This window comes from Notolepis coatsorum (assembly GCF_963971535.1).
Source record: "Notolepis coatsorum genome assembly, chromosome: 12".
In the NCBI taxonomy this organism is placed as follows: Eukaryota; Metazoa; Chordata; class Actinopteri; order Aulopiformes; family Paralepididae; genus Notolepis; species Notolepis coatsorum.
This window is the reverse complement of record NC_140176.1, coordinates 5,500,386-5,553,289: the sequence shown is the minus strand read 5'-3', so window position 1 is coordinate 5,553,289 and position 52,904 is coordinate 5,500,386. Positions and strand designations below refer to the sequence as shown.

Here is a 52,904-nt window from a genome sequence, read left to right as displayed (position 1 = left end):
ATATTTTTCCTCTGATCCCGGTTCTAAACCATCATCCGGATCATTCTATAAGTCCCTGGATGGTTTGCCTACCTTGGAATTGCAATGCCGATCGAATATCACCAGGTGGCAGTATCGCCTACCTTTTGAACTGATCTATGGAAAAAGACTGGATTATCTTGGAAATGCGCGATGTTTAGCGTGTAATAAACTACAAACTACAGTGTGTAGAAACAAACAATTTTTTCCATGTTGGACTACAATTAGTGTCGGTAAAAATGAGCCACACCATTGTCTCCACAGCTATAATACAGAACACACACACATAGCTCTGCAAACATCGTGAAACACCGCGAAAATGACCATTTTAAGCTGGCGTGAAGCGGTAGAGATGGGGACAGTTTATGGCGCTGAATGAGTTAAAGGAACTGGTTTTGACAAGTCTTTGAATGTTATTTACTGTAGGTGGAAAACATGACCATTGCCATTTGGCCAGGGTAGCTATCTGGAGAAACCAAACAGAAAATCTTGAGAATCTACACACACACACCCTTACCCAGTGAGGGGGGGTGGGTTAGGGTTAGATGAGGTCAGGGGTCATGTCAGCTTACCTAAGAACTGCTGTCTGTCAGCGCGTCTCTTCAGAGTGGTTCTGATGAGGTCAGGGTCGCGTCGGGAAGCTCAGCGGCCTCCTGTAGGTGTTGATGGCTTTCTGGAGCAGCTCGTTACTACGGCTCTTCTCTGCCTGGTCATCTTCTGCCTGCACACACACACACACGCACACACACACACACAACCACACCACACACACACACCACAGACACACAACCACACACACACAACCACGCACACACAACCACACCACACACACACAACCACACACAACCACGCACACACACACACACAACCACACCACACACGCACACACAACCACGCACACACACACGCACACACACACACGCACACACACACAACCACGCACACACACGCACACACATGCACACATACACACACACACGCACACATACACACACACAACCCCGCACACACACAACCAACCACGCACACACACGCACGCACACACACACAGGATTCACCCAATGTTTTCAGATTATATACCAAAATGTGCACGTGACAGAGCAGATAAATCTGTTCAGAGTATGTACAGAAAACAGTTTGTTATGTAAGGGATATGTATAGCTACGAGGTCATTGTCGCAAAATAATTGACCGACACAGAGTTTAGAATAGAGAGGCGCCTCGCCGAGGTGTTCTAAACGTAGTGAAGGTCAATTATTTTGCGACAATGAACGAGTATAGCTATACATTATCCCGCTTATTACATGGCTAACTTACTATACCTAATTATTTTACACCATCGACAAGACAGCCCAAATAAAGTTATTATTATTATCGCCGGCAGCCGGCAGGTGTGTCTGATTGCACTGATGCAGTGTGTGTCAGTGGGCTTGATTGCTCCAGCTGCGAACAGCGGTCATTATTGCTCGGTTGCCCCTGGCAACGGTGAATTATCGAGAAATAACTGACCGCTGCTATGGGCAACCGAGCGCTATTGGCCAATCACAATCAAGCATTTTCGCGAATGTTAAAACGCCATGTAATAAAGTATAGTGTACTTGTACTTGTATACAGTATGTACATGTACAAGGATAATAGAGTATTGTATTAGAAGTATATACCTGTGGTCTCCCATACCTAACACACTGGGACTCTGAGAATAATGTAGTATAGTATATTATAGTGATGTTGTACAGCAGTGGACGGCAATAGGCGGCCCGCGGGTCGAAATTGGCCCCCCAGCAATAATATCTGGCCCGTCAGATTATTTTGAGAATATGATTTTTTTAATATATATATATATATATATATATATATATATATATCAGACCGACTATAGGCTACTGGCTATATATTTAAGCTATAATGTCCAAACAGAGAAACGACCACCACCTAAACAATGCTTATTATTATACTTTGTTTTATCCATGTTGAGAGTGAATAACAGGTTACAGTATAGGCAGCGAGGTGCAATGTAGCGCTTGCGTTGGACAGCGCCTGGTGCTGAAATAGCAAAACAAGCAGTGTGGTGTGAAATAAAAACACCAGTTTAGCAAGTCATTCAAACTTTATCTTTATATTATACAAAGGTATAATGTTCAGAGCAAACATTTATTATATATATAATAATGAAAAGTAGATTTTTTAAATTCTTTTTATTATGCCACCTATGCAGCTTGTTTATTTTGATCCGTTTTCTGCCTCTGCCACAAATGTATGTCTTAGTTATAAGGTGGTCTGTCACAGAGTTAAACAGCCATTGTTTTAGGTTCTGGCCATAATATATTATAATGGCTTGGAAAAAACAAAAAAAAACATGGAGGCCAAACTTAATTGCCGACCCCTGTAGTACAGTATAGTCTGATATAGAATAGTATAGTAATATACTATTAGTAGTTAGGGATGGGTACCGAATTCGGTACTTTTGAGGTACCGAACCGAAACACGTCGGTACTACCGAGTATCGAATCAAGTGAGATACCGGGGATTTATTTATTTTTTTTTTAAACTTTTTTCTTTTCATGTCAACGTTCACACGCACAATATATGCTTACCTAGGATTTGACTTGATTCAACAACAAAGCAGTCGGAGCAATGACAAGCCGAAAACTGTCGAAATTGTAGTTATTTGAAGTTTGGATTTCTTTTTTCACGACTGAGGTAGGTAAATTAACTTTCTTGAGACTAAAGTACCGAAAAAAGGTACCGTTGGGTACCGGTATCGATTCACAGGTACCGGTACCGGTATCGGTTCAAATGTGAAAGGTACCCATCCCTATTAGTAGTATATACCTGTGCTCTACCGTACAGAGCACGGGTACTCAGAGGATAATGTAGTATAGTAATATAATATAGTATTAGCAGTATATACCTGTGCTCTACCGTACAGAGCACGGGGACTCAGAGGATAATGTAGTATAGTAATATAATATAGTATTAGCAGTATATACCTGTGCTCTACCGTACAGAGCACGGGTACTCAGAGGATAATGTAGTATAGTAATATAATATAGTATTAGCAGTATATACCTGTGCTCTACCGTACAGAGCACGGGGACTCAGAGGATAATGTAGTATAGTAATATAATATAGTATTAGCAGTATATACCTGTGCTCTACCGTACAGAGCACGGGTACTCAGAGGATAATGTAGTATAGTAATATAATATAGTATTAGCAGTATATACCTGTGCTCTACCGTACAGAGCACGGGGACTCAGAGGATAATGTAGTATAGTAATATAATATAGTATTAGCAGTATATACCTGTGCTCTACCGTACAGAGCACGGGGACTCAGAGGATAATGTAGTATAGTAATATAATATAGTATTAGCAGTATATACCTGTGCTCTACCGTACAGAGCACGGGGACTCAGAGGATAATGTAGTATAGTAATATAATATAGTATTAGCAGTATATACCTGTGCTCTACCGTACAGAGCACGGGGACTCAGAGGATAATGTAGTATAGTAATATAATATAGTATTAGCAGTATATACCTGTGCTCTACCGTACAGAGCACGGGGACTCAGAGGATAATGTAGTATAGTAATATAATATAGTATCAGTAGTATATACCTGTGCTCTACCGTACAGAGCACGGGGACTCAGAGGATAATGTAGTATAGTAATATAATATAGTATCAGTAGTATATACCTGTGCTCTACCGTACAGAGCACGGGGACTCTGGGGATATTGTTGGACCAGAGACTCAAAGGCTTTCAACGCCTCGTCCACCTTTCCCTGAGGAGGAAGAGAAGCAATAGATAGATAGATAGAGAGATAGAGATAGATGTCAAAGACTTGCTGCACTATGAGCGCCCCCTGCTGACAGAATCAGAGTGGTTCCTCTTACATACAAAGCCTCAGACAGTAGCATGAATATCGTATAAATATATATTATAAATATGGGCCCTGCCGGCTGTGTGTCTGTACCTTTTTACGAAGCTTCTCTGCTGCGTCGATCTCCGATTTGATGCTTTTATCTAACTTATTGAACAGTTTAGGTTTCTTCTTCTTGGCTGGAGAGAGAGAGAGAGAGAGAGAGAGAGAGAGAGAGAGAGAGAGAGAGAGAGAGAGAGAGAGAGAGAGAGAGAGAGAGAGAGAGAGAGAGAGAACACCAAGTTGTACCATCAGGGAGACTGAAAACGTAATGATCAGTTTACAAACCACTCAAGAATACAAATAAAAAATAAACGTCAATAATTGTACTGCTGTGTGAATCAGTCCATTACCTTTTTCTTTCAGCTTGTCTTCTGCTTGGCTCTCAGCTGTTCCTAATACACACAGACATGATGATATAAGACATTTAATCTTGGACAGAAAGAGAGTTGTATCCGCTCAGATTCCTTCCACAGAGTTGCATCACAGAGGAATGAATGTTGCTTCATGTCTAGAGACAGTGTGTGAGACTTAAAGGAACACACCAACTTTTGGGGAAATTAGATTCATGATTTATATGGGCTTCTAACAATGTTAATAACATCACATTGCTGCGTGACTCTCTGCTACCGACTCTCTGCTGCCACCGACAGGCTGGTCTGCACTCTGCAGTGACTGACTGGTCTCTGTCTGTGGGTGCGTGCGTCCACCTATGTGTGTGTTTCTGAGTGTATGCAGCTGTTGCGTGTAACAGTGTATATAGGGACTGTGGTAATTTTAGCCAGTGTATGTATGTGTGCGCGCGCGCGCGTGTGTGTGAGTCCACATATCTCGCAGCTTGGACATCAAGGTCGTGTCAAAGTCACCATAAAGCGGCCGGGGACATAGTTTGAGGTTTTAGCATTTAGTTTGTGTTCCGTCTCACTGATCTGAGGTCTGTGTTATTATTATAATGTCTCAGATACTATCTGGTGGTGGACTCCAGGAGGACAGGCTGTGGTGTCAGTTATTAATGATCCTACTTAAGAATAAAGATGGGTGCAGAATTGTTGAAAGGGGGGTGTTGAGATAGTCAAAGGGGCCACTAGTTTATTTAAGTTATTTATCATTGTTTTAATATCATATTGTTTTAATAATACATGTAGTGAGCACAACCAAAATCCAAAACACCACTTCAGAAACAGGGAAAGTGTCACTTCTTAACACTTTCCCCGCCAATCACGTTGTACGATGTGTTTCAAGTTCATGCAAATTCTGCCAATCCACGGCGTACGACGTTATTGTGATCATATTTCATATTTTCGCCATGGTATTCATATTTCCCTCACGGAGCCTTGTCTGATGCAGTGGGACTCGGCACAACTCTGCAACGCTTCAATACTGCCCCCTGGTGGATGATCGGCGAGTTGCCAAACCGGAAATGGCCGGTTGGATCTCGGTGCGTCTCCTAAATGGTCCTTGCATATCGTCGCGGGACTCTAGCCACACACCGTGGATATGGATCGCTGCCATAACTCAATAATCGACATGATTTGGGCGTGTATTAGTATTATACAAACCGGAAATGGATCGACTCGACCCCCATCAAATAACTGGGATCTTTTTGCTCCAGTATCATCGCCCAACGGTAAGAGGAGGCTGCCGTGACTTTCAGCCTGTTTGTTTATTATTATCCATGCAAACTGCTCTGATCTATCTATCACCCATACTACATAAAGCATTTAACGACGATCACGGAATTATAAACGACCCCCCCCTCCGTTCACCCGCGCATGATCAGTCATAACGTTTAGGACCATGTACAGTTGACATTTTTTATATAGCGTGGATCGGTAACAAATGGCATTTGATCATCTATATATGCATTTGTGCCTATATATCACGTTCTAGGAATGACTGCAGAAAACGATAAAAACATATTTATATTCTAGATGGTATTTTCGTATAAATGTGTGAATGAAAAAGTAAAACGTTCCTACATCCTGAACGATAGATAATCGATGTTGAATGGGCCATAGTAATGTCAATTTAGCAATACAATTTAAAAAGTTATAGCCCTGCAAAGAAGGTGAACATCTCCATAGACTTACAGTACTGGCAGAGAATGGTATAAGATGCTGAAAGTGCGTGGCAGGGAAGAAAATGTTTACTTTCTGTAAACTTTAATTTATACACACTTGGTAGTAAAAAGTCAAATGAGTTCAATGAAAATCTGAATCCAGGTCAAAGAAATTATAATGGGTCCCATTGTTAGAAGCCTTCGTTTGACATTCAACATTGGCTTAATTGACCCAACAAACTGAGCCAAATAAAAACATTATTGACTGAGAGTTTCATAGATACCCATGATAAACCATAAATAAATAATAAAATCATAATTGAGAGCCAAAAATAACATTCCCGTTGGGAGTTGAAGGGGGTATTAAGGAACATGGACATCAGATAGGGGGGCGTTGACCCAAATACATTTTGAGAACCAGTCCTATAGAGGATTGATCTGATCCATTAGTTTGACTGAACTGTATAGACTTAGACCATTAGTTTTAACCGTAATAATAGTTTGGTGTTTGTGTGTGTGTTCTCTCACCTTCTGACCCAAGGGTTGTCTCTGACCCAGCTGACCCAGTCTGTGGTTCTGGTTCTACGGAGGGTTCCACCTCAGGACTCTCAGGAGAGTCCATCTCTGAGGAGAGGAAAAGAGAAGAGAAGAGAAGAGGAGAGGAGAGGAGAGGGAGGGAGGGTGGAGAGGAGAGGAGAGGAGAGGAGAGGAGAGGAGAGGAGAGGAGAGGAGAGGAGAGGAGAGGAGAGGAGAGGAGAGGAGAGGAGAGGGGAGGGTGGAGAGGAGAGGAGAGGGAGGGTGGAGAGGAGAGGAGAAGAGAGGGAGGAGAGGAGAGGAGAGGAGAGGAGAGGAGAGGAGAGGAGAGGAGAGGAGAGGAGAGGAGAGGAGAGGAGAAGAAAATAGGAGAGGAGAGGATGAGAGTAGATGTCACCATACGATTCAAGATTTAATTTGCTGTGTGAAGAAAGAAAGAAGAAAGAGAGAGAGAAGCCATGACTTCCATACCTTCCTGCTGTGTGCGTTTGGAGCTGGTCTGCTGCTGTCCAGACTCCACTGGAAGAGACGGACAGTTCACATCAATCACAACACTTCTGTTACAATTCAGTTACTGAAATCAATTAAAACTAAGGCTGTCAAAGTTAACGCACAATTATTTTAAATGTTACTTGTCCTTTTGGACAAGTTATGTTTTTGTAGGTTTTTATTGATTTTTGCTAGCGGACAGTCCGGTAGAGAGAGAGAGAGAGAGAGAGAGAGAGAGAGAGAGAGAGAGAGAGAGAGGAGGAATGGGAGATAGACCGGGGAAGACATTCGGCAAAGATCACCGGGTCCACAAGCACAATTCTTTTAACGCCACTATTTTTTTTATCGTGAGATTACGGTTTTAAAATGTTTTATTCTTTATTTATTTATAGATTTCTTTTTACTAGACTTCACTCAGGTGTATTATTGATACTGTCATTGATACTATGTTTGTTTCTGACAATTTCTTTTAAATTTGATGCAAATTTGCAATGCATGAGGGCAGGGGCGTAGCTGGGGGGGGGGGGGGTAGCTTAGGATGATTCCAAGGGCCCAGCACTGGGGGGGGGGCCCAAATTTTTTATTTTTTTTTTAAACTTTTTTACTAGACATCACTCAGGTGTATTATTGATGCTCTCATTGATACTATGTTTGTTTCTGAAGTGTGTGTGTGTGTGTGTGTGTGTGTGTGTGTGTGTGTGTGTGTGTGTGTGTGTGTGTGTGTGTGTGTGAGATATATAGAGAGAGAGAGGGGGCTTTGGTAGACTATTGCATTGGTCCATTCATTGAAGATGAACGCAATGCGACATCCTTTACTAGGCTCACCCACCAACAGTGCAGGTGCTGAACTGCTGATCCGAATGTATAGGTAAAAACCATATTATGCGTTTTCATCAAAAAAAAATTGCCAAAAAAAAATTCCGCTTGCGCGCTTACGTGCGCTCGCATTCACTGGGGGCCTACAAATACATTCTTTCATGGGGCCCAGAATCTGGAGCTACACCCCTGCATGAGGGTTAAATGGCTGCATAAAGCAAGCATTTGTTGACTCTCATGTTGATAACAGTATTAAAACTTGAAAAAGATCCGTTTAAGGTACATTTAGAACAGGTAAAAAATATGTGATTAATTAGTGATTAATCAGATTAAATATTTTAATCGATTGACAGCACTAATTCAAATGTTAAATCCATATTAACACTTTGAGTGCCACTCACGGCTTTTCTCGGGTTTACGCCCCGACCGCTGAATGCCACGGTCACGAGTATTCTCTGGTATTTTTTATTAAATTTTTTATTAGCGATCTGAAATCATATTGCATCACGCGAGCCTACCGTTGGAGATCCAGGGACCGCCGCCGCTCAGATCTGAAAAAAGCGCCCCCTATCGTCTCCCAGATGGTAAATCATCCTTTTGGAATGGACTCAATGAAAGTGAATGTGAGAACGGATTTCTGACTCCACATTTTACTTCTCACTGATGCAGCCTGGGTCTACCAGAGTTCATTCTGGAGCCTCTGAGCCGCGCGGATCATGTGTTATACTGTACACACGATGGATCAATACATTTATCGATTTTTTCGAATGGCGATCGGAAATTGGAATAAACCATTTGGATACCATCTGACCTCAGGTAAGGAATCTATGTTATCAGTGTTAGGATAATCAGACTCGTTTTCACGGATATATAAGAGTTTATGTGATATGTGATATGATATGTTTTGACTGTAAAAGCCATGAGGAAATAAGAGCAGCGATTATCAGCACAACACATACTATCGATCATCTAGCGTTTATTTGAAAACGATTCATAAATAGGCAGACAAATGACAACGTTCTGGAATATTCCAGTAAAAGGCGATTATCATAGGCATGGGTTGTTTTTCCCCAGAAAACGGGTGATTTTCAAAATGCTATCAAACGGAAATGAAGCGATAAAAATACAATCTGCCTTGCCAATGTTGACTGGAAAATGAGTCTTTGATAAGCGACGGGCATAATTTAAAACATAGATTAGGCGATATTAACGTTAACATTGGCCGTGGATGGTGGCATTCAACGGGGTAAAAAGGAAAACACGGCCAGCACTGAAAGTGTTAAAAGGCCAAGATTAAAAGATACGTTTTTAGCTTACTTTTAAAAATACTTAGTGAACTTGCCTCCCTAAACTAACTAAACTAAACAAAAGGATAATAAAAATAAATACATAATAGTAATAATAATAGCAAAATTAGACTGTAAACAATAAGAAAAAGTAAACAATAAAAATATATATATATTTTTTTTGGGGCTGATAATTAGAATTTTAGTTTTGTTCTCATTTAGTTTCAGGACGTTTTTACTCATCCATTTATTTATTGCCAATAAGCAGTCGGTAATGGAGTTAATAGCTGCTTTATCATTAGGTTCAGCAGATATGTACAGTTGTGTATCATCTGCATAGCTGTGGAGACCTACATTATGTTCTCTGATGATATCACCCAGTGGTAACATGTAAAGGGAAAGTAGTTAAGGACCTAGGCAACTCCCGACCAGTTCAGTCAGGCTATATAAGACGACCAGCTTGCGTGAATATTTTCGGCAACCAACTTGTGTTTAGCGTTTCTCTGATTGGCCACTACGCCCATGTGACCGCGGCAGCGCGAGAGAGCTGCAGCGCGGAAATAGGCTGTCTATTGCCATTCTCTAAGACAAACTCTAACCTTAACCAGCTCCTTAACAGCGCCTAAACTTAACCCTTCTAACCTTAACCAACTCCGAAACAATGCCTAACCTTAACCTTAACTCCGAAACAATGCCTAACCTTAACCTTAACCATAACCAACTCCGAAAGAATATTGCCATTCTCTAAGACAAATTCTAACCTTAACCAGCTCCTTAACAGCGCCTAAACTTAACCCTTCTAACCTTAACCAACTCCGAAACAATGCTTAAAGTTAACATGCCTAAACTTAACCGGCGAAAGAATGCATGTTAAAAAAAAAAAAAAAAAAACTTGTCACCAACGGACCGCAGAATCCACAGCAAGGCATCCCTACCAGTTGAGCTAGTTGTCGATGTTAAAAAAGGGGGGATTACTGCTACATAATGCTGCCGCGACAGAGCTCCGCGGCAGAGCGGAGCTGCCGCTCTGCTGCCGCGTCGCCGCGGGGGCGTGGCTAGACGCAAGTTGGGCGTGGCTAGACACAAGTTGGTTGCCTTTAATATTTAGGCGACCAGCTCAGTCAGTATATATAAGACGACCACTCTGAGGTACAAGTTAATCCCGCGAAAAACATGTTTGTTTGAGACTCGTCCAGCAATCTCAGTGTTAGCGATAGTGCCTGTGTAAAAGTCCCGCCCACTTGATTGATTGATTGATTGAAAAGTTTATTAACAGATTGCAGAATGGGTACAATACAGTACGGCTCAATACACACAATTGTTAAGGGGATGCAGACCAGAGAAAGACTTTCGTCTTGTTTACATCAGGGTCCCCCATTTTCAATTCATCATAACATATATGACATACATGACATACAGATAAGACAGTACTGCTACTTAGGAGATAGGAACTGTTCCATTTTCATGCCATTGGCTGAGCTTTTAATCATCGGTCATCTTGCTTTGTTAAGATTATCTTTGGTTGAACTAAAGGTTGTGTTTCACTCACCTGTCTCTTCGGACACAGCTTCTTCTGACATCAGCACTGAAAACAAAGACACAAAACCGCTTCAATCAAACTAACTTAACGGCTGCTGTTGCCACTCTAACTGCAGCTGTGACCCAGTGTCACCTGCATATATTTATATTTGTAAACACTACTTGATCCTACACTGTGAATGGAATGTGCAATAATGTTAATGTTACACACTCGTGTATAGATCTATTCTACCATTTATTTTTAAGATCTCCTTATCTTTTGCATTTAGCATTCGCTTCCATTAAGTATTGTGTGATCTGTGTCATGTTGTGTGAAGGGCGGATTATTACAGTCTTTTGATTATATTTATGTATTTATTTATGTATTGTAACAACCGTTTTGGAAAGTGCTATATAAATATATAAAGGTTTATTCTTATCTATGTTATACTTTATCTAAAAATATGAATATGAATACAATCTGCTAGGGGTGGGAATCACCAGAGAGGCCCCACGATATGATATTATCACGATAAGAGTCACAATATTGTAATACCTAATAAACTAACCTACACTGTAGCACTCAACACTGAACATTGTTGCTCAGCTGATAGAGTTGTGCCCTTCCTGATGGCTTGTCGTACAGAACATGTAAGTCGCTTTGGATAAAAGCGTCAGCTAAATGACTAAATGTAAATGTAAATATATTGCGATTTATTACCTTTTTTTCAACTGCAAATTACGTCACGGAAATGCGTTCCAATCATTTTATTGCAGTAAAATGGGAGTCAAGATTTTCTATTTTGTATTCTATATTATTATACTTTTTGTTTTTCTATATGGATACTTGGCATCACTGTATTGATATAATATTGGCATGCAAAATATCACAATATATTGCTGTATGAATTTCCCCCCACCCCTACAATCTACATAGGCATGTGGTCCTGCACGTGTGTCATGGTTAGATGTATGAAGACACGTCTCTCACCTCCTGTGGTGTCTATTCTGACAGAGTCCTCCTCTGAGAACAGACAGAAAAAAGATACCATCAACATCCAGTATATAACATCAACATCCAGTATATAACATCAACATCCAGTATATAACATCAACATCCAGTATATAACATCAACATCCAGTATATAACATCAACATCCAGTATATAACATCAACATCCAGTATATAACATCAACATCCAGTATATAACATCAACATCCAGTATATAACATCAACATCCAGTATATAACATCAACATCCAGTATATAACATCAACATCCAGTATATAACATCAACATCCAGTATATAACATCACCATCCAGTATATAACATCACCATCCAGTATATAACATCAACATCCAGTATATAACATCAACATCCAGTATATAACATCAACATCCAGTATATAACATCAACATCCAGTATATAACATCAACATCCAGTATATAACATCAACATCCAGTATATAACATCAACATCCAGTATATAACATCAACATCCAGTATATAACATCAACATCCAGTATATAACATCAACATCCAGTATATAACATCCATCAACAGAAAAAAGACAACATCAACATCCAGTATGTGACATCCACCAACAGAAAGAGAGAGACAGAGGGAGAGACAGAAAGAAAAAGGAAGAAAGAAAGGCAGGAATGGCTGGATAGAGTGGGGAGACAGGGAGAGAGAAGGAGAGAGTGAGAGAGAGAAAGGGAGAGAGTGAGAGAGAAAGGGAGGGGAGAGAGAAAGAGGGGAGAGAGAAAGAGAAGGGGAGAGAGAAAGAGAAGGGGAGAGAGAAAGAGAAGGGGAGAGAGAAAGAGAAGGGGAGATAGAAAGAGAAGGGGAGAGAAAGAGAAAGAGAAGGGGAGAGAGAAAGGGAAGGGGAGAGAGAAAAAGGGGAGGGCGGAATTAAGAGAGGGAGAGAGAGAGGGAGGAATTGAGAGGGAGAGCGAGAGAGGAATTGAGAGAGGGAGAGAGAGAAGGAAAAAGAGAGAGGGAGGGAGGAACTGAGAGGGAGAGAAAGGGAGAGAGAGAGAGACAGACAGTAAAAGCAGGTTCATTAATGGTTCCTACCATCAGGGAGTTCACCGTCACCTCCAGGGTCATCTACAACAAGATATTCTTTATTTATTTGTCTTTTATTTATACAGATAAAACACATATATTATGATTACTTATGATTACTAAAAGATATATATAACATTTCAATCATTCATTAAAAACACATGTAATAGTTCAGTAGTGCGATGACAACGATGATGATGATGATGATGATGATGATGATGATGATGATGATGATCTATCCTACTGACTGGACCAGTCATGCATTAGCCTTGTTATTATGATCTCGTCTCAGCCATGGATTTTACATTGAAATGAAAGATTGTTGCAAAGTTGATTCTACTGAATTTTGACTCTCAGTCACTAACTTGAGGAATCTCTCTGACCAACCTGCGACAAAGTCCTCTTCTGCCAGCTGTGAGAGAGGGACCGCAGCTAGAGAGAGAGAGAGACAGAGAGAGAGAGAGGGAGACAGAGACAGAGAGAGAGAGACAGAGAGAGAGGGAGATAGAGAGAGAGAGAGAGGGAGAGACAGATACAGAGATAGAGACAGCGAGAGAGAGAGAAAGACAGAGACAGAGAGAGAGACAGAGAGAGACAGAGAGAGAGAGAGAGACAGAGAGAGACAGAGAGAGAGAGAGACAGAGAGAGAGGGAGAGAGAGAGAGATAGAGAGACAGCGAGAGAGAGAGAAAGACAGAGACAGAGAGAGACAGAGAGAGAGAGAGACAGAGAGAGAGAGAGAGACAGAGACAGAAAGAGACAGCGAGAGACAGCGAGAGAGAGAAAGACAGAGACAGAGAGAGAGACAGAGAGACAGACAGAGAGACAGATACAGAGAGAGACAGACAGAGACAGAGAGACAGACAGACAGAGAGACAGAGAGAGACAGAGAGAGAGAGAGAGAGAGAGAGAGAGAGAGAGAGAGAGAGAGAGAGAGAGAGAGAGAGAGAGAGATGTCAACACGCACCATTTACTATAGTGTCATTAGACATTTCAGAGTTGGATGAGGATGAGGAACAGAACAGTGAGGAAGGAGCCAGGAGGTCAGTAGAGAGAGAAGTTAGTTAGTTAGATTTAAACCAGAACACAGTTCAGTCAAGTGGAATGTGTTGAAGCCGCGGACGAGGCAGGACTACAGACTATACAACCTGTATATACATCACCATGACCTGCTGATACCAGTAGAGAACTGTCCTGTAGAGTTTATAGGGATGTCCGATATTATCGGCCGATATTGGCATTAAAATGTAATATCGAAAATGATCGGTATCGGTTTTCATATTTATTTACCCAGGCAAGCAAGTAAGAACAAATTCTTATTTTATTTATTGTCAAAAGTAATGCATAATGTTGTGTTAATTCCACAACAAGAGATATGTAATGTTAATTACCTGAAACCCTGCAGAAACCCTGCATATATCAGTATCGGTTAATATCGGTATTGGAAATTAAGAGTTGGACAATATCGGTATATCGGATATCGGTAAAAAAGCCAATATCGAACATCCCTAGTTTATACTGCTGATACCAGTAGAGAACTGTCATGGAATGTAATGTCCATTTCCCCCTCCATCCACGGTTGTTATGATCAATGTATCTCATGTATCAACAGTTACGTGGTGATACATGAGAAATATATCAACCAAAATGTCAAACATTGGTGTTTTATTACAGAGTCTTGTAACCAAGTCATGGTGGAACAGAAATATCAGGCGTGTCCTTTGTAGACCATTTTGACAAAATAGTAAAAGTTTTAGCTCTGTACACACAAACCACAATGGACTTGGAATGAGTCAGCGCAGACGTTCAGCTTTCATTTGAGGGTATTTACATCCAAATCAGGTAAACAGTGTAGGAATTACAACAGCTTCTACACGTGCATCCCCCCCCCCCCCCAAAGTAATCAGACAAACTGACAATCATAAATCAAATTGTAACTTTTAATACTTGGTTGCAAAAATCGTTTGCAGTCAATGATTCTGGAACCCATAGACGTCACCAGACGCACCAGTTTTGTCTTCAGCGAGTGAAATGCATGCTCACTTGGATTCAGGACACCTGATTTGGATGTGAATATACCCTCAAATGAAAGCTGAAAGTTGATTTGTTTCATTTCAAGCATCTACACATCTACATGCTGCTATAGCATCTACACATCTACACCCTTAGATAGAGTAGTCGTCTGGTAATCCGGTTAAATTCCCACTCCTCCCAGGCAGCGTGTCGAAGTGTCCTTGAGCAAGACACTTAACCCCTAAAACTGCTCCCGATGAGCAGGTCGGCACCTTGCATGGTCGCCTCCGCCGTCGGTGTGTGAATGTGTGAGTGAATGGGTAAAGTGTGAGGAACAAATTGTAAAGCGCTTTGGATAAAAGCTCTATATAAATGCACCACCATTTATAAAAGCTCTATATAAATGCACCACCATTTATAAAAGCTCTATATAAATGCACCACCATTTATAAAAGCTCTATATAAATGCACCACCATTTATAAAAGCTCTATATAAATGCACCACCATTTATAAAAGCTCTATATAAATGCACCACCATTTATAAAAGCTCTATATAAATGCACCACCATTTATAAAAGCTCTATATAAATGCACCACCATTTATAAAAGCTCTATATAAATGCACCACCATTTATAAAAGCTCTATATAAATGCACCATTTATAAAAGCTCTATATAAATGCACCACCATTTATAAAAGCTCTATATAAATGCACCACCATTTATAAAAGCTCTATATAAATGCAGCCATTTACTATTTATAAAAGCTCTACATAAATGCACCATTTACCATCTACATGCTGCTAATATCTACATGGTGCTAATATCTACATGCTGTTAATATCTACATGGTGCTAATATCTACATGCTGTTAATATCTACATGGTGCTAATATCTACATGCTGCTAATATCTACATGTTAATATCTACATGCTGCTAATATCTACATGCTGCTAATATCTACATGGTGCTAATATCTACATGCTGTTAATATCTACATGGTGCTAATATCTACATGCTGTTAATATCTACATGGTGCTAATATCTACATGCTGTTAATATCTACATGGTGCTAATATCTACATGCTGCTAATATCTACATGCTGCTAATATCTACATGCTGCTAATATCTACATGGTGCTAATATCTACACGGTGCTAATATCTACACGGTGCTAATATCTACACGGTGCTAATATCTACACGGTGCTAATATCTACACGGTGCTAATATCTACACGGTGCTAATATCTACACGGTGCTAATATCTACACGGTGCTAATATCTACACGGTGCTAAGTCACATGCTGCTAAGTCACATGCAGCTCCAGCCCAACACACAGCAGCAGACGAACCTTGGATTTCAGACTCCACATCTTGAGATCCATAGTCTGGTGCAGGCAAAGCAACGATACACGTATTACATTCATGTCATACGATACGAGCAATAATATAAGTGCAGAGGACTTCCATACATGGCGTCAGTTTCACCTCGACGACATAAACATTCTGAGAGGTGTCAGTTATTGATATTAGCAAACACTGCAACCGGAAATCAACTGCATTACAGGCTGTTCCATTAAAAAGGTCTAGGAAATCAAATGTAGTCAATTTAGAATATTTATGTTGTCCAGTTGAAAACGTCTATATATATATATAAGCAGTATTTGGCCAGTGCTTCCAGCTATACACACAGCAATTACTTATAGCTAGGGTTGGGCACCGAAAACCGGTTCTAATAGGAACCGGTTCCTAACTTCCAATATTTTTTTTTTTTTTTACTTTGTTAATTAATACCCTAGTTACAGTACAGCAACCAAATTAAACTGTATATCAAGTCAACTGAAAATGTGAATAGTATGAATTTTTTTTAAGATTTTACAAAAAAAAATAAAAAATCTCCTGCGAAATAAGCTGTGACCTGTTTTGACCTGCACCTCAAAGAATCGGAATCGAGAATCGTTTAGAACAGGAATTGATATGGAGAATCGGAATCGATGCCCAACCCTACTTATAGCACAACATTGCAGTAGAAAAGATGATCATTTAGACATTACACACTCAGACTGATATTGACCCAGACTAACTCAGAAGACATGACAACAACGGTAGAACTGCAGGACATGAAACTAACGTAATAGTCAACCAGGGAATTCAGAATATTGATTTAATACAATTGAAAAAGAGAACATTTGTGTGTTACACCCATCGTCATACTGTACGTATGATGTCATAATGAAGAGAGTCTGAGTGGGTGACAGAGAGGCAGGGAGGCAGGGAGAGGATAGAAAGACAGATAGATAGATATATGGATGGATAAACAGACAGACAGATCAACAGACAGATAGACTAACAGAAATACAGAGAGGCAGGGATAGGGCAGGCAGGCAGACAGGACACAGACAGACAGACAGACAGACAGACAGACAGACAGACAGACAGACAGACAGACAGACAGACAGACAGACAGACAGACAGACATGCAGACAGACAGACATGCAAACAGACAGACATGCAAACAGGACACACGGACAGACAGACAGTAATCAACTCACTATCATGATCCTCATTGTTGTCGGCCATCATGACAATCTCTGTGAAAACATTAGGATAACAGTAATACTATAATATACTAACAACAATGGTCCTCATTCTCCAACGTGTTCGTAAGTCCCTTTGTAAATATCTTGGTAAAAATGTCGTACCAACAGATTTACGGAAATCCTCCTCCGGATTCCTGAACGCGTGAAACGGTCTTCGTAAAGTGGGGGGAAATGTTCGCAGCTGTGCTCATTCATTTTAATTTTTTTTTTAACTTTTTCTCCTTATTTTTCTATTTTTCTCCCATCCCAATTTCGTATCGCCAATTCTCCGCTCCAATTCTCCCCTCCCCTGTCTTGAACGTTGCTAGACTATGCCTCCCACTGGTCGGCTGTAGTGAGGATAGAAGCCTTGCATCACGTGTCCCCTCCGGTACACGAGGAGGCAGCCTGTCGCATCTTTTCACCAGACAGCGCAGACTCTCAGTGGCGAGGAGTAACGCGTGGGAGGCTCACGCTGCCCCCCCGATACTTCCTGTCTCTGCTGTGCAGGCGCCCCCCCAACCGACCTTCAGGAGTCGCTGTCCACAACATCCAGATTACCACCCATCGACTTTCCAATTGAGAACGCTGACTTGGGGAGTCGAGACCGGAGTCTCTTGCATTGGTGACGAGCGCAATCTCCGCTTCGCCACCCAGCCGCAGCTGTGCTCATTCTTATGGCCGTATCCCTGAATTTGCATACAGACACGCCCAGCCAGCTCCTTATAAGGCCGGGGCCGTGTGCAAAATGGAAGTGAGAGGGTCTGCCGTTGCATCTCTGCTGTGCTGATCCTTGTATTCAACAGGTAGCGTGGAACCGATTTGCGACTGATCACAATTCGATTAGATTAAAATGTATCGTCATCGTACAGCACGAGTACAATACAACATCCAACCAGAGTGCAAATGTAATAGTAAAGTGCAATAGTAACATACAATGCACAGGTGATGGAACTGGTAAAATGCTTCATTTGGGATAAATAGTTGGTGAGATTGCTTCCATTCTACAGACATCATCGGAATTAAATAATTATAATGATGATAAATACGACAATTACGTTTAGCATTTATAGCCATGACTCAATGAGGAATCAGCATTACACACACACACGCGCGCTCCGTATGTACAGTATCTTCACCCAATCGCGCAATATAGTGGAATAGACTAAGAATAGATTAACGAATTCCATATAAATCTATAGTTCATTAACGATGCAGCAGCTGATACTGTATACACACACACGCACACACACGCTCCATAGCGTGACAGCGATTTGCGACTCCAAATGATAATAATAATCTTTTAGATAAATATAATCTCCGAAAGTTTTATTAGATTAGATTCAAATGTATTGTCATCATACAGCACAAGTACAATACAACGAAAAAAGGTTTGGTATACAACCAGAGTGCAAATGTAAGTACAGTAGTAACATACAATCAAGCCGTTTCTACACTGGCTCTTAGATGTGCGCAAGCAATGTAATAAATAAATAAAACCAACAATAAATTATATAATATTTAATAAATAATCCGCTTATTTATTTATTTTCGGACATGGTTCGTTGAGTCATGACTATAAATGTAAAACATAATTGTTAATGATACAAATAGTGTCGTATTTATTATAATTTTTTTGTATCCACGTTTTCTCCTCCTATTTTCTGTATTTTCCTCCCATCCCAATTTAGTCGTTATGCCAATTCCCCCCTCCCTTCCTGGTCGTTGCGCGCATGTGCCCCCCACTGGTCGGTCTAGGGAGCCCTGAAGTCTATCAGATGCTTCCTCCGATACATAGGAGACAGCCAGCAGCCTCTTTTCACCTGGCAGCAAGGACTCTCATTGGTGAAGTGTAACGTGTGGGAGGTCACACTACCTTCACCATTTCCCTCCCTCGCTGTGCAGGCGCCCTGACCGACCTGTAGGAGTCGCTGTTTACAACGACCAGATTACCACCCACCAGCTTCCCTCCCGCTGACTCTGCCAATCGAGCCAGTATGACGACCGGCCAAGCCCGAGGCAACGCTGACAGCTGAATTCGATACCAGTGTCTCTGCTGTGGTAGACAGACGCTTAGTCCGCTGTGCTACCCGGCTGCCCGTATTTATTATCATTATAATTATTTAATTCCACAGATGTCTGTCATATCTCTCTCTCACAGACACACACACACACACACACACACACACACACACACACACACACACACACACACACACACACACACACACACACACACACACACACACACACACACACACACACACACACACACACACACACACACACACACACACACACACACACACACACACACACACACACACACACACACACACACACCTGTGACAGTCTCCTCTGCTAGTCCCTCCCCCTCTGGTTCCGAAGACTGTCGATTGGCCGTCTCAGCCTCAGACGCATGTTCATTGGTTGCTGCAGTTTCAGAACACACATATATTTACACTTCAGAGAGGAAGATATTCAGCAAATGAAGAGTTTTGTTTCAGAATGACATATCTGTGATTTCTATGTTAATGAGTAATAGAGAAACTAAGCACTTTCTCCCAAAAGGAGCTGCCCCAGATTTGACCTCCCAGGGACGTCGCCGGCTGGAGGGTCGTCTCTCTGAGACAATAGACCCATTTCAAACCCTGCCCCTTTTCTTGATCCTCCAATCACAGCTGTCGCTTACCTCGGACAAACTTTGTTTGTACGAGGAAGTCCGAGGTAAGCGACAGCTGTGATTGGAGGATCAAGAAAAGAGGGCAGGGTTTGAGATAGGTCCGTCCCATTCATCCTTGTGCGTTTGTGTTGTGCTCGTCTGTCGTCTGTCTCACTACCACTGCGTCTTAAGGCCTCTGCATGCTACAGCAAATTCAAAGCAACTTCGACACAACATCGACAAAGCAACGGTGTTGCAGACACTCTACCTTTATGCTTCTGCAAAATCAACGCGCAGCCTATGTAACATTGTACCCCGTATGTAGCTAGGTTCCCTAGATAGATGACGCTTCCCTTCTCAACCAACCCATTGATAAAAGCAGAAAAATAAGCATAATTTTTACTTCCGGGCGGGGGGTTTCAAAATAAAAGAGCGAGTCTAAAAGCACCGTAAATACGTTTATTTTTTACAATATCTAACGTTACACGAACCTAAACTAATCTAAAGTTAGTTTAGGTTCGTGTTAACGTTAGATTATGTACAAAATAAACGTATTTCCGGTGCTTTTAGTCGTCGCTCTTTTATTTTGAAATTCCCCGACCGGAAGTATTATAGTGTCTGTTGCTAGCAGCTTAACCTTTGTCAGCCGGTTCTTTGCTTTTTAACGTAACTTCATTCGTTTCCAATGGAGAGGAGAGAAAGACCGGCTCGCTCACATGCAGCTCAAACTACCTATTGGAATAAATTAATTGATTGATGTTTAACTTGTCCCTGTGTGTGTCCAGTCATTTCGACTAGCAAACGTTGTATTTAACGTTAAAGTTACCTCAGGATACCATTGTATTTAGTTGGTTAGCTATGCAGCTAATGTGGATAGCATTTTGTATAGCACCAATGCTAGCTGGCTGGCTACAGGTTTATTTACTAAATTATGGAGGCTTTTTTATCGTCAAGGTAAGAGAGGATTTGTCATGATCAACTGAAGGCGTATGCTATGGAACAATATGTGCTTGGGTTTTCAGAAAAAGGCCAGCTATGTGACGCTAATTATTTAGCATCAACGCTGGCTGGCTACAACAATGGCGGATGGTATTCTCTGCGATACCTATATTATTCTATGACAGCCCCGCCCCCATTCGCTAACCAACCAATCACTGCTACGCAATATCAACGCAACGGTTGTTTAGGTTAGATTTTGGAGACATGTACGCAGATTCCTCGCAACACAGTCTACAAGACCCTAAACAACAACCGCGCTGAAATCGCGCTGATGTTGTGTTGAAGTTGCTTTGAAGTTGCTGTAGCATGTAGAGGCCTTTAGTGTAAAGCTACTTTGAGCTACGTAAACACACATTTCACATTTATTATCATTATTATTATTATTATTCCTACACATATTAGGGTTCACAAATTGAAATTGTAGTTCTTATAAACACTTAGGGATTTGGTTAGATAATAGGCTCTTTTAACACCCATGTGGAACATCTTTTAACACCCGTGTGGAACATCTTTTAACACCCATGTGGAACATCTTTTAACACCCGTGTGGAACATCTTTTAACACCCATGTGGAACATCTTTCAACACCCATGTGGAACATCTTTTAACACCCATGTGGAACATCTTTTAACACCCATGTGGAACATCTTTCAACACCCATGTGGAACATCTTTCAACACCCATGTGGAACATCTTTCAACACCCATGTGGAACATCTTTCAACACCCATGTGGAACATCTTTTAACACCCATGTGGAACATCTTTCTAAAAAGTTTAATTGGATTCTTGAATAGAAACAAATCATGCTTTTCTACCGCCAGTAGGGAGACCATTGTACAGTAGTCAACCATCGTGTCTGTATTTGACTATGGTGACATTCTGTACACGCCTCTCCCTCCACCTTAAGGCGAGACAGAGTATAGGCACAAAAATACATACCGGTAGGCAACAAAAAATAATGTTTATATATGCAAATGAGGCACGTCCTCATTAAATATGCGCACATTTGCATATATCGCCAAGACACGAATCACCGACATGGGTAATGCCAGATTCAAAAACTTAGTTTAATTTTGTTGATACATTCAAAACGAAACTTTTTCCAGAAGGGATTGTGGCTAATGTCCTCTTATCAGCCCCTAGATCAGGAAATACTGTCTACTGTCAAAATAAAATCAATTTTCACCTAGTTTTGGTATAACATTTACTATAAACCCGGCTATGAATGATATATCAACAAACCCTTCTGTATTTAGAAGCAGGATATGGATGGGAAGAAATGTGGAAAGTTTGGTGTGTGTAGGTACTAGGGACATGGAGTTCCATGTCTTCGTGTTTAAGTAAAAATGCATAAAAACTCGCTTTTGAGAAAACGCCCTCAGAGTTCTGTTGTTAGTCCAGACAATTAGTTGTTTATTTTACTTCATTTTGTCTTATTGTGTCCATAGATCACAATTACAATACAGAACTTTGAGGGTGTTTTCTCAAAAACAAGTTTTTATGCATTTTACTTACTGTATACACAAAGACATGGAAGCAAAATATAACAAAATCTCAATATCGTCGAAAAAAGCAACAAAAAAAAGCAAAAGGGCGATTTCGGGGGGGGGGGGGTACTGTGTCGCCTTGGAAACCCCTCCATGCCGTGTATCACAGCGCACTGCGTTTTATCACCGGAGATACATGTCCCACTCACCGTTGTGGGCTGGCCTTCTTTAACTAAGAGAAGGGACTTGCATTGTATTGTATTTATCTGTGAGGCTCTGCTTATGGAACTTCCTTATTATTATCTCTGCTCCTTGATAGCTTTTAAAAAACACATATGGGACTAGATGGTGTCATTGGACGGTGCAGGGTCGTCGTCACAGCTCTACAGTGTAAAATCACACGTTCATGCAGAGCCACAAAGGTACTACGTGGCGTCTACAGGTGAGACACCAGGGCGGTGCTGTGGGCGTCTACAGGCTGAGACACCAGGGGGCGGTGCTGTGGGCGTCTACAGGCTGAGACACCAGGGGGCGGTGCTGTGGGCGTCTACAGGCTGAGACACCAGGGGGCGGTGCTGTGGGCGTCTACAGGCTGAGACACCAGGGGGCGGTGCTGTGGGCGTCTACAGGCTGAGACACCAGGGGGGTGCTGTGGGCGTCTACAGGCTGAGACACCAGGGGGGTGGTGCTGTGGGCGTCTACAGGCTGAGACACCAGGGGGGTGGTGCTGTGGGCGTCTACAGGCTGAGACACCAGGGGGGCGGTGCTGTGGGCGTCTACAGGCTGAGACACCAGGGGGGCGGTGCTGTGGGCGTCTACAGGCTGAGACACCAGGGGGCGGTGCTGTGGGCGTCTACAGGCTGAGACACCAGGGGGGCGGCGCTGTGGGCGTCTACAGGCTGAGACACCAGGGGGGTGCTGTGGGCGTCTACAGGCTGAGACACCAGGGGGGCGGTGCTGTGGGCGTCTACAGGCTGAGACACCAGGGGGTGGTGCTGTGGGCGTCTACAGGCTGAGACACCAGGGGGGTGGTGCTGTGGGCGTCTACAGGCTGAGACACCAGGGTGGTGCTGTGGGCGTCTCCAGGCTGAGACACCAGGGGGCGGTGCTGTGGGCGTCTACAGGCTGAGACACCAGGGGGTGGTGCTGTGGGCGTCTACAGGCTGAGACACCAGGGGGGCGGTGCTGTGGGCGTCTACAGGCTGAGACACCAGGGTGGTGCTGTGGGCGTCTACAGGCTGAGACACCAGGGGGCGGTGCTGTGGGCGTCTACAGGCTGAGACACCAGGGGGGCGGTGCTGTGGGCGTCTACAGGCTGAGACACCAGGGTGGTGCTGTGGGCGTCTACAGGCTGAGACACCAGGGGGCGGTGCTGTGGGCGTCTACAGGCTGAGACACCAGGGGGCGGTGCTGTGGGCGTCTACAGGCTGAGACACCAGGGGGCGGTGCTGTGGGCGTCTACAGGCTGAGACACCAGGGGGGCGGTGCTGTGGGCGTCTACAGGCTGAGACACCAGGGGGCGGTGCTGTGGGCGTCTACAGGCTGAGACACCAGGGCGGTGCTGTGGGCGTCTACAGGCTGAGACACCAGGGGGCGGTGCTGTGGGCGTCTACAGGCTGAGACACCAGGGGGGCGGTGCTGTGGGCGTCTACAGGCTGAGACACCAGGGGGTGGTGCTGTGGGCGTCTACAGGCTGAGACACCAGGGGGTGGTGCTGTGGGCGTCTACAGGCTGAGACACCAGGGCGCCGCTGTGGGCGTCTACAGGCTGAGACACCAGGGTGGTGCTGTGGGCGTCTACAGGCTGAGACACCAGGGGGTGGTGCTGTGGGCGTCTACAGGCTGAGACACCAGGGCGCCGCTGTGGGCGTCTACAGGCTGAGACACCAGGGCGCCGCTGTGGGCGTCTACAGGCTGAGACACCAGGGCGGTGCTGTGGGCGTGAGCTGCTCCGGTGACAGGCTCAGTATCAACCTGCTTTTGTCTGCAGAACATCAGATATAGCACCATAACTGGATCATACAATTAGCTGTGCTGTGTGTGTGTGTGTGTGTGTGTGTGTGTGTGTGTGTGTGTGTGCTGTGTGAGTGCTGTGTGTATGTGTGCTGTGTGTGCGTCTGACCTGTTCCGTCTATAGGTGCTTCTCTCTCCTCTCCTGGTCCGTCTTTCAGTCCTGTTGGGAGGTCAAAGGTCAATGAGACAGAACAGAAATCACCACACTCTCAGCGCAGTGTGTGTGTGTGTGTGTGTGTGTGTGTGTGTGTGTGTGTGTGTGTGTGTGTGTGTGTGTGTGTGTGTGTTTCTCATGTATTCAACAGGGTGGTTCCACCATCTGCAGGAAACGGAGCGGAAAAAAATGATGTTTCACAGAGTATTGCTTTCTGCCTCCAGGGCTGAACTAGCAGACTTTGGACATCCTCACCCTTTAACCAACCTTCTGTAGTGTGGTAGTGAAGGGGTTAACCGTCTGTAGTGTGGTAGTGAAGGGGTTAACCGTCTGTAGTGTGGTAGTGAAGGGGTTAACCGTCTGTAGTGTGGTAGTGAAGGGGTTAACCGTCTGTAGTGTGGTAGTGAAATGGTTAACCTTATGTAGTGAATGAATTAATGAATGAAAACTTTATTTAACAGATTGCAGAATGGGTACAATACAGTACGGCTCAATACACACAATTGTTAAGGGGATGCAGACCAGAGAAAGACGTTCGTCTTGTTTACATCAGGGTCCCCCATTTTCAATTCATAGTGACATTTATGACATACTGTACACAACATACATGACATCATGACATTTATGGCATAGGGACATACATGACATACAGTTATATAGTACTGTTACATTTGTGACATATATGATATGCAAATATACAGTACTGTTACCCATAGATCCTGACAGAGAGTATATACAGTGTGGTAATGAAAGGTTACCGTCTGTAGTGTGGTAGTGAAAGGGTTAACCTTCTGTAGTGTGGTAGTGAAAGGTTACCGTCTGTAGTGTGGTATTGAAAGGGTTAACCTTCTGTAATGTGGTAGTGAAAGGTCAACCTTCTGTAGTGTGGTAGTGAAAGGGTTAACCGTCTGTAGTGTGGCAGTGAAAGGGTTAACCCTTTGGTAGTGTGGTAGTGAGCCTGGGAGACTGTTGCCACACATCACAGCAGTTGTGTCACACTGAGATTCTGACTCATAATCTATATAATAAACTATTAAACTATACTAATTAAGACAATAAAGTTGTGGTATAAATAGGTTTCACTCCCTCAGTGACCTCACTCAGGGACTCAGTTTAATATGGTCTTCATGTAGACAGATGACTGAGGTGAAAGAGGAGACTGTTTTAGATCGTATGGCATTTAGATCACCGTCTCAAGTAATATACTGACTGATTAGAAATACATAGCAAGAAAAGGATAATCCTTGGGGAAACACAAAACATTGTCGTGTAAAGAATGGACAGCTCAGACTAATTCACAGATTATTAGACCATGTATGATGATAGAACAATAATATTAGTGCTCAGCACAAGAGACAGAACTACAGCCCCCCCCCCCCTCAGCATCGATGGGGCACCGGTCGAGAGAGTGAACAGTTTCAAGTACCTCGGATCGGAGCCCACATATCCGAGGACTTGACACGGACCACACACATTGACAGTGTAGTGAAGAAGGCACGGCAACGCCTCTACTTCCGTAACACATTGAGGACCGGCCGTCGCCGTCTAATATGTGGCTGGAGGACAAAGCTTTGTAAACAAACCGATGTACTTTTGGACAGCTATATCTATACTTTATAGTATTGCTATCTGTCCATTCTCATTGTCACTTGAGTGCATAAACCGTGCCTTCATAATGGCTTAAAGAAGAAAAAAATCCATCGGTTGGTTGTCATTTTATAGCGTCGTGAATATAAGGTTTATCACACTTTTCTTCTCAAATATTTTCTTGGAAGCTAGATATAGGGCTAAACTAACGTTATATCGAACGGCATTTTTGTTGTATATATTCGAATGGAATAAAACAAACTGCTTATCATCCGGACTATTACAGAGCATCTATGGATGAAATGGGGGCGGCGGGGGACGCCGATTAGTATTATTGATTAGCAATAGAGTGTCCGTGCAAGTAGCCACATTCACTGATCGATTGCTTGCGTTTTACAACAATGTCTGATCCGGCTGTAATTCGGGTGAAGAGGGTCCTACCGTCAGCCCATGTGATCGCCGGCAGCATTTCCCCATTATTCATCGGCATCTGGTAGATCGATATGTCCATTGGCTGATCATAAATCCCATTATTCCAGGCTGAAATCTGCGCTTCGAACCGTAATCAACGGTGCATGCTGTTCGCTTGGGATCAGGCTAAAATGAAACGCCCATAGACTGTAAAAAAAAAAAAAAAGTATCCACTCGCCCACAATGATACTGCAGTGGAGCGATGGCGCCCCTAAGAGGATCAGGCCGGTATTGCATGTCGCCGATTTTCCACAGAGGCGGGTAAATCTGCAGAGTCGATCGGGGATCTTGACCCGTTTGTTAATATGGAATAAAACAATAACAACTTGCCACGAGTTAACTCTTGAGCTCTGGTCCTCAACGCATGGCACCGAAACCCGAGTTAACCCGTGGTTGGGCGGCAAAGTGTTAAGGAAGTTCAAAGTGAGTCAGAAGATCTTAAAGAGCTTCTACTCGTGCACAATATAGAGAGCATCCTGACTGGTAACATCACCTCCTGGTTTGGGAATAGCACCGCACACGACCGCAGCAGACTGCAGAGAGTGGCTCGATCAGCCCGAACGATAATGGAAGGTGGGCTTCCCACTGGCCGATCGATCGGGGCATCCCTACTAGCTGTATAGCCTGCTTCCATCTGCCCTGCCCTACTCTGCTGTGCTGCTGTAGCGGAGGCCTGCTTCCATCTGCCCTGCTCTGCTGCTCTGCTGCTCTGCTGCAGACTAGTCATGCTGCTTGCGAGTATGACTTTATACTGCCATAGTGTCTTTGTTCATCGTCACGTCACTTCCGACCGAGACAACGTTGTGCCCGTTTGGCTGCCGCTTCTCATCGGAGTTTGTTTGTTTTTGTTCGTGTCTACACGTTAAAATCCATGTACTGTGTTTGTCTTTGTACTATAATTCAATGTCTGTGTAAAAGTGCTTTGAGATACCTTATGTAAGGCGCTATATAAAATAAATGTATTATTATTATTATTATTATTAGAGCTCAGAACAGGAGTTAGAACTAGTAGTATAGTTATTATTATCATAAAGGAAACGGATATGCTTTCATTGTGAAGTTGTAGAGTAGATCAAACATGAGATGACAGGAAAAATATATATAAAGCATAACCGACAGTGGTTGGTCATCAGGGTCCTAGTTGTCTCACATTTTCTTAGCAGATTAGTACAAACATTTTTTTTGTTTGTTTTCATACTAAATTAGTTCTTTGTTGGAAAATGAAAATGATAAGCACAGCCCTGACATCTTTAACCAATTGATTGGCAAGTCTCTTCATACAAGGACTAACACTAGACAACAGCCATATAAATAAAACAATGTTTATTTGATCATGTAAATTATTAACAACTAAACCTGAGTTTTTATTGATTCCTGAATAAGGTTTGTTGACATTGGTCATGTTGAAGTAACCCACCCCCCCCCCCCCCCCAACACACTCTCTCTCTCACTCTCTTCGTTGTCCAATGCAGTTCACACAAGGAGGAGGTCACACAATAGAATTCCAGCTTACCTTTATAATCAGTGTTCCTTTTTACATGTTAAGAGCAGACATTTCAACTTGACCACATAAACATTCTAAATGGAGGGGAGCTCCAGTAGCTCACCGCGTACCTCGAACGCTATTTCGGCGTCGGGGACAACCGTGCGCGTCACGGATCTGGGGTACACGAGTTCGACTCCCGGACTCGCCGTATTTTCTCAGAGTGTCTTTCCCCTGATCTATACCCCATTCAACCTGTTTCTGTTTCAGAAAAAAGCGATAAACGCTAAAAGAACCAGCTGACTGGTCAAAGTTTAAAAAAAAAAACATTCTAAATGGCGCCAGGTCTATTTCCTGTGACGATCAAGGTTGGGTACCGTTCACATGATCAAGGTTGGGTACCGTTCACATGATCAAGGTTGGGTACCGTTCACATGATCAAGGTTGGGTACCGTTCACATGATCAAGGTTGGGTACCGTTCACATGATCAAGGTTGGGTACCGTTCACATGATCAAGGTTGGGTACCGTTCACATGATCAAGGTTGGGTACCGTTCACATGATCAAGGTTGGGTACCGTTCACATGATCAAGGTTGGGTACCGTTCACATGATCAAGGTTGGGTACCGTTCACATGATCAGGTTGGGTACCGTTCACATGATCAAGGTTGGGTACCGTTCACATGATCAAGGTTGGGTACTGTTCACATTTGAACCAATACCGGTACCTGGGAATCGGTACCTTTTTTCTCTCTGTACTTTCATTATAACAACTAAAGTCTAAACTAAACTAAAGTCTAAACATCTCAATTTCAACACTGTTGTCACACCACACAAACTAAAACCCTCCCAGCAGAGAGTAGATCATGATGTTCGACATGGAAATGACAAGAGATCCTTTATTGTGTATGAAAGACCTGATGAATTACTACAAACACAGTAGGGCTGTCAGTTGTCCCCAAGAATACTATTCCATTACAAATAAGGCTGAAATGAAATAAAAATATTAACAATGACATCATTTACATCATATTACCAAAGCAGGCATAACATGCTCACGATTAACAAGTTCATTGTGTGTTGTATTTGCTATTATGGGAGGTTCCAACAGGAGACTGAAAGATATGGCTGATTTTCGTTATGATTATAACAGGATAAGTGCGTATGTTGAAATACCTTTTTGCCTTAACAAATGTTTAGTTTAACCTCTTAACGTTCGACCTCATACGGGCTGCCACGCATTCATAACTATCTCCATAGAACATATCTCACCCCTAGGAAACTGTGTATGATGGGTCTTCTGGCTGACTCACCCTGGGGGCCACTGGCACCGACCTCCACATGTTTTGGGAATGCCCACCGGTCGCACGATTTTGGAAGGCCATAACCTCTAAACTCTCGGACATATGTTCTTTGACAATACCACTATCCGCAACGACGCTACTCCTGAATGATGTCTCCCACTCTTACTTGTGTACTTATTATGGTCCAGAAAAGTGTTCAAAGTTATTTTTTACGTTCTCAATGTTTGCTCCTATTGTTCGTACTGAAATGGGAAAGAGAGCATTTAGTTATTCTGCTCCCTGGGCTTGGAACGTGTCACAGAAAGACCTGGAACTCTCTGGCTATATGTAACACTGGATGTTTTTAAACGCCTCATCTTTCATGACTAGAGGTTGAATCAATGGCCTGTGGTTGTTTTTATTTGCCCTAATAGTCTATTGTTGCTGCCTGCCCTGCTAGGTTGCCTCTGGCTCTGATATTGGTTGTTTTTAGTGTATTTGTGTAAATATTAGGGGTGTAACGGTACACAAAAACCACGGTACGGTACGGTACGTACCTCGGTTTTGAAGTCACGGTTCGGTACGTGTTTTCTGTACAGTGGGGGGAAAGTTTGGCTTTCCATGTTCCACTCAGGGGTGATGTAGTGTGCAGTAACTAATTGTACTTGTAAGGCTGTCAACGAATATTCTATATTGAAATTATTAATAATTATTATATTAGATTGTGAAAAAAACAGCCCCCGGTGGGCGGTCGTTAGTGGTTAACATACCGTTGTATTCGTTCGGTACGGTACGGTACACACTGAAACGGTTCGGTACGGATACGTGTACCTTTACACCCCTAGTAAATATTAAAAAAAAAAATGTATTCCCTTGCTGGAGCTTGTCTTGGCCAGGTCTCATTTGAAACATTTCTTTTTAATCTCAATTTCCTGGTTAAATAAATGTTTTTCTTTTTTAAATGACTTTGAAACAGACATATTAAAAACATTTATTTTATATTATATATATATTTTATATTTTCTTCCATTTCTATATATTTATCTTTACAATTTAGTTAAATTTTTTTTAATGTATTTTCAAAATGAAACGATGAGTGATATTTGTAAGGAAATGTTCCATACCGTCTAAAAACATACATTGAGGTTAACCTAATTTGCAACATCAATGAGATTAAAGTCATTCAAATTGGTAAAAAACACAAAAGAAAATTAAAGTAAAGGAAGATAAAATCAGTCTAGATAATTAAGCATTGAATAAATAGGACAAAAACACAGATGAAGAAAAAACAAAGAAAACAAACAAAGAAAGATCTAAATTAAAATCAGTTACAAACTGAAGCAGGGAGATTTGTCATCAGGTTTTCAGAGATCATCCCAATAAGCCGAGGCACCAACACAAATGGCTGATATTACAAGATCATTCTGCACTCAGCCAGTCAATTGTGAATGTCAGATAAGGTTAATCATTCCAATCTAACAACAGTGTGATCTAAAATGGTAATTTCCTGACAACGGCCTTGACGATAAACAGATACCAAGGTTTATTTCCCCTCTCTGCCAGAGAAGACCAACCAACAGTTATCATACAGGATGCAGTGGTGAGCATTTGCAGTTTGCACTGTATTGTATTTGCAAATCTGGTATGTCATAAATGTATAGATGTAGCAGTACTGTCTATCTGTATGTCGTGTGTGTCATATGATGAATTGAAAATGGGGGACCCTGATGTAAACAAGACGAAAGTCTTTCTCTGGTCTGCATCCCCTTAACAATTGTATGTATTGAGCTGTACTGTACTGTACCCATTCTGCAATCTGTTAATAAACTTTTCAATCAATCAATCAGCACCAGAAATACATCCGAAAGCCTTCCTACTGTCTCAACACTAAGGAGAGTGGACTCATTCATATCATCCCCAGCCAATCAGAGTCTCAGCACTGGTAGTGACATCATCATTGTGTGCCACCGTGTGTCATTTCCTCTTGGCCCTGGTTGGTTCTTGAGGTCTGACTGCCATCTTGTCCTCTCCTCTGCTCCCCTCTCTATCCATGCTTTCCTTCGTAGGCTGGGGCTTCTGCTGGGCGCCGTCCATCCTCACCTCCTCTTTCTTCTTCTCTCTTCCTCCCTGCGTTCTATCCCTCTCCCTCTCTTTGGTCCGCTGCTCTGCCTCCACCGTTTCCTTCGCTAGTCGCTCTCTCTCCATCAGTTCCTTCTCTCTCTTCACTCGCTCTTTGGCGACCCGGTCTTTCTCAATTCTCTCTCTCTCTGCCCTCTCTCTTTCTAGTCTCTCTCCGTCCATCCTCTCCTTCTCCCTCGCTATTCTCTCTCCCTCTAGTGTCTCCCTCTCCTCTTTCTCCTTTAATGCCCTCTCTCTCTCCGCTCTCTCCCTCGTTATCCGCTCTCTTTCCTTGGCGATGCGTTCTTCTTTCTCCAGTCTCTCCTTGTCTGCCCTCTCTCTCTCCACCCTCTCTCCCTCCCTGGCTATCCTCTCTCTCTCTTTAGCAAGCCGCTCTCTCTCTAGCCTCTCCGTCTCTGCTTGGTCTCTGGCGGCTTGTTCGTTTTCAAGTCTCTCCTTCTCTGCTTTCTCTGCTTTCTCCCTCGCTACTCTCTCCCTTTCCCTCTTGGCACGTTCTCTCTCTGCCCCCTCTCTCTCTCTCGCTACTCTCTCTCTCTCCTTCGCAACGCGCTCCCTTTCCAGCGTCTCCCTCTCCGCCTTCTCTTTCTCCCTAGCCTCCCTTTCTCTCGCCACGCGCTCTCCCTCTGCTCTCGCCTTCTCCGCGCTCTCCCTCGCCAGTCTCTCTCTCTCCAGTTGCACCCTTTCCTTTTCTTTCACTGCTCTCTCGGCTTTCTCTCTCTCTGCCCTCTCTCTCACCAGCCTCTCTCTCTCCTTAGCTATGCGCTCTCTCTCTACCTTCTCTTTCTCAAGTCTCTCTCTCTCCTTAGCTAGACGCTCTCTCTCTGCCCTCTCTTTCTCCAGCCTCTCTCTCTCCTTAGCCAGACGCTCTCTCTCTGCCTTCTCTTTCTCAAGTCTCTCTCTCTCCTTAGCTAGACGCTCTCTCTCTGCCTTCTCTTTCTCCAGTCTCTCTCTTTCCTTAGCTAGACGCTCTCTCTCTGCCCTCTCTTTCTCCAGCCTCTCTCTCTCCTTAGCCAGACGCTCTCTCTCTGCCCTCTCTTTCTCAAGCCTCTCTCTCTCCTTAGCCAGACGCTCTCTCTCTGCCCTCTCTTTCTCAAGCCTCTCTCTCTCCTTAGCTAGACGCTCTCTCTCTGCCCTCTCTCTCACCAGCCTCTCTCTCTCCTTAGCCAGACGCTCTCTCTCTGCCCTCTCTTTCTCCAGCCTCTCTCTCTCCTTAGCCAGACGCTCTCTCTCTGCCTTCTCTCTCACCAGCCTCTCTCTCTCCTTAGCTAGGCGCTCTCTCTCTGCCTTCTCTTTCTCAAGCCTCTCTCTCTCTTTAGCTAGACGCTCTCTCTCTGCCCTCTCTTTCTCAAGCCTCTCTCTCTCCTTAGCTAGACGCTCTCTCTCTGCCCTCTCTTTCTCCAGCCTCTCTCTCTCCTTAGCTAGACGCTCTCTCTCCATCAGTTCTCTCTTTGCCTTTTCTTGCTCCAGCCTCACTCTCTGTTCTTTAGCTGCCTTCTCTTTCGCTAATCTATCCATGTCTTCCTTTTCTTTGGCAGCACGCTCTCTCTCCAACCTCTCCTTCTCCAACCTCTCTTTCTCCAACCTCTCCTTCTCCATCCTCTCTCTCTCCAACCTCTCTTTCTCCAACCTCTCCTTCCTCTCCTTCTCCAACCTCTCTTTCTCCAACCTCTGCTTCTCCAACCTTTCTTTCTCCAGCCTCTCTTTCACCAGCCGTAACTTCTCTAACCTCTCTTTCTCTATCTTCTCCAACCTCTCCTTCTCCATCTTCTCCAACCTCTCCTTCTCCAACCTCTCTTTCACCAGCCGTAACTTCTCCAACCTCTCCTTCTCCATCTTCTCCAACCTTTCTTTCTCCAACCTCTCCTTCTCCATCTTCTCCAACCTTTCTTTCTCCAGCCTCTCTTTTACCAGCCGTAACTTCTCCAACCTCTCCTTCTCCATCTTCTCCAACCTCTCTTTCTCTATCTTCTCCAACCTCTCCTTCTCCAATCTCTCCTTCTCCAACCTCTCTTTCTCTATCTTCTCCAACCTCTCCTTCTCCAATCTCTCCTTCTCCAACCTCTCTTTCTCCAACCTCTCTTTCTCCAACCTCTCTTTCTCTATCTTCTCCAACCTCTCCTTCTCCAACCTCTCTTTTACCAGCCGTAACTTCTCCAACCTCTCCTTCTCTATCTTCTCCAACCTTTCTTTCTCCAACCTCTCCTTCTCTATCTTCTCCAACCTTTCTTTCTCCAGCCTCTCTTTAACCAGCCGTAACCTCTCCTTCTCCATCTTCTCCTTCTCCAATCTATCTTTCTCCATCTTCTCCTTCTCCAACCTCTCCTTCTCCAACCTCTCCTTCTCCATCTTCTCCTTCTCCAACCTCTCTTTTACCAGCCGTAACTTCTCCATCTTCTCCAACCTCTCCTTCTCCATCTTCTCCTTCGCCAACCTCTCCTTCTCTATCTTATCTCTCTCCTCCCTCTTTCTCTCCTCTGCAAGCCTCTCCTCCTGAGCTCTCTGCGCAGCCTCCAGAGTCTCCATCTTGAGGGCCCAGGCGCTCTCCCTCTTCTCCTCGTCCTCGTCCAGGACCACTCTGATCTCCTCCAGGGCCATGCGTGCGATCCTCTTGGCCTCGATCGTCTCGTGGATCCTCCTCAGCTGATCGCGCAGCGCCGACCTCAGCTTGATACCCAGATTCCTGGTGGGCTGGTCTGAGGGGTCGGGGGTGTTGGAAGATCGGATCGTTTAAATTACGGAGAAGAAGCCTCCGCTAAGCCAGTATGCACACTCGTTACGACGACCGGCATGCGTGCGGATTACGACACGTCCACTTTCACACGGTGTTATCATCACGCTTTCCACGGCAATAAAGGGTAGAATCACACGGCTGCTGGAGGATATGACATCATTGTCATTATCACAAGGCAAATCTGTCAGTCCATAACACACTCACATGTTTGCCATGGTATACTATTTAAAAATAAATAAAATTCAAACTCACGAAGGCCGAAGATTAGATTATATGACCAGTCCATGTTATATTTAGAAGCGAAAAACAATCCAGATGAATAGTTTCAATACCACAAGCTACTAGAGCCAAAGACATGCAAGTCTCTCCCATCTAGAGTCCAGTCTTTCCCCCATGCAAGCCTCTCACATCTAGAGTCTCACAGCTGTAAACTTCATGCAACTTCAACCTGAAAACTCCACTCAACATACCAATGGATAAAACACGGTCGCCTTCAGACAGTTGTGTTGTTAATGTTCTGATGTAAAACACCACTCTGTATCAGTACACACACACACACACACACACACACACACACACACACACACACACACACACACACACACACACACACACACACACACACACACACACACACACACACACACACACACACACACACACACACACACACACACACACACACACACACACACACACACACACACACACACACACACTCCAAACAGCAGCAATTAGATGGTTCACATTCGGTACCTTTAGTTTTGGCTTTTTTCTTGACTTTTGTTTTGTCCTCTGAAACACGTACAGTATATGGGGGGACAACATGGACATTAGATAATGTATTGGTGCTCTGAAACATTTCAAATGAAAATACTGATGTAATAAAGCCTTTTCCTCATCTCATCATGTTAGCCCATTAGCTTCTCATCGTGTTAGCTTGTTAGCTTCTCATCATGTTAGCTTGTTAGCTTCTAATCATGTTAGCTTGTTAGCTTCTCATCATGTTAGCTTCTCATCATGTTAGCTTGTTAGCTTCTCATCATTTTAGCCTGTTAGCTTCTAATCATGTTAGCTTCTCATCATGTTACTCTGTTAGCTTCTCATTATATTAGCTTCTCATCATGTTAGCTTCTCATTATATTAGCTTCTCATCATGTTAGCTGTTAGCTTCTCATCATGTTGCTCTGTTAGCTTCTCATTATATTAGCTTCTCATCATGTTGCTCTGTTAGCTTCTCATCATGTTAGCTTGTTAGCTTCTCATCATGTTGCTCTGTTAGCTTCTCATCATGTTGCTCTGTTAGCTTCTCATTATATTAGCTTCTCATCATGTTAGCTTGTTAGCTTCTCATCATGTTAGCTTGTTAGCTTCTCATTATATTAGCTTCTCATCATGTTAGCTTGTTAGCTTCTCATCATGTTAGCTTGTTAGCTTCTCATCATGTTAGCTTGTTAGCTTCTCATCGTGTTAGCTTGTTAGCTTCATCATTTTAGCCTGTTAGCTTCTCATCATTTTTGCTGCCCTGTCAGGGGCGCCTGGTGGTACTAAATCCAGATTGAACTATGCCATTGGAAAGATGAGATTTGGCCTGATCCATAGATGTGTGACTTGGCCACAATAAGGTAATTTATAGGCCTGATATTCTATATTCATATTTCAAATTGCATGTGTCTGGATCAGACCACGTAAGCTGATCGGCGCGGCCGAGAAATCCGCTCTTCGCTCTTTAAAGCTTGGTCCGCTCCGCTAATCACTCATGTTGACCCCGCCCCCAAGTCGCTCTCCGCTCGCTCCCCGCTCACCTTGAATCGAGCGCTCCCCGCTCCCCGCGCCAGATCGCTCGGCAGTTTTTTTTCTTCTTTTTTTGGAGCATGGTGTAAATGAGCTCAAACTACAACAGTCTACACCCCCTGGGCCCCTTAACAATTGTTTGTATTGAGCCGCATTGTAATTGTAGCCATTCTGCAATGTTAAATAACGTTGTTTATCCATTCACTATCTCTATTAAGCGATGATAGGCTAGCCGAGCCACAATGCTATGGTCGCTGCCATTAACGTTAGCATGTAAGCTAACGTCAACAACAATGGCGTCGATACTTTTTCCTAACTGGAGTGAGTGTGGGCGTCTCTACAGTGACAAAGCCTGAACGAACAGCCTATCACAGGTTCACCCTTCTCATTGGTTGAAAATGGCCTTCATGTTTGTACATCGCCATCTGTTGCTTTGGCATTGTACTGCATGTATATATTACATCAGTGTTAAACCACTGTGAGCGGCCTGGAGTGGATTGGAGCGGAGGAGAACTCTCGCTCCGGACGTCGCGCCGACTCATTTTAAAACCCACTCCTCGCTCACGTCAAAACCGGCCGCTCCGCGCCCCGCGCCGCTCACGCTCCGATCCGCTCACATGCACTGGTCTGGATGGCAAAATGCTGTACTGTATCTACAAAAAACCCTGTAAATCATCTGCCCTTTATTCATTTGCTTAGTTTTAAAAAGGCTAAAGGGGGGGGGGGGGGGGAATGGGAGTGGCCTCTCGCAAAAAGGTTGTTTCAGAAAATATTTCCGATCAGTCAGATGGATTGCATGATTGTGACAATGATCAATCATTTCTACAGGCGATAAGTGAAGTTTCTGGAGTGGGCTTTAGATGTATTTGGAGGCACTGGGAGCTTATAGGCTTAAATTCGACGTATTATCGAAGATGGAACTAAAGTTGTCAGAGATAAATAGAAGGTCAATGTTAGCTACTGGAGATGGACACAAAGATGGAAATCTGTTAGGGCTACATGCTGTATACGTCCTCCACACTAAACACACTCCTGGAGGCTGGTACCTTGATTCAGCTCGTCTCTCCTATGAGCTGCTCCTTTTACCTGCTTTTCATCTGATTAAAAAAACAGAGGCTTGAATGAACACCACTGTGGATTAACTGACATGAATAGTATTAACACACCACACCATTCAGGACACACCAGAAACATATCTGCTTCCACTTCACATCACAAGTAGCCCTAACGCCAGACATGAAAGATGTTACTTTAAATGTATGTTTATTATATATACACATGTTGTTGTTTTTTTCATGTAGCAACCACATGCACCAAACCTTCATCATGCATAATCACCACCATCATCATCTTCACAATTATCATCATCATTATTATCACCATCATCACTAGTACTACTACTACCACGGCAAACCTCACCAACATATAGCACACCGACACTGTGTTGAGACATTGTTGAATCCTGACGAGCCATTCTCACCCAAAGCAATCCATTCAATTAATTTCCAACGTAGAGGAGCGTATGCAGTGCCTTGCGTGCACCTCGTGGCTGCAGACGCCCCTCTACATTGTGCACCTTGTGGCTGCAGACTTGTGCATGGGTAAGGCTAAGAGAATAATTAAAGACTCTAGCCACCCAAACAACCTCAGCCTCTTTGAACTGCTGCGGTCAGGCAAGCGATACCGGAGTCTCATGGCAAGCACAGATGGACTCAGAAGGAGCTTCTATCCCCAGGCCATCAGGATGCTCAACGACAATGACACTATGTAACAAACCATCAAATACACTCACAGCACAGCACACACATCCACACACTCACTCTCTCCTAAAGCTAGGATTCAGAGAGAGAATCCTATAAATTGATGATAATAATAATAATAATAATAATAATAATAATAATAATAATAATAATAATAATAATAATAATAATAATAATAATAATGACTTGGATTTATATAGCGCTCTTCATGTCACTAGGATGGAAATTCTGGGGGTGCTGCTCCATAGACGATGAATGGGGCTCAGACTTTGTGTGAGCTCTTTCACCCAAATGAGGGTGAATGAGCAATGCTAGAATAGAAAAGGTCTGGACCTGCAAGCCTTCGACACAGTCAACCATCAGATCCTCTTCACATCCCTTGCAGGAATGACAGTTGTAGGTTCTGTGCTAGGCATGTGCCGGTATGACATTTTGAGGGTATGATAACCTTGGGCAAAAAGACCACGGTTTCACGGTATATCACGGTATTAGGTACATAAAAAAAAAAGAGAATCCCCCATTGAACAAAACATCTTTTATTACAGTGCACCAACACGCACAATCAGCTTTTCTGTAAGTGTTATTTATGAATGTGTGAAGACGGTCTGTATTACACACAGAGGGAACTGTCTGACAACTTTCAAACTAAGTACAGAATAAAAAAAATACTTTCATGATTATGAATATGTAGGGCTACATGTCAAAAGGGCAATACGTTTTGTTAATGTAATCTACTTGCACAGATGTATGTTATATAGCCTAGTACTATTCTTACTGGATTAAACATACATTTAAACAATTCATCTTTTGTGGTGGTTCAACATAATTCACCCACAGAACTGTGTGTCGACGTTGAGTTGATGTTTAATACATGTTTAGCGTTGTCTATCCTATCCTATCATTCGGCACTACATTTTCATGATTATGAATATGTAACGGAACGTAGGCCAATCTCGCTAACGTTATTCGACCGAAATCAATTGGCAACATATCACCGTACTGCTAGCTAGCTCCCGTCAAAACGTTACGTTATTTATACTTGACATTAGCTATTTATGGGTGGAATATTCCGATTCTAGCTCACTAGATCAGTCACATTAAACTTTCTTTTTGTATAGCTTACTAGATATGTAGCTAACGAAGCTGTAGCTAACGTTACTTTCCGGGCAAACCACTCGGCGAAGGGCTAACGCTAATTACCCCCGTGCATTAAGCATTATTTTCAGATAACAGCACACCACGTCATGTATTATCCCTTACAGCTAACTAGCTAGCCATGGTAACTCCCAGCTATTCCAGCATTCCAGTTTTGTGGTTTTTGTGGTTTTGACACCACAACGTTTTCAAACCGCGGTAAACCGTGTAACCGGCCCATGCCTATTCTGCGCTGGCATGGCTGTCATCCTGCCTCGACGACAGCTCCTATAAGTATCATGGAGAGGCACCCTATTGGACCCCCACCACCTACAGACAGGTATCCCACAGGGCTCTGCCCTTGGACCCCTCCTCTTCTCTCTACACCAAATCTTTGGGTAACATTATGGATGAACAACACTTTCAATGTGAATGGTTGATTTGAATTTCAATTACTTTTTAAGCACCTTGTTAAAAAAAATCTGTTTTCAAGGAATTCCAGGCCTGGGGTAAAAAAATCAAGCACTTTAAGCACTTCAAGGACCTTGTGCGAACCCTAATTAACGTTACATATTATTTGGGTTCAAGTAAATTAATACTGTTTGATAAAACAGTATGGTGAAGATAGGACAGTTATGAATACCGTTTGATAAAACAACAGTATGATGAAGTTATGAATACTGTTTGATAATACAACAGTATGGTGAAGAAAGGACAGTTATGAATACCATTTGATAATACAATAGTATGGTGAACAGTTATGAAGAATACTGTTTGATAATACAACAGTATAGTGAAGATAGGACAGTTATGAATACTGTTTGATAATACAACAGTATGGTGAACAGTTATGAATACTGTTTGATAATACAACAGTATGGTGAACAGTTATGGAATACTGTTTGATAATACAACAGTATGGTGAACAGTTATGAATACTGTTTGATAATACAACAGTATGGTGAACAGTTATGGAATACTGTTTGATAATACAACAGTATGGTGAAGAAAGGACAGTTATGAATACTGTTTGATAATACAACAGTATGGTGAACAGTTATGAATACTGTTTGATAATACAACAGTATGGTGAACACAGTTATGAATACTGTTTGATAATACAACAGTATGGTGAACACAGTTATGAATACTGTTTGATAATACAACAGTATGGTGAACGGTTATGGAATACTGTTTGATAATACAACAGTATGGTGAAGAAAGGACAGTTATGAATACTTGGAAGAATGTACGTCTCATATATAAGCTAGACAGAGCCTTCTGGAGCCGGCAGACGGCACCGCAGGCAGACAGAGATGTTTGTGCGTACGTACTGTATGCTCCACCTCTGCTGCTCAAAACCAGGGGGGTCAGAGCCTTCGCTGCTGCGGCCCCTCGGTTCTGGAACAGCCCACCCCCCCCCCCCACCATTAGATCTGCCCAGAGCCTAGAGGCCTTTAAACGGCTGCTGAAAACGCACCTTTTCTCCCTGGCCTTAGATCAGTTAGCCTGCCACCTGTCAACTACGTTTGCTGTTACTCTGGACCTTTTGTATCTGTTTTATTACTTCTCGTCTCTTTTTATAATCGCACCTTGCTCTCGTTTCTTAGTGTACTATACCTATTTACTGTAATTTACTGTATTTTATTTGTTACTGTACTGTATGTGTTTTTTTATTGTTGTTCTACCTGTAAATCACTTTGGGTGGCTTTTAGTCATTGTAAACGTGCTATATAAATAAAGCCGACTTGATTTCACTTTACTTGCTAAAACTCTCAAGAGGAAACACTGAATACGAAGGACAAAATATAAGAAAAGTGTCATCCAAGAACACTAGCAAGACTATAGTAGCAATGCTACAAGTCTCTCTTAGTGACTGGTTAGCGAAATCAGAGACGACTAATTCTTCATATGTTGTGCTAAGTATGTTTGCGTTGACATTCCTATGAGACTGACGGGGTAAACTGAAACTCGTCTAGACTCTAGACCAATGTTTGGTTCAAGTTGGTTAGTTTCTGCTGGGCCTCTATGAGTGCGAGACCAGAGTAAACGTTTCTCATGCCATGCCCCTCCCTGTGCATCAGGTCCAGCCAGGGTAACACTATCATAGTCATCATAATAATAATAATAATAATAATCATCATCATCCACATCCTCATCATCATCATCATGATCATCAGTCATCACCATGATCATCATCATCTTAAAGTCCACAGGTCTCTATCAAATCAACCCTGGCAAACACAACTATAGGAAATGTCTTTCAGTTCCATTGATGACCAGCGTTGGCAGGAGAGATATTAAAGCAGGTAATCTTCACAGCATCACACACACTGGCCTCTGTTCCACTGCAAGGCCAAGCACAGCTCCACAGGGACAACAACATGTTTTTAAACGGTTTCATTCCAAATGTGTCATTTGCTGTATATACTTGTAAAACCTCAAATAATAACCCAGGCTTTTTGGGCTTGTATGACATGTACCAGCATGTACACATTAAAATAAAACAAATAAAGAACTGGGTATTCATCTACTAATCCTGTGGATTATATCATTATTAACAATAAAACAAATAAAGAACTGAGTATTCATATACTAATCCCAACCTTTATTTGGACTCTGCTTTTATTTGAGGTTTTATGGTATATATAGAATATAATGTCTGTGCAGTGGTAGAGCAGGTAAAACACGCATTCTAAACATTCTGTGAGAGACCCCCATTACTAATCTCTTCTGTGGAATCTACAGTAGGGCTGGGGGGCGATTCTGGCTCAAATGTGAATCACGATTTTTCTCTCTAAGAATTGAGATCACGATTCTCTGACACGATTCTTATTTTTTCAATAAAATCATTGATTGCACTCTTTCTTAAACAGACAACATAACATATGAAAGTGCTTGACTTAAACTTAAACATAACATATATGAGAGTGCTTGACTTAAACTTAAAAGTCTCTTGTAACATACAAAATAACTCAAGTCAGAATCGTCATCATTTAAAAAAGTTAAGTAAAAAGAAATAATAAAATAAAATAGATATATATTTTTTTTGATCCACTTTTTCTCCCATTTAAAATTTTTCTCCCATCCCAATTTCGTATCATCCAATTCAACCCTCCCCTGTCACGAATGCTGTTTCTTGCCTCCCACAAGCCGGCTGCAATGTGGACTAAGTCATACATAGCACGAGTCCCCTCCGGTACTCGAGGTAACAGCAGTCGCATCTTTTCACCTGCGCGGCGCGATTTTTCAGCGTCAGGGGTCTGCGCTTTGGAGGGGCCCCGCCCCCATCGCTTCCTGATTCTACTGCGCAGGCGCACCAACCGACCTGTAGGAGTCGCTGTCCACAACGCCCGATCCCCACCCATCAGTTTCCCACCCCCTAATACTGCCAATGTGTATTAGTACGGACGGCCAGCTAAACTGAAAGCAATGTGGAGCGCTGGGCTCGAACAGGCGAACCCAGCGTCTCCAGTATTCGTGGTGAGCACCTTGCCCACTGCACCACGTAGCCGCCCTAATACATTTTTTTTAATAAAAAAAAAATCGTCAGAATTTAGAAATGAGATTGCATAGGTCTATGAATCGAGATCACGATTTTTTCTTTTCGATTAATTGCCCAGCCCAGACGTGATCATATTTAGAAATCCATCCAGGATGTTTAGTCATATTATTGGACAGGTTTTGTTGTCGTGTGACTCATATTGGGAGTGACTTGTTTGGCCTTGCAGTGGAAACCAGATCATCGCCCTCCGCTTGGTCCTCATCGCGACAAGATAACACACTGTAGTAGTGGACCACTTCCTGGTCCGGTCCCGATTGGCTGGTAGTAGGACCAAGGAGGAGCCATGCTATTGGCTGGGGGCTCTGGGCTACTGCTCTCCTATTGGTTCTGGAGGTCCAGTTCCACCGCATCGCCCGAGGAGCAGGGCGTTCCATCTTCCTTCTGCAGCACCGCCTCCCTCTCTCCCTGCTCCTTCCCCTCCTCCTCCTCCTCCTCCTCTCTTCTCTCTACAGGCGAGGTGGTCACTACGTCATACAGGAGGGTGAAGAAGCCAGAGAACCAATCGGAGCCCTCCTCGGCTAAAATATCAAGAACCTCCTCTATCGCCTCAGCGTTCTCACTACCTCCATCTTTGGTCAGGCCTGACAGGGGAGAGAGAGAGAGAGAGAGAGAGAGAGGAGGAGGAGGTTGGAAAAGGGGTAAGATGGAAGGAGAGGGGGAGAGCGAAGGAGGAATGGGGTAAAAGAAGGTGCACGGAAGACAAGGGAGTATAGGGAAGGAACAAGGAAAGGAAGGAAGGAGTGAAGGAGAAAAGGAATGGAGTACAAATGTAACGAAGGAGGGATCAAATAAAGGATGGTAAGACAGGGAGAGAGAGAAAAGGCCTGTGAGTTCAAAGACTTGTAGACGAAACGTGAACAACAAGCAGACTGAAAGCAGTTCTAACTCCCTGCTACAGTCAGAAAACAGCTCTAACTCCCTGCTACAGTCAGAAAACAGCTCTAACTCCCTGCTACAGTCAGAAAACAGTTCTAACTCCCTGCTACAGTCTGAAAACAGTTCTAACTCCCTGCTACAGTCAGAAAACAGCTCTAACTCCCTGCTACAGTCAGAAAACAGTTCTAACTCCCTGCTACAGTCAGAAAACAGCTCTAACTCCCTGCTACAGTCAGAAAGCAGTTCTAACTCCCTGCTACAGTCAGAAAACAGCTCTAACTCCCTGCTACAGTCTGAAAACAGCTCTAACTCCCTGCTACAGTCAGAAAACAGCTCTAACTCCCTGCTACAGTCAGAAAACAGCTCTAACTCCCTGCTACAGTCAGAAAGTAGTTCTAACTCCCTGCTACAGTCAGAAAGCAGCTCTAACTCCCTGCTACAGTCAGAAAACAGCTCTAACTCCCTGCTACAGTCAGAAAGCAGCTCTAACTCCCTGCTACAGTCAGAAAACAGCTCTAACTCCCTGCTACAGTCAGAAAGTAGTTCTAACTCCCTGCTACAGTCAGAAAGCAGCTCTAACTCCCTGCTACAGTCAGAAAACAGCTCTAACTCCCTGCTACAGTCAGAAAACAGCTCTAACTCCCTGCTACAGTCAGAAAACAGTTCTAACTCCCTGCTACAGTCAGAAAACAGTTCTAACTCCCTGCTACAGTCAGAAAACAGCTCTAACTCCCTGCTACAGTCAGAAAACAGCTCTAACTCCCTGCTACAGTCAGAAAACAGTTCTAACTCCCTGCTACAGTCAGAAAGCAGCTCTAACTCCCTGCTACAGTCAGAAAACAGCTCTAACTCCCTGCTACAGTCAGAAAACAGCTCTAACTCTCTGCTACAGTCAGAAAACAGCACTAACTCTCTGCTACAGTCAGAAAACAGTTATAACTCCCTGCTACAGTCTGAAAACAGCTCTAACTCCCTGCTACAGTCAGAAAACAGCTCTAACTCCCTGCTACAGTCAGAAAGCAGTTCTAACTCCCTGCTACAGTCAGAAAACAGCTCTAACTCCCTGCTACAGTCAGAAAACAGCTCTAACTCCCTGCTACAGTCAGAAAACAGCTCTAACTCCCTGCTACAGTCAGAAAACAGCTCTAACTCCCTGCTACAGTCAGAAAGCAGCTCTAACTCCCTGCTACAGTCAGAAAACAGCTCTAACTCCCTGCTACAGTCAGAAAGTAGTTCTAACTCCCTGCTACAGTCAGAAAGCAGCTCTAACTCCATGCTACAGTCAGAAAACAGCTCTAACTCCCTGCTACAGTCAGAAAGCAGCTCTAACTCCCTGCTACAGTCAGAAAACAGCTCTAACTCCCTGCTACAGTCAGAAAACAGCTCTAACTCCCTGCTACAGTCAGAAAGTAGTTCTAACTCCCTGCTACAGTCAGAAAGCAGCTCTAACTCCCTGCTACAGTCAGAAAACAGTTCTAACTCCCTGCTACAGTCAGAAAACAGTTCTAACTCCCTGCTACAGTCAGAAAACAGTTCTAACTCCCTGCTACAGTCAGAAAACAGCTCTAACTCCCTGCTACAGTCAGAAAACAGCTCTAACTCCCTGCTACAGTCAGAAAACAGTTCTAACTCCCTGCTACAGTCAGAAAACAGCTCTAACTCCCTGCTACAGTCTGAAAACAGCTCTAACTCCCTGCTACAGTCAGAAAACAGCTCTAACTCCCTGCTACAGTCAGAAAACAGCTCTAACTCCCTGCTACAGTCAGAAAACAGTTCTAACTCCCTGCTACAGTCAGAAAACAGCTCTAACTCCCTGCTACAGTCAGAAAACAGCTCTAACTCCCTGCTACAGTCAGAAAACAGCTCTAACTCTCTGCTACAGTCAGAAAACAGTTCTAACTCCCTGCTACAGTCAGAAAACAGCTCTAACTCCCTGCTACAGTCAGAAAACAGTTCTAACTCCCTGCTACAGTCTGAAAACAGTTCTAACTCCCTGCTACAGTCAGAAAACAGTTCTAACTCCCTGCTACAGTCAGAAAACAGTTCTAACTCCCTGCTACAGTCTGAAAACAGTTCTAACTCCCTGCTACTGTCAGAAAACAGCTCTAACTCCCTGCTACAGTCAGAAAACTGTTCTAACTCCCTGCTACAGTCTGAAAACAGCTCAACTCCCTGCTACAGTCAGAAAACAGTTCTAACTCCCTGCTACAGTCTGAAAGCAGCACTAACTCCCTGCTACAGTCAGAAAACAGTTCCAACTCCCTGCTAGTCAGAAAACAGTTCTAACTCCCTGCTACAGTCAGAAAACAGCTCTAACTCTCTGCTACAGTCAGAAAACAGCTCTAACTCCCTGCTACAGTCAGAAAACAGTTCTAACTCCCTGCTACAGTCAGAAAACAGTTCTAACTCCCTGCTACAGTCAGAAAACAGCTCTAACTCCCTGCTACAGTCATAAAACAGTTCTAACTCCCTGCTACAGTCAGAAAACAGTTCTAACTCCCTGCTACAGTCAGAAAGCAGTTCTAACTCCCTGCTACAGTCAGAAAACAGCTCAACTCCCTGCTACAGTCTGAAAACAGTTCTAACTCCCTGCTACAGTCAGAAAACAGTTCTAACTCCCTGCTACAGTCAGAAAACAGCTCAACTCCCTGCTACAGTCTGAAAACAGCTCTAACTCCCTGCTACAGTCAGAAAGCAGCTCTAACTCCCTGCTAGTCAGAAAGCAGCTCTAACTCCCTGCTACAGTCAGAAAACAGTTCTAACTCCCTGCTACAGTCTGAAAGTAGTTCTAACTCCCTGCTACAGTCAGAAAACAGTTCTAACTCCCTGCTACAGTCAGAAAACAGCTCTAACTCCCTGCTACAGTCAGAAAACAGCTCTAACTCCCTGCTACAGTCAGAAAACAGTTCTAACTCCCTGCTACAGTCAGAAAACAGCTCTAACTCCCTGCTACAGTCAGAAAACAGTTCTAACTCCCTGCTACAGTCAGAAAACAGTTCTAACTCTCTGCTACAGTCTGAAAACAACTCTAACTCCCTGCTACAGTCAGAAAACAGTTCTAACTCCCTGCTACAGTCAGAAAACAGTTCTAACTCCCTGCTACAGTCTGAAAACAGTTCTAACTCCCTGCTACAGTCAGAAAACAGTTCTAACTCCCTGCTACAGACTGAAAACAGCTCTAACTCCCTGCTACAGTCTGAAAACAGCTCTAACTCCTTGCTACAGTCAGAAAACAGCTCTAACTCCCTGCTACAGTCAGAAAACAGTTCTAACTCCCTGCTACAGTCAGAAAGCAGCTCTAACTCCCTGCTACAGTCAGAAAACAGCTCTAACTCCCTGCTACAGTCAGAAAACAGTTCTAACTCCCTGCTACAGTCAGAAAACAGCTCTAACTCCCTGCTACAGTCAGAAAACAGCTATAACTCCCTGCTACAGTCAGAAAACAGTTCTAACTCCCTGCTACAGTCAGAAAACAGCTCTAACTCCCTGCTACAGTCAGAAAACAGTTCTAACTCCCTGCTACAGTCAGAAAACAGTTCTAACTCCCTGCTACAGTCTGAAAACAGTTCTAACTCCCTGCTACAGTCAGAGAACAGCTCTAACTCCCTGCTACAGTCAGAAAACAGTTCTAACTCCCTGCTACAGTCTGAAAGCAGCTCTAACTCCCTGCTACAGTCAGAAAACAGCTCTAACTCCCTGCTACAGTCAGAAAACAGCTCTAACTCCCTGCTACAGTCAGAAAACAGTTCTAACTCCCTGCTACAGTCTGAAAACAGCTCTAACTCTCTGCTACAGTCAGAAAACAGTTCTAACTCCCTGCTACAGTCAGAAAACAGTTCTAACTCCCTGCTACAGTCTGAACGCAGCTCTAACTCCCTGCTACAGTCAGAAAACAGTTCTAACTCCCTGCTACAGTCTGAAAACAGTTCTAACTCCCTGCTACAGTCAGAAAACAGTTCTAACTCCCTGCTACAGTCTGAAAACAGTTCTAACTCCCTGCTACAGTCAGAAAACAGTTCTAACTCCCTGCTACAGTCAGAAAACAGCTCTAACTCCCTGCTACAGTCTGAAAACAGCTCTAACTCTCTGCTACAGTCAGAAAACAGTTCTAACTCCCTGCTACAGTCTGAAAACAGCTCTAACTCCCTGCTACAGTCTGAAAACAGCTCTAACTCCATGCTACAGTCAGAAAACAGTGCCAACTCCCTGCTACAGTCAGAAAACAGTTCTAACTCCCTGCTACAGTCAGAAAACAGTTCTAACTCCCTGCTACAGTCTGAAAACAGCTCTAACTCCCTGCTACTGTCAGAAAACAGCTCTAACTCCCTGCTAGTCAGAAAACAGTTCTAACTCCCTGCTACAGTCAGAAAACAGCTCTAACTCCCTGCTACAGTCAGAAAGCAGCTCTAACTCCCTGCTACAGTCAGAAAACAGTTCTAACTCCCTGCTACAGTCTGAAAACAGCTCTAACTCCCTGCTACAGTCAGAAAACAGTTCTAACTCCCTGCTACAGTCAGAAAACAGCTCTAACTCCCTGCTACAGTCAGAAAACAGTTCTAACTCCCTGCTAGTCAGAAAACAGTTCTAACTCCCTGCTACAGTCTGAAAACAGTTCTAACTCCCTGCTACAGTCAGAGAACAGCTCTAACTCCCTGCTACAGTCAGAAAACAGTTCTAACTCCCTGCTACAGTCTGAAAGCAGCTCTAACTCCCTGCTACAGTCAGAAAACAGCTCTAACTCCCTGCTACAGTCAGAAAACAGCTCTAACTCCCTGCTACAGTCAGAAAACAGTTCTAACTCCCTGCTACAGTCTGAAAACAGCTCTAACTCTCTGCTACAGTCAGAAAACAGTTCTAACTCCCTGCTACAGTCAGAAAACAGTTCTAACTCCCTGCTACAGTCTGAACGCAGCTCTAACTCCCTGCTACAGTCAGAAAACAGTTCTAACTCCCTGCTACAGTCTGAAAACAGTTCTAACTCCCTGCTACAGTCAGAAAACAGTTCTAACTCCCTGCTACAGTCTGAAAACAGTTCTAACTCCCTGCTACAGTCAGAAAACAGTTCTAACTCCCTGCTACAGTCAGAAAACAGCTCTAACTCCCTGCTACAGTCTGAAAACAGCTCTAACTCTCTGCTACAGTCAGAAAACAGTTCTAACTCCCTGCTACAGTCTGAAAACAGCTCTAACTCCCTGCTACAGTCTGAAAACAGCTCTAACTCCATGCTACAGTCAGAAAACAGTGCCAACTCCCTGCTACAGTCAGAAAACAGTTCTAACTCCCTGCTACAGTCAGAAAACAGTTCTAACTCCCTGCTACAGTCTGAAAACAGCTCTAACTCCCTGCTACTGTCAGAAAACAGCTCTAACTCCCTGCTAGTCAGAAAACAGTTCTAACTCCCTGCTACAGTCAGAAAACAGCTCTAACTCCCTGCTACAGTCAGAAAGCAGCTCTAACTCCCTGCTACAGTCAGAAAACAGTTCTAACTCCCTGCTACAGTCTGAAAACAGCTCTAACTCCCTGCTACAGTCAGAAAACAGTTCTAACTCCCTGCTACAGTCTGAAAACAGCTCTAACTCCCTGCTACAGTCAGAAAACAGTTCTAACTCCCTGCTACAGTCAGAAAACAGTTCTAACTCCCTGCTACAGTCATAAAACAGCTCTAACTCCCTGCTACAGTCTGAAAACAGCTCTAACTCCCTGCTACAGTCAGAAAACAGCTCTAACTCCCTGCTACAGTCAGAAAACAGTTCTAACTCCCTGCTACAGTCAGAAAACAGCTCTAACTCTCTGCTAGTCAGAAAACAGTTCTAACTCCCTGCTACAGTCATAAAACAGCTCTAACTCCCTGCTACAGTCTGAAAACAGCACTAACTCCCTGCTACAGTCAGAAAACAGCTCTAACTCCCTGCTACAGTCAGAAAACAGTTCCAACTCCCTGCTACAGTCTGAAAACAGTTCTAACTCCCTGCTACAGTCTGAAAACAGTTCTAACTCCCTGCTACAGTCAGAAAACAGCACTAACTCTCTGCTACAGTCAGAAAACAGCTCTAACTCCCTGCTACAGTCTGAAAACAGTTCTAACTCCCTGCTACAGTCAGAAAACAGCTCTAACTCCCTGCTACAGTCAGAAAACAGTTCTAACTCCCTGCTACAGTCTGAAAACAGTTCTAACTCCCTGCTACAGTCAGAAAACAGCTCTAACTCCCTGCTACAGTCAGAAAACAGCTCTAACTCCCTGCTACAGTCAGAAAACAGCTCTAACTCCCTGCTACAGTCAGAAAACAGTTCTAACTCCCTGCTACAGTCAGAAAACAGCTCTAACTCCCTGCTACAGTCTGAAAACAGTTCTAACTCCCTGCTACAGTCAGAAAACAGCTCTAACTCCCTGCTACAGTCAGAAAACAGCACTAACTCCCTGCTACAGTCTGAAAACAGTTCTAACTCCCTGCTACAGTCAGAAAACAGCTCTAACTCCCTGCTACAGTCAGAAAACAGCTCTAACTCCCTGCTACAGTCTGAAAACAGTTCTAACTCCCTGCTACAGTCAGAAAACAGCTCTAACTCCCTGCTACAGTCAGAAAACAGTTCTAACTCCCTGCTACAGTCAGAAAACAGCTCTAACTCCCTGCTACAGTCAGAAAACAGCTCTAACTCCCTGCTACAGTCTGAAAACAGCTCTAACTCCCTGCTACAGTCAGAAAACAGCTCTAACTCCCTGCTACAGTCAGAAAACAGCTCTAACTCCCTGCTACAGTCAGAAAACAGTTCTAACTCCCTGCTACAGTCTGAAAACAGTTATAACTCCCTGCTACAGTCTGAAAACAGCTCTAACTCCCTGCTACAGTCAGAAAACAGTTCTAACTCCCTGCTACAGTCAGAAAACAGCTCTAACTCCCTGCTACAGTCAGAAAACAGCTCTAACTCCCTGCTACAGTCTGAAAACAGTTATAACTCCCTGCTACAGTCAGAAAGCAGCTCTAACTCCCTGCTACAGTCAGAAAACAGCTCTAACTCCCTGCTACAGTCTGAAAACAGTTCTAACTCCCTGCTACAGTCAGAAAACAGCTCTAACTCTCTGCTACAGTCAGAAAACAGTTCTAACTCCCTGCTACAGTCTGAAAACAGCTCTAACTCCCTGCTACAGTCAGAAAACAGTTCTAACTCCCTGCTACAGTCTGAAAACAGCTCTAACTCCGTGCTACAGTCTGAAAACAGCTCCAACTCCCTGCTACAGTCTGAAAACAACTCTAACTCCCTGCTACAGTCAGAAAACAGCTCTAACTCCCTGCTACAGTCTGAAAACAGCTCTAACTCCCTGCTACAGTCAGAAAACAGCTCTAACTCCCTGCTACAGTCAGAAAATAGTTCTAACTCCCTGCTACAGTCAGAAAACAGTTCCAACTCCCTGCTACAGTCAGAAAACAGTTCTAACTCCCTGCTACAGTCAGAAAACAGTTCTAACTCCCTGCTACAGTCAGAAAACAGCTCTAACTCCCTGCTACAGTCAGAAAACAGCTCTAACTCCCTGCTACAGTCAGGAAACAGCTCTAACTCCCTGCTACAGTCAGAAAACAGCTCTAACTCCCTGCTACAGTCAGAAAACAGCTCTAACTCCCTGCTACAGTCAGAAAACAGCTCTAACTCCCTGCTACAGTCAGAAAACAGTTCTAACTCCCTGCTACAGTCAGAAAACAGCTCTAACTCCCTGCTACAGTCAGAAAACAGCTCTAACTCCCTGCTACAGTCAGAAAACTGCTCTAACTCCCTGCTACAGTCAGAAAACAGTTCTAACTCCCTGCTACAGTCAGAAAACAGTTCTAACTCCCTGCTACAGTCAGAAAACAGCTCTAACTCCCTGCTACAGTCAGAAAACAGCCCTAACTCCCTGCTACAGTCAGAAAACAGCTCTAACTCCCTGCTACAGTCATAAAACAGTTCTAACTCCCTGCTACAGTCAGAAAACAGTTCTAACTCCTTGCTACAGTCAGAAAACAGTTCTAACTCCCTGCTACAGTCAGAAAACAGCTCTAACTCCCTGCTACAGTCAGAAAACAGCTCTAACTCCCTGCTACAGTCAGAAAACAGCTCTAACTCCCTGCTACAGTCAGAAAACAGTTCTAACTCCCTGCTACAGTCAGAAAACAGCTCTAACTCCCTGCTACAGTCAGAAAACAGTTCTAACTCCCTGCTACAGTCTGAAAACAGCACTAACTCCCTGCTACAGTCTGAAAACAGTTCTAACTCCCTGCTACAGTCAAAAAACAGTTCTAACTCCCTGCTACAGTCTGAAAACAGCACTAACTCCCTGCTACAGTCAGAAAACAGTTCTAACTCCCTGCTACAGTCAGAAAACAGTTCTAACTCCCTGCTACAGTCAGAAAACAGCTCTAACTCCTTGCTAGTCAGAAAACAGTTATAACTCCCTGCTACAGTCAGAAAACAGTTCTAACTCCCTGCTACAGTCAGAAAACAGCTCTAACTCCCTGCTACAGTCAGAAAACAGTTCCAACTCCCTGCTACAGTCAGAAAACTGTTCTAACTCCCTGCGACAGTCAGAAAACAGTTCTAACTCCCTGCTACAGTCAGAAAACAGCTCTAACTCCCTGCTACAGTCAGAAAACAGCTCTAACTCCCTGCTACAGTCAGAAAACAGCTCTAACTCCCTGCTACAGTCAGAAAGCAGCACTAACTCCCTGCTACAGTCAGAAAACAGCTCTAACTCCCTGCTACAGTCAGAAAACAGCTCCAACTCCCTGCTACAGTCTGAAAACAGTTCTAACTCCCTGCTACAGTCAGAAAACAGCTCTAACTCCCTGCTACAGTCAGAAAACAGCTCTAACTCCCTGCTACAGTCAGAAAACAGTTCTAACTCCCTGCTACAGTCAGAAAACAGCTCTAACTCCCTGCTACAGTCAGAAAACAGCTCTAACTCCCTGCTACAGTCAGAAAACAGTTCTAACTCCCTGCTACAGTCAGAAAACAGTTCGAACTCCCTGCTACAGTCAGAAAGCAGCTCTAACTCCCTGCTACAGTCTGAAAGTAGTTCTAACTCCCTGCTACAGTCAGAAAACAGCTCTAACTCCCTGCTACAGTCAGAAAACAGCTCTAACTCCCTGCTACAGTCAGAAAACAGTTCTAACTCCCTGCTACAGTCAGAAAACAGTTCTAACTCCCTGCTACAGTCAGAAAACAGTTCTAACTCCCTGCTACAGTCAGAAAACAGCTCTAACTCCCTGCTACAGTCAGAAAGCAGCACTAACTCCCTGCTACAGTCAGAAAACAGTTCTAACTCCCTGCTACAGTCAGAAAACAGCTCTAACTCCCTGCTACAGTCTGAAAACAGCTCTAACTCCCTGCTACAGTCAGAAAACAGTGCTAACTCCCTGCTACAGTCAGAAAGCAGCACTAACTACCTGCTACAGTCAGAAAACAGCTCTAACTCCCTGCTACAGTCTGA

The 52,904-nt window shown here is 43.5% G+C and overlaps 1 protein-coding gene across 1 annotated transcript; it reads right to left on the bottom strand.

The window, feature by feature from the left end:
- Nucleotides 1–626: 626 nt before the first annotated feature.
- LOC311238577 (uncharacterized protein) lies at nucleotides 627–24,622 on the bottom strand. The gene is made up of 13 exons (XM_084326679.1): nucleotides 24,577–24,622; nucleotides 19,650–19,739; nucleotides 17,280–17,318; nucleotides 13,102–13,146; nucleotides 12,724–12,756; nucleotides 11,637–11,669; nucleotides 10,677–10,712; nucleotides 7,008–7,055; nucleotides 6,531–6,626; nucleotides 4,297–4,338; nucleotides 3,998–4,083; nucleotides 3,719–3,805; nucleotides 627–739 (listed from the first exon to the last, which is right to left on the bottom strand). Exons 3-13 carry the CDS (start codon nucleotides 17,308–17,310, stop codon nucleotides 641–643), a joined length of 636 nt encoding a protein of 211 aa, XP_084182805.1. The 5' UTR covers nucleotides 17,311–17,318; nucleotides 19,650–19,739; nucleotides 24,577–24,622; the 3' UTR covers nucleotides 627–640.
- Between the last annotated feature and the right edge of the window lie 28,282 nt (nucleotides 24,623–52,904).

Coding starts and splice junctions, on each gene's coding strand:
- LOC311238577 (XM_084326679.1), bottom strand. CDS start 17,310: ATGATGGCCGACAACAATGAGGATCATGATA. Junction 11,670..12,723: donor TGACGGTGAACTCCCTGATG/GTAGGAACCATT, acceptor GTCTGTTCTCAG/AGGAGGACTCTGTCAGAATA. Junction 7,056..10,676: donor AGCTGTGTCCGAAGAGACAG/GTGAGTGAAACA, acceptor CGTCTCTTCCAG/TGGAGTCTGGACAGCAGCAG.